At 40.1% G+C, this 72,089-nt stretch overlaps 1 non-coding gene across 1 annotated transcript; it reads left to right on the plus strand.

The window, feature by feature from the left end:
- Positions 1 to 26,496: 26,496 nt before the first annotated feature.
- Positions 26,497 to 26,578, plus strand: TRNAS-UGA (transfer RNA serine (anticodon UGA)). Its single transcript has one exon. It is a non-coding gene; the product is annotated as a tRNA-Ser (tRNA).
- The last annotated feature ends 45,511 nt before the right edge of the window (positions 26,579 to 72,089 follow it).

Genomic DNA, 72,089 nt, shown 5'->3' on the forward strand with positions numbered 1-72,089 from the left:
AGGAACCGCCGACAACCCTTGTGCTTTTAGTTTTCAAGATATAAGGGTTGTTAAAGGGACGCTATTGCGATTGAATGCATATGATAGGTGAAAGGTGCCTTTAAATTGACACGGGTCGCAGAATCCCCCCCTATATGTATTTGCCCCTTTGGTAAACGCATCTCCTGCACAAATAGCAAACACTTCTGCTGGTAAATGGTATATTCTTTATTTTTAACTTTAAACAATACATATGAAAGGGCATGCAAACGAGTTCCATGTGCATTTATTGACGCCGGAGCGGCCCTTTAAAGGACTGCCGTTTTTTTAGTAGTGGTCACCTTGAACAAAAATAGAAGACTCTGCAGCCTTCTCGTATACGGCTCATTCGCCAGCACTAACACCATCTAGCGCGCCGCCGGCACATATGGATCGTGGCTAGGATCAATACAGATTCTATGGGTTACTGCGTTGTGTGAATATGTGTCTTTGAGCCCCTAAATTAAAGATAAAGCATATTTAACAGCATTTCTTTTTATTGATATGAAATGTATATATTGTTGCCATTATCAGTCTATACATATTGAAGAGCTAGTATTTTATTGAACACCATTCAATAATATAATATTATTATTATTAATAATATATTTAATATGCAGGGGCAACAATTTCCACATCACTTCCCATAGTACATATATTCAAAGGGTATGACAAACACTTTAATACGCATTCATCAACATAAATAAGTTACTTACGCTCAGGAGAAGCTACAGCTCCAGAGCTGCAGCACAATGCACGGTCTAACGTTTCGGGCCTAATAAGCTGCTTAAAGCTTAATCCGCGATCTGCATGGGGGAACCTACAGGAAACCTTGCTGATCCAGCTGGCGGAGAGTATATCAGTGTATCTATGGATTAACACACCTCCTGCAAGCCAACGAGCTGGGGGTGGGGAAAAGGGGGCAAATATATTAAAGGGTATTTGCAGAATTTCATATACTTACAACGAGCACACCACAAAAAATTCAAGGGACTACTCAGCTATCATACGCACTAAAATGATAAAACGAAGCAATTTAAAAGCGAATACCCTTTTTAAGGCATAAATATTGGGGATTCTGTCACACTATATGGCCATATATTGCTTAGTCCGCCACTACGCCAAAGTACCCCAATATTGGCGCGGACTATCTCATTTTTCGATATTATTTTCTATATTAGAAAATAATAGAATAATATATATAAGAATTTAAGGACAGGAGCTGAATGAAGGGGACCGCTCTACATTTTAACCCAAAAGAGTCTCTCAAGCTATTGAGGCTGGAGGCTGGAGCGTCCCTTTCATTTCAAATATCTGGTAAATTTACACAACTTATATTGTTTAGGCACGTTGGTCTCAGCAAAGCCAAAGATTCCCAAATGAGATTTGTTTTGCTCTAATATTACGCAACAATGATAATCTTTCCCATATTTTACCCATATACAGTAAGGGTTGTTGCTGGCCTTGGGACGCACAAAGCAGAAAGTGACCCGTAGAAGCAGTGAAGCAGAGCATCGCCTGGAGACTCCGGGGTCCGACCCGCAGGGGTCCCGCGTATCTACGTATGTCTGTGGAAGCAGCCTTTGCGTCACATTTGGATTCTATTGTGGGTCAGCATGGCTTGAGGAACGCCGCGTTGGCTTCCAAACATTAAAATGCTTCTGGTTGATACTACATTTTTTGGAAATGTGAAAACTGCTCGGAGCCATAATCTTAAGAAATATTTTTGTTTGTATAAGTAACACGCAAAAGATCTCCAGATATTTATCTGCTGCATGTGATGTAGAACACAAGGAATTTTAATCTTGGGGATATAATGGCTCAAGACTAAAAATGGTACATTTTTTTTTCAGAGAAATAGCGCACATAACTTTCTCATCGAGCACTTTTTCAAATGTTCTGAAATCCTCAGTTCTTAGAAATATCATTTTCTCCAATTATTTTTTAGTGAAATAAAGCGATCAAGATTTTTTACTGCGAAAGAAGTAAAACTGTGAGTAAAATAAAAGCACATTTCTCGGATCAATGTCCAGCTTCGTTAGGATAATCGTCCACGATGCTATATAGCTAATCAAGTAATATAATTAAACCCATGGGGAAGTCAAGAAAGACGTGGGGCGTTGTAAGCTTTTGATGTCCCGGTCGCAGCTTTTAGCGTAACAAAATGAATTTATTAAATTCTCCACTTTTACTTTGCTACGCTGTAATAATTTTGAAGATATCTGGTGTAATACCATATTTTATATGTTATCTCCCCTTCTCCTAATCCTCAGGGATGGGTTAATGCGATTGGGTTATATTTGGGAGCCCTTTTTTCTCTCGTTGTATTGTCTCAGCGGCTGCCCCAACACCCCCCCCCAGGCCAGCACTCATACAGTTAATGATCCTGGTGCTTTCCCAAAAGGGCTTGGGGATAGCTGATAGCACCGGAGGGACTAGGACTCTTGGTTTATGTGGTTGAGGTAACTGCTTATTGAGCCAGAAGGTTCGGTCGCTGGCAGGTTGTTTAAGGTCATGTTTTGCTACGTTCCGCTGCTCATGGGAGGTAATGAATAAAGCCCTGCCCACACTGATCTGTTTGTAGCGTCTTTATTTGTCTGCGGGTAAGCTTGGGTGGGGTTTCAGGAGGCTATAGGCCTAAGCAGTCATGGTGATTACTTACCTTTCATACAATGCCACGCGGTGAGAAATCAGGACCAGATCCAAGACATTTATATTACGCCCTGTAGATATACGAGGTTCCACACGTCGTTATGTGTTTCTGCTACATATGTATAGATTGTTTTCCATTCTGCATATTCCCTTGATGACAAATTCCAGATTTATTGTGTGTAGGAGCAGAAAATGTTTTCTTCCCCCTCTCTTCGCTTGCATTTCTATATTACATCACCGAGTATTTGATGTATTTTTATTATTACATTCACTCACTACAGAAGGAGAAGAGGGACCTGGTCTTGTGAGCTTACAATCTATCATATATATAATACAGGAGACTCCAACATATAAGATTACATGTATGTCTGCTTTTAGCATGTAAACTTTACCAGCTGATATAAATCACATTTTCAGTTTAAAATTGAGTAATTTAGTACATTTTTAGTAATCTATCTGTTTCTACTGCTTGAGGTGTAAGTGACTGGAAGGAGTTTGTTTTTGGCCCCCTGTGCCAATAAACAAGTAAGTGTCTTGGCTGTTAAGAATCATGGAGGCTACAAATGAGTGGCCCGTTGTGTAAATTCACACCCACGACTTTCCCAACAATTGGGTCATTCTGCATTAATGACTCACAAAGTGTCAAATCCGCACGCCAAGAAGCAGCCATTACCGTGAGAGCCGACCGGGGGACACCCTGGAAAGACGTGCTCAACATTAGTCACGGCTCACAGGTGTTTGCTTTCCCAAGTTGTTCCTTGACTTGTCGTTATTTAAAGATACACCTACATTCAAGCAGGGATATCAACCATCACATACTGGTAGTCAAATCGAATATATGAGTCTTATATATGATCAAAGCAGAGTAGAAGAGGAAGGAGTCGGCACCAGACTGTGTGACTCTAAGAATCTGCCCCTTCCCCCCGAGAATGGGGTAAAAACCTTGAGACGTCACGTCGGATCCGTACAATTTAAAAGGGAACTGCCATCTTAACAGTATTTAGTATAAATACCTAGAATATCTCTAGCTTGGGCATTTTACGCGTCCCTCAGCATAAATGTTTTGGAGATATTTAGTTGAAAGAAGTAGAGATCTGGGCCTTAATGCAAAATATCTCTGAATAAGTCAAGCTTTCCTTGAGGGCAGGAATTAGAGCCATTTGCTGAGTACCTGCATGGAATCTTCAAGGTTGGCCATTAAAAGGTTAATGTTTTAAGCGTCTCAGGGCCTGCTCATTTAGAAAGCACCCAGGTATGCCAATGGCCTTGGCATAAGAATTCTAATCACACACACGCTTCTTATTTAATATGTAAAGATCATTGCATAGCTTTATATGCTGTACTGTAAAACTTAAATTCCAGCCAGAATTAATTTTACCATGTCTGCTGGAAGGGTATTCCGCTTATCCACTACCATACTGAAACCTCCAAGCCATTCATTTTTGTCTATGAACCTCTCGTCACAGACACATTTTAACTATAATAATATAAAGTAGTATATGGAATTATGTATCTTTCCATCCACTACGCAACAGAGGAGGGACAAAAGTCGAGGAGCGTTGGCAGCCGCTGTCGGCGAGGCTCTAATATCACTTCTCGTGGACAGCTGCAATGCTTTATACATTCCGCTATGATCCCACAGGGATGAGCACGGCACTGCGGGGCCCCCTCCCCATTTAATCAGCCCCCAGCCTTTTGCAGTTGGCGCATTTCTTCCCGTGTAAACCGATTTGCGTTTCCCAAACACTTGTGCCGCTGCATTAGCTATTCCATACTTACCATCTGTCACATGTTTCATTCCTGCACACTTTTTGGGTTCGACAGCTCACAGAATGTTCTATTTATTGCATACTTTAAAGTATTTTAAATTAAAATGAGGAGGAGGAGGGCCGGACAGGGGCTGTATCAGAATTAATGTACATGAATGAATTGTATTTTTTATTGGCCTCTTTGATCTGGTACAGATATGTTTGGTCATTTTATTATAACCTATTTTTATATCTGGGGATACCCCGAGGCACAAGGCTTCTTAGTGAGGGGTGTGGCTAACTGCACATGTGGGTGGGGCTTGCCCCAGATTGCTTCGATTTGTATGGGAGTGGAGTAGGGTGTGTAGTGGGCGTGGCTTAATGAGATTCCTGCGGAGAAAGAGCATGGTGACCCGGAGAACCTGGAGAGCTTCAGCAGGAGAATTTGGTTGAAACCCGGAGAGTTCCCACATTCTGATTTTTGGCATTTGACCTTTGTACGGTGATGTAATGTAGTTACATATTCTTGTTATTGGATCACTTTTGTTACTGCTAACCAATGTGTAACAATTTTTTATCTGACATGGATGTCAGGATGCGAAAAAAAAGATGTGACCTCTACATTTCCCCAGTATGTTATGTATGCTCGAAAATCTAAAAAAGGCAGCAAAAAGTATTTTTTTTAAAGAAAATGTGCATTTCTACACATTATTATCCATAAGAATCAGTTATTGTTGTTGATGTTATCGGAAACATAATGGCAAATTCTTTGGGTAAAGCGGACTAGTGGGAGTGCGGAGATTTGACGATTAATAATCGCTCGGCTTGTGTTTAAGGAGTGAGATCTGACTGCGGGGGGAGGCTGCGGAGGTCTGCGGTTCATCATGTATCGTGAATCACCTACTACTGGCTAAAGCGATCTGTCACTTCCCCAAATCCTACGTATTAAATAAGCCAGTGTAATGGCATTTACAGATTAATATATTGCTTATTTTATTTGAAGTTGATATCTTTTATTGGGCCAACACAGCCAATGATATAAAGTTACATAAGCTATCGGGGCCTCAGAGGTCTCCAGATGGAATCCATCTGAAGAAGATACCTCCGAGGTTCTGAAACTTTACAACTTCATCTATGTTGACCAAATAAACTAAAGTCTCAATTTTCTCCTGGCTATATCCATTTATCGTAATCCATAAACACTCGTAACATAGGTTTAAATACCCCACTAAACCTTTAAGTAGCGGAATATCCAAGTAACTGACTGGTGAGAAGAATTAAACAGATGCTGGAGGGGGTAGTTAAAGGCCAATACCAGCGAATGATGAGTGGGACCCAGACGGAGGATTCTGGGATTGCAAATGACAAACACATGTGATTTCCTTTACCTGCAAGACAAACTGACCTTAATGTATGGTGCTTAGAGGAGGTGAGAGGTCAAGTTATGTCTAAATTCCTTTATGCTTGGGCTGTGTTCAAAGAATCCAGAAACCGATATATGTGAATCTAAACCAGCCAAGATACACATCTCGAGAACATGTTATTGGAAGCTCTGCTTGTTGGAAGACTGGAGATCCAAGCTGGAGTTCAGTGTTAAACATGGTGATAGAATCCAACTACTGCACATTCTCCATCTGCAAAAAAAATAACGGATGATTAATATTCATTTTAAGGTGAAAGAGGGAATGATAATTCAAGAAGGAACACTGTCTGCTGCTCCTGGCTCTCATAGTCTCATGTGGCTCCTCATGAAGCCAAAGTCTTATTCCTACGCATCGTTCCTCTGGCTTGGTTGGACCCTAACCAGGAGAACAGACCTAGGACCCAGTAGAGAACCCAGTAAAGGTTTTCGTGAGCCAGGTTTATAGCTTTCCTATGAAACCATGTAGAAAGCTCTTGACGGCTTAGGCCTATAGCATCCATACAGATATCAGTAGAATACCTTTATTCTACACCAGACACGAAAACATGGGCAAGGGCTTGGCCACAGCTTTATTGAACACATAGCCACTGCTGGGCCAACCTGAGGACATTAACCATCTGCCAGATGACGGCTGAATTAGCAAATCAGGCAGTTACACCCAACGAATACAAAAAGAGCTCCAAACCAGTGTGCCCTAAGCCCCTACTGACTCGGTCTCCCCAGTTGCAGATACCGATGAATCTTGGAGAACATGTAAGATTTTGGATTACTTGGGACATGTTAAATGTGACATAAATGGTAACTTCCCTGGGCAAGCTAGTGGCAGCTCTCCCTCTTCGTGGGGGAATGGGCATGATGAAACGCTGCTCCACCACATGGAGAAAGTAACTCGGGAAGCAATGCTTATCCCAGAGATGGAGCCGTAGAGAATTCCCAGGTATGGACCATGAAGCTCCGCAAGCTCATTGTAGTGTGGAGTAAGTTTGTGGTCAAATTTTAGCTTCACTCCATCACGTGACACTATACCTAGTTGCTGTAATGTTTTAACAGGGTATTATAGAATAAGGAATTAAGTAAATACGCCAGGGAGAATATTAGAAAGAATATTCACAAAGGATCAATGGAGACAGCCTAGGGCTCCTCTATACATTACGTGCATTATTTTCCAACACTGGTGAGTTTCCCCGTATTTTCCTCCCACTGAGATGCTTTTTTCAGAGTCATTTATCAGTAAATGCCGCAGGGCTTAAAAAACATATCAGTCTCTAATCTATGATCATTTATCCTTTTGGTTTGGACAGATGGTTTGGGTCTGTATGTGGATTTCTTGCTACAGGAAACCAACAAGGACAACTAACCCTGGAGGCTTAATGAATCATCGATGTCTTGATTAGACACTAAACATAACCTCTGAAACTAGAACTCTTATAAAAGGGGACGAAGAAAGGGAAATGTATACTTTACAGCTGCATTAAAATCCTTGCCCCGAGTATTCTGAGTAATTTGTAATGAAAATTAATGAAATCAGTGATCGCGTTATCGCAGCCTCTAGGATTTAATGCCTTTTCTAAAATAACTATTTTGATATCAGAATCAGAGAGCAGTGAATTTATAAGGAATGATATGCTTGACTCCTAGGCATGTTATGAACTAATGGATTATGTTATCCATTATGTTATGAGTTAGTTGGGAGGGTACAGTCTGTGAGTGAAAGCAGTGCAGTCTGTGAGTGAGTGAGTTTAGTGAGTGAATGAATTAGGACATTTCAGTCTGTGAGGGCAGTGAGTGGGTGAGGACAGGGCAGTCTATGATTGAATGCAGTGAGTGAGTGAGGCAGTGACCTCTGCTCTTATTTAATCTGTTGCAGGAATCATTCTAGGATCTACGCCTCAGTATGTAACTTGTATCCAGGATGATATCGCCAAAAAGTCTACTCATACATAATATTCACCTATTATAGGATTAATAAATCAAGATTAGGAATGGTCTTTGATCAAATAGCACTCTGGGCAAGAAGCCTCTCTGCTGTCTCTTTTATAATTAGATTACCTATATAAACATAGACCTCTTGTAACCCCAACAGACCGCAGACCTACATCAACACGTTAGGGACTTTTTTTTGGAGTCCCACCCTGGTCCAGGTGCTCCAGGGCAGCTACCTGAGTTCTCTGGCACTGGCTCACCCCGACAAGGATTTGCCCAGGGCTGTGTTAGATTTAAACATGGCCCTGATCAAAAATTTTTACCTTTTCATCTATACATTGTTGTCACTTTGGCTGATATAATACTGTGTTTTACGTTTCAAGCTCAGTGAGTATTGCATATTGCAGATATACCAGACAGACGATGATACTGCTTTCAGGAAAAACCTCCCAGTAGTATTCCCCTTATATATATATTTCCTCATATATTTCCTCATTTTGCAATATTCCAACACAGACCTTATGGTATCAACCATATCCAGTTTTGACAAGTCACTGTGACGGGTAATCTTATGTTGGACTTTGATTACAATAAGCGCCCACGTGTATACCTTCCACTCCCCTGCATTGTGTATGTTCGCTATAGTTATACATTGTTTCTATAGGGTATTTCTCTAGACTAGGCTAAAATTGGTTTTGCATAATTTAGGTGCTGGGGAGAACCATTTTTGACCTATAAAATGATAAAGTAGACTGTATATATGTCTTCTTATGAAAACACTATGCAGGCATGTTAAAATGTCACCAATTTTAAATTAAATTAAAAAAAGTTTTTAAAAAATACCCTTGCTATTGTTTAAGGAATAACACTGTAGCAAGGAACACCATATCGTTCTATTATTTCATGGAATTCTCTGTTTTGTGTCACCGATCTGGACCAAGCTTGAAGCTTATCCTATAAAATCTCAAGTTTCTTCACAGATTGAAGTATATATTATATTTTTATTTTTATAGTATAAATATGTATTTTTTAGATTTTTTTTTTAACCAAATAGTTACCTTTCTACAAATGCACCTTGGGCCTACTGCGGCCATAACTCCTTGCCTTTACTTCAATATGCATATCTTCCCTTTCCTCATTCTAACTGTTCCTGTAACATTATATGGACCTACACTTGCTGTAGACTACATCACGTATAGACATAAAAATAAATCGGTGCCTATAGGGCACTTAGCGAAATGTCTATCACAAAGTTTAGATGCCAAATGGATGGAAAATGGGGGGCTGGGTACCAGGGAGATAGAGATATCACTGAGAGCTCCCCCACAACTGGAACCATTCAGGACTAAATGACAGGTAACTGACTGGAAGAATGGTGGACGTCAGGCATAGAATTATATGGGACTGGCCAACAAACAGATGGGGAAAGCTGGGTGGATGGAGGCTGAGTGTGAGTTCTGCCTTTTCTGAATTTTTGCAATAAGGCAGACAAAGGCCTTCAAAGGTGGACACAGACTGGCAGCTCCTGACCAGATAGTGTCACCCAAATCACAAGAATTGTGCTCAGATAATTCTTTATTTAGTGCCATCATGTTCCTCACTTCTGTAGAATGGCTAAAAAGCAAATACAAGTGGGCCATGGCTTTTGAGAAGAATGTGGTAATTATTCTTAGTGAATATGTACAGTAAAATGTAGAATGAGAATCAAAGCATACTAATTTAATCAATAACAACATTCTACTAGGCTTTGCTTGTGGAAAGACACCACTCAATACAAATCCCAGTAGGTGAATGAACAGATGGGTGATGGCGTGCCGCTATCTTTGTCTTTATTCATGAAACGTATTGATCCTAAGCACAGTGAAACTGTGTGTATCCTGACAGAGTATTGATTGATTGTCTCTCGATAGCCCAATGTATTTCCATTAACGGATCTAAAGAGAACGTCCAGGAGAACGGGCCATACGCGCGGCTAGACCTGAAACAACGCATCGATAAAATCGATAATAATCGATAACGGGAATCGTTGTCGACGATTTCCGTTATCGATTCGTCGTTGGAGCGCTCGGCTCCTTTCACTTAGAGAGAGAGAGAGAGAGAGAGAGAGAGAGAGAGAGAGAGAGAGAGAGAGAGAGAGAGAGAGAGAGAGAGAGAGAGAGAGAGAGAGAGAGAGAGAGAGAGAGAGAGAGAGAGAGAGAGAGAGAGAGAGAGAGAGAGAGAGAGAGAGAGAGAGAGAGAGAGAGAGAGAGAGAGAATGAATATGATTGCCGGGTGGGAAACTGATGGGGCAGAGTGTGGGTGGGTGCAGGGCATTTTATTAAATATTTTTTTATCCGATTAATCGATTAATCGAAAAAATAATCGGCCGATTAATCGATTAATAAAATAATCGTTAGTTGCAGCCCTACGCGCGGCCATTAAGTGAACACAGTCAATATTCTTTATCGGAATGACAAGATTTTTTATTACTAATTCATTGCTTGATTGCTGTGTATTTTGTGTTGTTAAGAATAATATTGAGGCATAAAAATGCTATAAAAAGTGACTCACTGAACAAAAGAATCAGAAGAGAGATATTTCCAAAGGCAAGCGAACATTAAAGAGGAACTGTAACATTTAGTTGTGTTTTTTTGCACATGCCATTAAACACTTTTTGTACTGTATTGTATTTTTAAATATTTTTATTATTGATACGTCATTCGACACGGTATGGAAGACACCTAAAAGCCAAGCTGGAGCCAGGTCCCCTAAAAAGGTTTGGCTTTTCTGGTGAGCAGGGGAGTTAGGTAGCTCTTTTGAGCACCCCCTCCTCCTCTATCAAGTCTTCCAGTGGTCCCAACCCTTTGCCGGGAGGGACCAAGAAAATCTATCCCTCCTATAGGCCTTATGGCCGTGGAGGGAAGAAAGTGGTCGCATGTCCCTCGTGGAATGTGACCGCCCCAAAAATGAAGAAGGGGAACTGGTGTCCACCGCGGCCTTATAGCACGTTTGGCACCAGTCAATTTTTGTTTTTGTTCACAGCAGAGCCACTGACCTAGGGCTTCAAAAATGAAAAAAACGGGCCTGGGATGGATGAGAGCCCTTGGGCAGCTTTACTGGAGATGATAGCCCTAGGGGGGGAATGGCCTCCCCAGTGCACGGCAGCTCTCAGTGGGGCAGTTGAGTAGATCAGAGATCTCCATTGAAACCAATGGATTTATACCACTTGGCCCATACAGCCATCTTTGCATTATGTCCTAAGGAGAACTTGTGCTCTATGTGAAGCAGAAGCTCAGAGGAAGGGGAAGGACAGTAGGGCGATGTTGCTGTCCTGGGTCAGACCTAGGGAAACAGCCCCCCCGTAAACTAATCCCTGATTACTCAAGTTAAATTGTTTCTAAAGATATAAATTAAGGATAATTTGTAATGGGATTTCCGTTTACTTACATCATACTTGTAAAAAATATTTTCATTTTGAATTAAAAAAAAGTTACTAAAACTAAATGAACAATGAGAGCATGGATGGTGTGAAAAAGCAATCAGCCGAACCATTATACCTCCCGGCTGTACTATATACATTCGAACAGGTCATGCGTGAATTCAGTTACCTGGACTCGGAATACAAAGCTTACTATACATCAGAAATGATTAAATCCCCCCGCGGTTTGTGAAACTTCTCATAGCAATTGCCCAGAATTTCCAGTTTTGTCAATAACATTCTATTCTAACCTTAGAAAGGCTTTATTTTGATATGGAAGTGATGACGCTTGCTAATTAGTTTCCCCACTCCCAGTAAAATACTTCCAGAGAAGTATGTTTCACCGCATGAGATCGCCTTTACTGAGTTCCTATTGGTTAGAGATCAGTAGATGACTTCCAAAAGGAATTACTAATTTAACAAGTCGCCTTTTGATTTCCTCAAAACAGTGAAATCCACATGAATTCTGCATTTATATGTATATTAGTATGTATATGCACATGTATAGCTACTAACTTTATCTACCTGCCATCTAGCCCCACTATCTCGCTGCCCATAGTCTTGGTTACACCTAGTTTAAGATTATTCAGCCTTTACAGACCCAAAACTGGAGTCTACATACATTGACTCAATTGATAGTTGTAATCATTTCATTTATCTCTCTTTATTAAGAAGCCTAGTTGGTCTGATGTGAGTTATGTGATTTATGAAACTTTGTTTGGCTTATCTGGACTTGGACCTGAAGGTCTTCACCTATAAGGGCGGCAAGCTATGGCCTACACATTTATTAATCCCGTTATCCAACAATATACAACCTAAAAACACATATATGAAGTATTTCATTACGAAAATAATAACTAAATTATAATTAAAATAGTATTATTACTTTACTAAATAAAGTTAGGGGTATTTAATATAGACATATAGTAGTTTAAAAATGGAATAAGGTGAGTTTAGCTCTTTAAAATAAAATCAATTAAAAAGGCAAATCTTTTTTTAATCAGCCCTTTCTATTGTCAAATGAATCAATCACACAAGGGGGGGGGTTCAATGAATATGAAAAAGTTGTATTCTGGAAAAAAAAAAGGCTACCAATCTGAATTTGGAATTTAGTTAATTAGCATTTTGTTTAACTCTGTATAGCCCTATTGTAATGCGAAGTCTTGGTGGGGATGAACTGAAATTTAAACTCTGTAGAGAGGTAGGTCGCTTGCTGGGACCTTCTGTCACATCTTCAGAACGTTAACCAATTCCCTTAAGCCTGCCAAGTCCCAGCGGTGATACAATAGTTAATTAACCACCCATACTAGAGCCGATTCCCATTCTTTGTCTTGAAATGCTTGGCCATTTTGCTGTCTAATACTCCAACTCATTCCTGAATTAACAGGGAATTATCACTAACTAATCTTCGTACAGTTTTTCCTGCTGACTAAAAGAAGGAAACCCTCGATACCGGACCCCTTACATTTATTTGTTCAGCTGTATTTGTAGTATTTGCTATGGTCAGCTATGTTAGAAAAAAAAATTTGAATGAGCCTATTCACTAAGAGTCGAGTAAGCCCAAGTAAACATTCCAGGTGATAATTTCCCGTTAAAACCAACAGTTACCACCATGGGAAACTCATTTCGTAGAACTCAACGGGGTGGTTCCTCCTTGGTCCATGTCGGCTGCCAAGCCTTTTCTGTGGCAAGTCAATGGGGAGTCAGCTCAGTGAATCTTGGAAGTGTGAAATGGGTAGGAAATCTGTAGAAATAACACATATATATTTATATATATATATATAATTAGGTTCCAAGGAGGTCCAAGGTTCACAGTGGTTCAGTGGATCTGCCGTATGGGAATAAGTATTTTATTCCTTCACTGTTCATTCACTTTTATTATTTTGCAGAAACAAAGGGGGGATAAGTAATTAAGTGTTTTACTGACACAATCGCTACTGTTTACGACGACTATTGATGTCCTCTATGACATCCTAATGATGGGTGACAACGGTCATTTTATCGTAGAGGCCATTGCCTGGGGTATAATTATACCAGGAGACACCCTCTGGTTAGATATTAATCATGCCTCTACTGTAAAGACAGCTGGGTACATTCACCAAACCAGGAGTTCGCAGTTGGGTTGAGCATTTTAGTTCACAAAGGCAACCTTGATTACCTTTTCCTACAAGAAGGGCTGACGGGGGCCTGCGAAATGTATAGTTAATGTAGGAACCAAATTAATTATTTTATAGGGCCAGCTCAGCCCACCTCGCAGGTGAAACTCAAAGGCCTTTTGTAATGCATAGTGCAGTCAGAGAGTTTAAACGTTGCCGTTTTAATAGATAGAGCTCTCCAAGTCCTTCCATTTATAATCTTTTTTCCCAATGAAGCTATATAATGAGAGGTCGGTGTAGTCATTTACCGTACCTTCCTTAATTAACGAGCAATCCCTGACAAATGTTTAGGGTCTTTGTCGACCCCATTTGAAATTTTTTTTTTTAAACATTTGGTGGCATTCGATGTCTCACAATACAATATTCCGCTTGCTATGCATAATAATGGAATGTGCAAAATAGCAAAAACAAGAATTCTAATTTAAAGATGACCTACACCAAAAACTGGTTCATAACAATGTTTATTTTTGGTATGATCTAATTTTATTATTATTATTATTTATTTATTTTCTATTTTAAATATAAATGCAATTTCAGGGTGCATGAAGGTTCCTAAGATACAATGCTCATAGAAAGAAGGTTTTATATATGTATTCATGAGCTTCTTGCACTGAACTCAACTACAGCACCTTAGACCCCCGTATACATGTGCAGAATGCCAGAGAGGGCTGGCATCTTCTGACCCGAGGTCCAAGTAAAGCCCATTTGCCTCATTGGCCCCTTGCTTCACCCTCCCCCAACTCTCATACGCACTGGAACACATTTTTATACACATTTTCACATTTGAACAAACTTTCACACTAACACATACACACTCTTGCTTACACTCACTAACACACACTTACACACTCATGTTAACACACTCTCTCTCACACGCTTACACATAATCATTCATGCTCACTCATTTATGCAAACACACATACACATTCATGCTCACACAGTTACACATACATGCACACACACAAAAACTTAAACATACATTTTCACTCTAACATACAAACAGCCATACATACCTACATGCATACTCTCTGACCCTCTCACTCACTTGCTCACTCACTCACTGCCTTACCTCATTCACAGCTTTCTCTTTTGCGTTATGTGACCCAATGCGTTCATAACTCCCTGGGCTGGTCCAAAATTGTTCACAAAGAGCTGGTCTGACTGAACAATTATGGACTGGTCTGGGGAGCAATTACCCCCTGGACCAGCTCACCCCCGGTCAGACCATGGAGGAAGAGGGAAGCTGCATAATTTAACCCAGAAAAGGATTGATTAAGGAGGACATTTTACAGACTAGTCATTGGATTCTATGATATTTGTATTCATATTAGCATTATACATACCAGACTCCGAGCCAAACATGTATTGCTTCCTTATTGCTAAGAGGGTTTGTACCGGGTTAGCCGCTGAGAAAACAGGAGAGAAGTATAGTTAAAGTGATACCATTTATTGACTAACTGAGAGTTTAATTGCGAGCTTTCAAGACCAAGTTGCATTAATGCCTGAGGAAGGGACCTAACAACTTGGTCTCGTGGTCTCGAAAGCTCGCAATTGGTATCATTTTAACTATACTTTTCTCCTCCTTCCTTATTGCTGGGATAGAAATTTTTCCTGTTTCACCTGTTTGGCAAGCAGTTTCCCTTTGTAACATCTATGTAAGCTTGGATGTTGTAAACCATGTATAAGTGATTATACGACTGCGACCATATCCATCCTGCTGTCATCAGACTCATAAGGACTTTGTAGAGCAACTACTGTTTGAGGGCAGAGAGGCTTCAAGCAGAACTTTTAATAGCTTCCCTCTTGACTAATTGAAGGCATATTTAGGGAAATAGCAATGTGGCACTAAGTTATTTATTTATTTAATTAAAAGCCCCTAACCACGGGTAACTATGGGTCCAGGTCACATTTCTCAATGGGTAAAGATGTAGCAAGGAGCACAAGACTCATCTGTGTAGTCTTGATGAAAAGCAGGGCTATTCAATAAGAAAATTCCATGTGTTTATAGGGAAAGCACATGCGATACAGAAAAGATATTCAACATAAGTAACCTGCTACAAAACGGGATCAGTGATCTGCCGATAATACTGGAGCCCTTAGAAGGACAGTTGGCAGTCCTGAGACCCAGGAAACCTGCCTCTGCTTCTTCTTGTTGAACCTTCTCGAGGATTTGCTTACTAGATGTTTTGCTTGTATTTGTTTTTACCCGTTTCTGTGTTCTTGGCTTTTCTAGACATTATAAACCGGCTTATTTTGCTTCTTTTTTTATTATTATGAGTAAAGTCATTTGTCACTTTTAGTCCTGCAGGCAAAAGCTCTTTCCTTTATAAGTAGTCAATCCAGGGTGTATTGTACAGGGGCAGTTTGTCTGCTTGCTAATATGTTGTTAATGTTTTTAACACATCTGGTTTTCTTCAAAGTCAGTGGCGTGTTAATTTGTAATCCAAAAGTTGATTGTTAGCTCTTCTGGCAAGTAGCGTGAGTTAAATAATTCATGCCCTACTACATTAGCGGTTATACCTCAGAACATTAGCGTATACAGTGCAATTGTTTGAACAATCTATTGGACGGACTCTATCTCTTGGCTAATACGAGATGCGTTCTCCTGTCTGCCAGCCGCTGGCGGAGAGACTCGCCATCAGTCTGTTAGCTGTCCCCAGCATTCCACCATTAATATGTGAACACACAACAAGCACTTAGCAGAGGTCTGCTGAACCAGGTCAACAGAAGTTCAGTCTCCGGCTAAGTCTGCCTATTATAATTCACTCAAAAGTCTGATTTATTACCGGAGTTTTCAAGTCCTGTAATTGATGGGACATCTTAAACACAATCATAGCAGACCTGTCAAAGTATTTTTACAGTAATCATTAGAGAACAGATAAAACAGCCCATCTGTCTGTAAATTGGCCATATTATTGTTATTTGTGCTGTCAGACTAATAATAATGGTAAAAATAATAATAATAATATAAATAACAATAATATATTGTTATTATTATTATTGTTATAATTAATAATACGTATTATTATTGTTGTTATTAATATTAAATTATCAATATTAATAATGTAAAATGTTACATAAGCTTTCAAGACCTTATTCGTTCTGCAATGGTGTTACTAATCATTTTAAATATACATGTTGCACTAATGGACTAATGGATACAAAAGGATACACTTGATCCAATATTTCAATGTCTGAGATGTGTATTTTTTGCTACTGTGTTGATCAGAAAAATCTACCCAGCACATGCAAGCAATTACACATATATCCGTTATTCATTTGGGAATGGGTATGGCTTTGATGTCTATCCCCTGAGCTTCTATTAAATCATGACACTTGGTCCGCTCGTTCCAATTAGGCAGGTGCATAGGGAAGATGGTCTTTCCGTAGGGTCAGGCTGTAGAGATGGTGTGTGAGCATATTTCACAGTCCCCGTGGATTCTATACATTTGTGGCAGTGTCTTTTGTTCTAAGAGAGTCCATGAGAGTCCATCCTTGGCATCTAAATAACATAGGACAGCAATGGCGAACCCATGGCACGAGTGCCACCACGGGCACGTGAAGCCTTCAGTTGTGGCTGGCCTTTGGGGCGTGCAAGCTGTGCGGCCACACAGGGCGCCAAAGCAGCAGGGGTGCCAGGCGGCTGTCCCATCACCAAGGCAAGGGCCGAGGTTTCAGCTGCCCTGACTGCAGTGGTAGGAGCGTAAGGCCTCTGTCTCGGTCGCAGTGCCGAGTGACATGCAGAGTGACATCATAGCCAGGCGTTCAGCAGTGAAGCAGCGCCCCCCAGCAGAGCAGTGAGACCCCTAACTCCCACCACAGGACTTCATCAGGGTAAGTAAACTACAAAGGGGAGGATGGGGTAGATAGCAAGAAGGGTGGGTTGATAGTGAGAAGGGGCGGCTAGATCGTGAGAAGGGGGAGATGGGGTAGATAGTGAGAAGGGGAGAGTTTAGTAATGTAAAGTTCTCATGTAGAAGAGTTGGCAGACTATGCAGGACAGGTACTGTGAATTGTTAGGCTCCATTTATTTTTGTTATATACTAATATCATTTCAGTGCAGATGCTAATGTTATTTAATAAAATCCTTTTCACAAATAGACCCTCTTTTCATGTGTTTTTCTTCTTGGGCAGATAGATGGGCCAAATAGTCATTATCTGCTGACACATTCTATGTTTCTATAATTAAAAAACAAACACAATTTATATGGGCGAATTGCTGCACACTCTTGCGTATATTAATTTTGTGCCGAAAAAACTTTGTCTCCATGTTTTTGGCACTTTGAGGTCTGCAACCTGGCTTCATGCAGAAAATTGGGCACTCGGGCCCAAAAACATTCGCCATCACTGACATAGGAGATCATTCTTCACTTTGGGGAGGACTAACCTGGTGGCTGCTTTACTAAGTTCTTCCATTTATAGACAAACAGGAGCGACTCAGGTTCTAGTAATAAATCCAAGCAGCTGTCGTAACAATAAAACATACCTTATTTATATCACAGCCAACCTGACTCGCCCTAGATAAACACCTAACGCCTTTTGGTCATGTTAATTTTCGCATTCTGCCCCCTGCAGTATGGATGATGTATAAATGGGTAATTGGTTCCCTTTCCCAAGTTTATACAACCCCACGCACTACAGGGCACAGCACTTTACATATGTAATATGTGAAGATGATATGTGTCCTGGAAAACATACCCGATGTGGTCACCCTATTCCTAGCGTGTGCTACTTTGTCTCTGATTTATTGCCACTGTCTTCTGAGTTGAAATTTGGATATTGCGGCTGAGCCTGATGGTGTCACTACTAGGTAGGTGCTCACTAGCCTGGATATTCACAGTTCTTTTTGAAGGCACCTTCCACTTAGTTAGCTCTGCCCTACTAATGCGATTGCCCGGTTCAGCATCATTAGTATGGGCGGATGCCAGGAATCCAGAACCCCGCCACTAAGGGATAAGTGAATGTGCGAGCCCCAAAGCTTCTGCACGCACTCGTATCGCGCAGCCCATGTTTGTCATGCACCCTGCTGTGCTGCCTCCCAGGAAGACGTTTACTTAAAAGAAAGGTATCAGTAAGACAAATACCAACACTCGTAAGACAAATGATATGATCTTTACTCAGCTTTCAACCAAAACAAGCAAATAAATGCATAAATATACTCTGACGCTCTGTGGAACGCGTTACAGATGTTACGGATGTTAGAATTTAACTCAAGAGGGAATCTGGTTAATCCAAAATGAAATGTGTGTCATGAATGACATTATAGTTAAAATACCCCTATATATATATAGAGAGAGAGAGAGAGAGAGAGAAAGAGTAACATCATGTAATATAAGATGTAGTTGTGGGCCAAGCAGAATATGGTCATATATTGTGATTAAATCTCCAATTTTTTTTTTATCTTGGAAAGGTGTTTTTAAGTAGCCTTCATGAAAACTATACTTTTGGGACTTTGTAACATGTTTGGTGTGAGTGCGCTGTTCCGTTTAGACTGTATATAACTATTTGGTCTTCAGCAGCACTCCCTTATAATAAATGCTAGTTTTGGTGAGTGTAGGGGTATACCAAGAGTATTTCGCACCTGGGGGATCCTGTATGTGGCGCTCCCCATTTAAAATGTAAAGACACCCACAAAAAAAATAATGTTGGCTAGAATGTTTATTTCACAAATTTGTAAACTGTATATCAACTGGAAAATACTAGAAAATACTAGAAAAAATCTGAACAAATAAATTATGAACTTAATAAATTAAATAAGTTTAAATAAATAACATTTACTGAACAGATATGGTACAGCATAACCCCCATCACTATATACTGAGCCAGACATTGATAGTGGTACAGCATAACGCCCATCACTATATACTAAGTCAAACATTAACGTGGTAGGCCTCTGCCTCAAAACAACCTTCCTGTGCCACCTCTGCCCCTTCAGCAGCCTGCTTGTGCCACTGTTAGCAGTCTGTCTGTACCACCTCTGCCCCATTAACAGCCTGCCTGTGGTACCTCTGCACAGCGTTTCATCGCACAGTGTGTGAGCTCCACGGCACTAAGCTGCGGACCCGCGTTAGGTGGCCGTCGGGCTGCAAAGACATCCGCTCGGCTGGCTCTCAGCTCACAGGGCAGCCCCCTGATAAGTGGCACCAGAGGCTGACCCCCCCCCTTAGGTATGCTACTGGGTGAGTGCTTTCCTTTTAGACTTAATATATATATAATATCCTTCCAACCTAAAATTAATGTTGAAATATGATATAGAAATCAAAATAGCAATTGAATGGTCCTACATGCTCCAAGCTCAGTTCTGTACTATGATTATCATACAGCGCTTTACAGTAGACAATCTGGACATAGTAAGTAGAGCATCTCATTGACTTTACAATCTAGAAACAGTCTTTGGTAAGACCTTGGGGTCTCTTGTGTGCCAATTATATTAAGTGTCGAGGCGATCCTATTTCACAGCTCTTCCTCAGGACTAGAGGAGTAAACATTCTGACATTTCTTTCTTGGCCAATTAGTCAGTAGGGAGCCGTGACCACCATCACTCTCCATGGTCTTTGGTTCCACCATCTCTTTACGTATATTCCATTGTCTTTCAGCCCTTTGTGAGTTGTCACTTGTCAGAAGCTAAATGGTTAGATTTTCTCTATGAAATCATCGTGGCTGTCATGTTACATTACATATGCACTAATCTGAGTAGGTGATCGGGACATCATGTAGCTCTGTGGCAATGTCCCACTGTGATGAGATGAGAAGCCCTGTCACCCTCGTTGTGCATGTTACATGGTGACAAGAGTGCTTTCTTTGTAGCCTGTCGTGAGACCTACATGAATGACTAGCAAAATCAAGTTGGCTCGACCGTTAATTGGGCTAAAATACCCTTCAATTAGTGCACATCAAAAAATACACAGCCTGAAGCTTATAAATAGGTATCTGAGACCAGATTAAGAACCTAGACATGTCACAAACACACATACATACAGACATACACATACATACATAAACACACAAAACAAATAGTTCAGTGTAGGTAACACAGTATAATTATTAGGAACAGGATAGACATCGTGGCAATACGTGGCATAATACCATATTTATATCTCTATCTATAGCCAGCTGAATGAGAGAGAATTCCCTCTCATGGGGTAAAAATTCCATATGTGCTAAAAATTAAAGCATAAACAATGGAAGCCACCTAATAGTGAACAAATCAGACCACCAACGTTCTTGGCAATACTGTGTTCCTGACGGAGCCGGACACTTAGTCAGAGATAAAGTGGGGGGCTACTACATATATGCATACAGTGACTTACTCTGGCCTAAGATGAGTGCAAGTCCAGGGGGCAGCAGACCACCTGCCACTAAGCCAGGGGAGTAGATTGATGGCCGGTTACAGCCTAAGTTGAATGCTTTAGAGGTCGTTATGTGACCGGGGGGAACACGGAGTCATAGTGCCTGGATATGACGTCATATCTGGAAGCTCTGCAGTGAGGATAGTGTCCGCAGAGGGGCGGCTGAGGGTGCTGCCCTGGATCAGGTCTGGTGCCTCACCCATGATATAAAAAACAAAAGCTGTCTGCGCTTCTTACCCTAATAAAGTTGGCAACAAATATATAAACATAATATAAATGAGAGGTTTTGGTTATATGAATTGGCCAAAGCATAATTAAGCTCACCCGCCACATCAAGGCACACTCTCAATAGGGTGAGAACCTACTCTCACCTCCTACATAGTGGGCACACAAAGCAGTTTATACTGCTACCAAAACCTTATTAATGTGTTGGGGGAGGTGCAATTAAACCTCCTCCCTATTAACCCCTGGACAGCAAGCTGCAACCAGACTAATGAGGAGCCAACAACCTCAAATATGTGCAAACAGGGAAAAGAAAAAATGTCGGTGCGCTAAGCTAGCGCACCGACATTTTTTCTTTTCCCTGTTTGCACATATTTGAGGTTGTTGGCTCCTCATTAGTCTGGTTGCAGCTTGCTGTCCAGGGGTTAATAGGGAGGAGGTTTAATTGCACCTCCCCCAACACATTAATAAGGTTTTGGTAGCAGTATAAACTGCTTTGTGTGCCCACTAGTGATGGGAAGTTCGGATCATTAAAGTGAATCGGATCATTTCGATTCGTTCACTGAAATGATCCGATTCATGATCCGGATCTTCGGATCACTCAGTGTGTCTGCACGGAGTTACTGTTTTCCAGTAACTCCGTGCAGGCACACTAACGATTAGCCCCGCCCCTTTCATTATGAATCCTCCCCCCTGCCTCCAGTGATGTCAATGAAGGCAGAGAGTCGTTCAAAGATTCGGATCTTACAGGGATCCGAATCTTACAGTGATCCGGATCACTGTAAGATCCGGATCATTGTAAGATCCGGATCATTGTAAGATCCGGATCATTGTAAGATCCGGATCTTTGAACGACTCTCTGCCTTCATTGGCATTGTAATCATTCAGAGAATGTCACCATACTGTTATAAATAATACATTCATAATCACTGCCCCAGGATTTACATTCCCCTTTACCTGCAACTGCACCTTAAGCTAACTTTATTAAATTAATTAAATTAACCCTCACCATTAAATTAACCCTAAACACCCCATCAACCATGACTGCCCTAAAATTAACCCTTAACACCCCATCAACCATGACTGCCCCTAAAATTAACCCTTAACACCCTATTAACCATAACTGCCTCCAAATTAACCCTAAACACCCCATTAAGCATAACTGCCCCTAAATTAACCCTAAACACCCCGTTAAGCATCACTGCCCCCAAATTAACCCTAAACACCCCATTAAGCATAACTGCCCCCAAATTAACCCTAAACACCCCATTAAGCATAACTGCCCCCAAATTAACCCTAAACACCCCATTAAGCATAACTGCCCCCAAATAAACACTAAAGACCCCATTAAGCATAACTGCCCCCAAATTAACACTAAAGACCCCTTTAAGCATAACTGCCCCCAAATTAACACTTAAGACCCCATTAAGCATAACTGCCCCCAAATTAACCCTAAACACCTCATTAAGCATAACTGCCCCCCAATTAACCCTAAACACCTCATTAAGCATAAATGCCCCTAAATTAACACTAAAAACCCCATTAAGCATAACTGCCCCCAAATTAACCCTAAACACCTCATTAAGCATAACTGCCCCTAAATTAACACTAAAGACCCATTAAGCATAACTGCCCCCAAATTAACCCTAAACACCTCATTAAGCATAACTGCCCCTAAATTAACACTAAAGACCCCATTAAGCATAACTGCCCCTAAATTATCCTTAAACACCCCATTAAGCATAACTGCCCCCAAATTAACACTAAAGACCCCATCAACCATACCAATTTATTAGGTAATTTATCTGGAGTACATGCAATTAATTTAGGGGCAGTTATGGTTAATGGAGTATTTAGGGTTAATTTCAGGGGCCGTTGTGGTTAATGGGGTCTTTAGGGTTAATTTCAGGGGCCGTTATGGTTAATGGGATCTTTACGGTTAATTTCAGGGGCAGTTATGGTTGATGGGGTATAAGGGTTAATTTTATGCTGATGATTGAGGGTTAATTTAATTAATTTAATAAAGTTAACTGTAGGTGCAGTTATAGGTAAATGGGGGCAAACTCAGGGGAATCTAAATCCTGGGGGCAGTGTGAACATTATTAATGTATTTATTTATTAATGTATTTATTTATAAAAGTATGGTATCAGTAATATTCTCTGAATGATTCGAATCTCTGTAAGATTCGGATCCTTGTAAGATCCGGATCCCTGTAAGATTCGAATCATTCGACTCTTCGGTTCATTCGACTCTTCGGTTCATTCGACTCTTCGGTTCATTCGACTCTTCGGTTCATTCGACTCTTCGGTTCATTCGACTCTTCGGTTCATTCGACTCTTCGGTTCATTCGACTCTTTGAACGACTCTCTGACTCTATGAGTCATCGTTCCTGTGAGAATTAATGAGCTGTAATCTGACCCCAGAGTGCTCTGCAGATGACTCACAGCTCTAGGATCAGGTTACAGCTGCATGATGATTCACAGACTGAACCGCTACAAACGAATCGTTCAGTCTAGTGAACCGACTCATCCGGATCACTAAAAAGAACCGGATCAAATGAACGATTCGTTCATGATCCGGACATCACTAGTGCCCACTATGTAGGAGGTGAGAGTAGGTTCTCACCCTATTGAGAGTGTGCCTTGACGTGGCGGGTGAGCTTAATTATGCTTTGGCCAATTCATATAACCAAAACCTCTCATTTATATTATGTTTATATATTTGTTGCCAACTTTATTAGGGTAAGAAGCGCAGACAGCTTTTGTTTTTTGTATACATTGTACAGCCAATACACTGTTTCTTGCTGCATGCTTACACCTGTTTGGTAGGCCTCGTATTACACATTTATATTATTTGAGCCTGTGACTAGCTTAGCGCACCGACATTTTTTCTTTTCCCTGTTTGCCTCACCCATGATGAATACGCCGCTCTATACAAGAAATTGAAACGCGAAGGTATTTTTCAACAGCAACAATTTCTAAGGTAATTTCATTTGTTTGCGAAATGTGAGCTAAAAAAAGAAGCCATATAATGTGGCACCTCTTCTGGGAAAATATATGAATTTTTTGGTCCCAAAAAAAATTAACTGCCACATCCCCAGTCACCCATTTGACAAAATGGGATATGCTTTCTGGCTAGGGTTTGGTAACTATAATGACGCACCTCATACTATATTTAGTTCAGCTCTGACAGCACTTCTGATCTTGACATCCAGTTGCGAAGTCATTTTGTCAGTGTTACTTACTGGATGTTACCCCTGTGTCAGCTGAGTGTTAACATGCCTAAATATAGTAGATTGCGAGGCCACTTAATACAAGATCAATTGCTCGGTGTTCTAGTCAATGGTACAAGCATTATCTAATCTTCTAAGAATGCCACCCGGTCACCATCCATCCCATTGTACATCGTTGCGGAATACGACAGCACTATACAAGTCAATAAATAATAATATTTATTTTCTCTTGTGAAGATTCTACCCAGATTATGGGAAAAACTTCTATTTCCATACCTGACAACAAGGAGTTGTCCACATATAATAACCAAGGTCACTGGCTGAGCGATATGTCAAGCACCTGAAGTTTACAGAGAGCCATCTTAAATCCTGATTGGTCATAGTTGGGTCAAATCACAATTTCTGACTCTTTCCATTTGTCTCAGATTTAGCCCCCCTAGGCTCAGGTTCAGGTTGGCACCGGGTTTACAAACACTTGAGGTTTAGACATTGCTGGGGTTTAGCCGTTGCCTTATTCCAATATACATTCAAGGTTCTTTATGAACATCACAGGTGACCACAGTGGTTTTTGACACCATAATTATCCCACCCCGGTTCCATGCATCTTTACAATGGATTACTGGAAAAAAAACATACATAGAAGGGCAACTGGTTGGTTTATTGCTTCTAGAAATTAAGGTTTAATTATTGATTAAATGATTTTTAGTACAATGTGGGATAAGCATTCAATGAGTTCATCAGGTATACGTATTACCTTCTTTTCAAAAGTTCCGGAGTCAAGTAATCTGACTTCACTGCATGATTCAAAGACCATGAAGATGTAGAAGAGGCCGTCCCGTGCTCAGGAAGGTGAAAGGCTTCTAGTGTGCGGCGGGGAGCCCCGAGATATTGTTACATTTAGACATTTCATGCAGAGATCCCATTATTTCTTGTCAGTAAGGAAGGAAGTTATGGATATTGACTTCATGTTGAGTACAATATAATATAACACATGATAGTGATTTTTAGTCCTAGTAGGAAGTAGCTAGATTAGGTGGAGTACATTATACTTTTCCGCAAAACTACCCAGTTTTATTGTCCATAATTTACACTGATTTACATTTTCTCTTATTAGTAGAAATTAGCAGTCCTTCTGTCCTGAATGTCCTGAATCGTATGATGAAATTCCATGGCTTCTTGGTTCTATTGGATTCTTGTTCGTTCATTAAACATAGAATTAATGGCAGATAAAACACTTTTGGCCCATCTAGTCACTGTATTCTAGTCTATAAAAATCTCAAGCCTTGTTTAGTCTTTGGTCTTGTTATACATTCTGGAGCCATATATCCCAATCCCATTACATCTAAACCTCTGACCCTCTAGCTTTCAATTATGACTTTTGGTATCTAACATTTCTCCTCCTTTTAAGTAAGCTTGCCTCCTGTACTTTGTTAAATCCCGTTAAGTATTTAAATGTTTCTATCACATCTCCCCTCTCTCTTCGTTCCTCCCATCCAGACATATTAAGCTCCTTTAGACTTTCCTGATCATTTTTATCCTGCAAACCATTCACTATTTGTATCGCCCTCCCTTGAACTCTCTCCAAAATGTCAATATCTTCCACTCTAGGTGACCTCTGACCAGAGATCTGTAGAATGGCAGAACCTCCTCTCCATGCGGGGAGAAGCGCCAGTTCTCCAGGCGAAACTCAAACCCTCTGGGTCACGGGGGCCTGACACACCCCATTCCCTGCCTATTTCCCCCTTAAACACCCACTGGCATCAACAGGACCATCTGGGACATCAACTGGACCTTCACCAGGAAGTCCTGGCCGCATCCTCCAAGCGGAGGCTCCGGGTAGCCGGAACTTAAAGGCTCCTCTCTCTTCCTGCAACGAATGCTTCTCGCTATACAGCCCAGCATCCTGCTCGCTTTTTGTGCTACTTTCTACTTGTGCTAGACAACAAAACAATACAGGCCTTAATGCTGGGTTTATGTATGTTACTCTGTTACCATAGGTTCAAAACGAATAATAATTATGAATAATTAACCCCTTAAGGACAATGGGCGGTCCCTAATCCCATTGAAAACAATGCATTTTGAGCCCGTACATGTACTGGCTTTGTCATTAAGGGGTTAAATCATTTAAATAAATGATGTATTTATTTATTTATTGCTTTCGGATCCAATTATATTATTTAGATACTCATGTGACATTTTTCATATAGTTGATCTTTCTGCCACCAACATCAGCCACCAACATCAGCCACCAACATCAGCCACCAACATCAGCCACCTACATCAGCCACCTACATCAGCCACCTACATCAGCCACAGTAGCCGTGGCCGAGTGGTTAAGGCGATGGACTTGAAATCCATTGGGGTCTCCCCGCGCAGGTTCGAATCCTGCCGGCTACGGTTTGCAATTTTTTTAACATAAGAAAATTTTGCTGAGAGGATGGTAGATAAGTGGAAATGATTATCAGCAGAAGTGGTAGAGGCTAATATAGTGAAGGAATTTAAACGTGCGCAGGTAGGCATATGGCTCCTGGATCTAAGATAAGATCAAGCACAGATTGAGTTTGAAGTCTTTACATCGGGAAAAATGAGCAGATTTAGGAGGGCCTAGCAGTTCTTGATATTATCCATATTAAGTCTTACATTACACATTACATAATAGACATTGAATTTATTCACATATAATACATTATATATAATATATTACAAAAATATTCCATCACTTTAGCTACTGTTTAATTTGGTTTGTGAGGCAATAGTAGTATGTCTGTTAACAACAGAAATCAATACCAATATTAGCCTTTCTGAGCCCAGGGATGTACATTTAACCGCAGAAACAGGCTTGGATTGCATTAGTTAATACCCATTCATTTACTAGAACCATGGAATTTCATGGTAGATAAAAACCATTCAACTCATCTAGTTTGCCTGTTTTTTCCTGATGTAGAGACTCTGATCTTAATCAGGATTTGGTCTTATCTTACATCTAGGATAGTTTTATGCCTATCCCATGCATGTTTAAACTCACTCACTGTATTAACCTCTACCACTTCTGATGGGAGGCTGTTCCATTTATCCACAACCTCCCTCCCAGCACTTGTGATGCCTTGAGCTTCGGTATTCCTTGCTTTCGCAGGATTTGCCGTGGAAGGGGTGAAATGACTAGGTTTCCAAGGTAACTCCTGCATGAACAACTTTTCACTTTTTGTCCCGATAACCGGCAACGACTTCAGATGAAGTCCCCAAAATAAAAGAAATTACAGAATAGTGAAGAATGGGTATTGAAGAGCCTCTAAACACCCAGATTTTAACATACCTATAAATATAGCGCTGCGGAATATGATGGCGCTATATAAAATAATAAATAATAATAAAAAAGAAATATGCCATTAGCATTATCCCATCGAAATTACTTTGGGCAGAATCCAGTCGATGACCTGACTTCCTCTAATAAAGTTAAATACAGATTTCCTGAGGATGTTACCTTCTGCCTAATGATGTTATAGGAGTGTTATTTTGTTACATGTTATTCTGCATAAATCTAATTAAAAAAAAATAAGAAAACAATGCACATTGTGATATTGTACACAGTTCCCCCAATGTAATCATTTAATTTCATTTTGGCACCTCATTTAGTGACGCATCATTTCTTGAGAATTTTATTGTGGATCTCATGCTTTTGCTAATTCGGTTAAGTCTTCCGATGATGTAATTCGTTCTACAATCATCCGTTAAAAGATAATTGTAGGCGGAAAATACCATGACTGGAGATAACAGTTTAACAGCCCGCCATCCAGAGGCTTTTAAATTGGGAATTGAATGATGATGTTCATATATATATATAAGATCTGGGATGAGTGGACATTGTTTGAGGAGTCATGGAGGGGTTCTTGATCAGCAGGACCAAAGACTGATGTGCTAGGAAAGGGCGTTTCAGATTGGGGCAGCAAGCAAGGCAACTTTCAGACGTGTCAGTGCACCGTATCGGTCAGTGGCAGTCCTGCTGGTTTTTGGTCTTGGTCCCATGTTCGGTTTCAGCCCCTAGGTTAATAACTAGGAGGGCTGTCCACATACTTTTGGCCACATAGTGTATATATTACATAAACAAGATTTAGAACATATATGAAAATGGCGACGTACGGAGAATGCAACGACACGGACTCCAGGTACCGCGGTGTGTATGATTTATTGCAGCAGACATGATCATTTTGTCCCATTTATCACGCAGCAAAACAAAAAACCAGGCACATTTCCTAACAAAGCCTTCTCATGGGTCAGTAAATCACGCTTAAACCTTTCCAGGAGATGTTCGGGATTTCCCAGGAATCTAACAATCTGGATTAAAACGTTTTTGATGTTGAAAATTCATTGCCTTTCATTTATTTACCGACTTTGTACCGGTACCTGCTTTGCGTACAGATCTGTAATAAAGTATGAGCCACATGCAGTTAATTTTGCTGGAGCCGACCTTTTACACAGAATGTGCCATAAATAAGCTATTTGGGGCAGTTTAAACACACATTTACACAAGCCATTATTTTTCAGACATTAATCCGGTTTAGTAATATTTGTGCTTATTGCTTGATTCTGATTGGACAAGGTCACACTTGGCTGTTTTCCTTGCACGAATATCCATGGCCATGCATCTCCTTGATATAAATCAATACATTAACGAGACATGCAAAGAAGACAAAAGAAAGTAGACCTGGAATCGGTCGGAGGAGAAGATAGGGAGACATTAGGAAAGCGTCTAAGATAGCGTGAAGACGGCATGCTGTGTCCTCTAATGCAGGTTTAACATTAAAAAGACATATTGATAATTAGAAATCCCTTTTGCAATTATGTTACAGCTAGAAATGTGCTTTCCACGAGAATACCTAGGTGACCCCAAACTTTTGAACAGTAGTGTACCTGGGACAACAGAGTGAATTGTCCCACAAAAACGGGTACTGTTGGGAGGTATGTAAACACGTGAGCCCCATTCGGTTGTGATGTCATATTATTCATTTTGTCTCTCTTCACATTCGTTGTGAGCTCATATGCAGCTCGCCATCCCCAAGCAACCTTTCAGTAAGTGAGCGGTGAGATACAGAGCGGCAGAAGGTCTTCCGGTGCCTTTCCCTGTAAACGCATTGTTTGCTTCCTACAGAAATGCATCACCTTTTACATTAACCCCTTAAGGACAATGGGCGGTCCCTAAACCCATTGAAAACAATGTATTTTGAGCCCGTACATGTACGGGCTTTGTCATTAAGGGGTTAAGTTCTTATCCAGCTGTAGTTGTCTTCAGTAACTAATGCCCAAAATGTTTGATCCGATCGTTTCAAGGAATGGAGAAAGCGTCCTGATGGACTAGGAGTGAACCCAGGCGTTGACGTAAAAGACATTTCTCATGCGTGTTATGCTTTATCAGCCGCAGCTTCCCCTCTTAAGTAATTGCCATGCCTGAAAATCCTGCTGACATTAAGGTCCGGCTGAGCTCTCTGCTGATTACATTCTAGCTCGAGGATATGACACAGTAACCCTTTCAATACGGGGGTCTCACACATGTACAACAATAATAACCACAGACTGGGCCCGTATAATAAAAATAATAACTTATAGTATTAATTCAATGGGAGATCTTTCCTGACATTGATGGACTGCTTTGAGCTTGTTCCTGGGCTAAATGTAGCCAGCCGTCCCTCCTTCAGTGTACAGGGCCGGACTAGTGACCACAGAGTGGCCCTGGCACTTTAAGGCCAGTGGCCACCTGATGACGCTACCTTTCTATGGTCATGTAGCATGCAGTCGGGCAGATAGGGTGAATATAGAGCGCTGTTGGCCAGCGCCCCACCGGGTATTTTTTAGGCCCACTGTGCCAGCTGACCAGTCTGAACCTGTTAATGTAGGTTTCTCAAAGCAATTTTCCTGTGAAAGCTGAATATGAAGCAATGCTTGATCTAAGATACAGCTTTTTACCCTAGGGGTACTTTACACTTTGGATACGAGACACATGAGCCATGCTTTGGATGGAGCTAATTTTAGCCACGTTTTCCTCGTTTTAAAAAAGACAAAGCAGACATTATCAACAAATATTCACTTAAACATAAGAATCTTAAGAATTCCAGCCTCAGTGGAAACACAGAAGTATGTCAAACAGTATAAACAAAGGTGATACAAGGACAAGGTGAAATGTTCAGAACGAGCGTGGATAGTAGCGTTGGCTCCATCACTCATCTTAATACAGATACGAATGTAAACTCAAGCTTAAGTATACGATGACAGCTCCTACCAGAAATGGCATGGGTTACAGGCTTTGTTCCAAACCGCCCCTGGTCTTAAAAGCAGCAACGTGAGAACCGTTCTTTTGTTTTGAGCAAACGTTTAATACAGCGATTATATCCAGTCTGCCAAATACTTCAATGATTTAAAGGCTCAGACCTTAATCAGTCGTTGGTCTCATCTTGAGGAGCCATATGCCTATCCCATGCATGTTTAAATCCCTTACTGTGTGAATTCCCTTACTGAAGGAAAACTTCATCAAAACGTATGAAAAGTGAGCCTCCGATGGTCTTGGTTTAAGTACTTGACGCGTTTCGCAAAATAACTTTTTTTTTTTTTTTTAAATACCGGTAATGCCCATGCATTCTATCTTCTCAAATAAAAATTCTTTAGTGTTAGCTGTCAGATTAGTGATAGATGGACATAAGTAAAAAATGGAAACAATATTGCCAAAATACCTAGTATTACCGGTATATAATTATATATTTGTGTAATTTGTTGCTCAATAAGCAGTTGGTTGAGAAGTTTTACTTTTTTTAACTTTTTTACTGGTTTTATTCTGCACTTGTAGCAAGCATATTTTAACATGCTTAACTTTAAATAAATAAAAAAGAAGATATATAATAAATGGAAAAGCTTCGTAAATATCTCTTATAAATATTTAATTAAAAAAAAAAAGAAGGAATTTTTCATTGGTTTTATGTTTTGTTTTTGTTTTCTTTTTTTACTGTCCCAGTGAAAGATAAAAAAACTAGCCACATCAAAAAAGTACGTTAAGAGCAGGGCCGGACTGGCAATGTCAGGGTGGCCCTGGCACTTTAAGGCCAGGGGCCACCTGATGACATAAATCCGACCGATGGCAGGATTTGCCATGTGTCTAACATGCTAAGCCTAAGCAAGAATATGTCACTGAATACATTTTTCATTTTATTTATTATTTTGTGTTTTTTTGTTTTTTTTTTTCTCAGTCTGTAAGCACCATGACATGGGTTTTACTTAGCGTTTGAATTGGGAAAAGTGATTTCTTATTTTTTTCAAAATAATTTTTAATAAATAACACTAAATAAAAACTACAGTAGGATTCCAAGCCCGTTCCTGATATCCCAGAAAGTATCCAATACATGATTATTATTTTTTTTCACTAGTGATTTCTAATTAATACTTTTTGATTTAATTAGATTTTCACGCTTCACCGTAGGTCTTTTAATTCTGCTTTAGCAATTTGGCCCAGAAATGTAATCAGGCTTCTGAAGCCTTTGTGATGTGCCAGTGAAGGGTGTAATGATCCTGCTATAAAGTGTTTGGTCGTATCACAGAATCTTCATTTACCGTTAACAGAACTTTTGTATTTTAGGTGTGTGTGTGGTCTATACCCCCGTCCCGGGTAGTCATTGTGGTCTACACCGTATCCTCTATCGTTGCTTCCCTTTTAATAATTAATTGTGTTGTATAGCAGTAATTGTTAGCTGAACATATTCTGGGTTAGTAAAAGAAAATCATGATTGATCTTTTATGATTTAAAACTTAGAAATAAAATACTCAGTTAAGTGTAAAAGATGCTAAAATAACATTTATGACTTTTTATACTGATCAGAGGAGATTGCAGTAGAAAATGTGAAAAAAGATGAAAAGATAGAAATGTATGAGTGGTAGTAGGTTAGGGGGACCCCTGATGGTTCCTTTAAATGTGGTTGCATGGAAATAAAGCATGCTGCAGGGCTGCATTAATATCATGGCTCCCCACCGTCCCTGGTTAAAGGGTTAAAGTGTATGGATAGAAGTGAATGTTGGGCCAGTGTACCCCAAAGCATGAATACGAGGAGGTGTACAGACTCATGTAAAAATTGGGGTCTACAGCTCATTTTAGGGTAAAACAGAATATATTTGGCGCATAGATCTTACTTCTCAGATCACTCACAGGAGGCTCATTCTGTACTGCGCTACCATATTGTCTCATCTTTATAAAAAGAGCGGCTGGGGGTGCAGAAACAGACCAAGCCTATGGTAACCCTACTAGCCACCAAGAACAAAGGAGGCTAGGTGAGTAGATCCAACAGCAGCGTTTATATTGGGGTTTACAGGGTTAACAAACTCCTAATATTCTACAGTAAATCATACATAATTCTCATTGAATTAGGACGCATTCCATGTACAATCTCAAGATCTAAATTGAGTTACGGAGCTGAGTTACGGACAGGCTGGGGAATGGATCTTCATTAGAATCTGATCACAATCATCGGGATGTATTTTCTATAGAGAAGGGATGTGCGCAGTGTACCCCGACATCTGAATGTTATAAAGGGTTAATGACGCATTGGCACCCTAACCATACATGGACATTTTTTTTTTAGTAAATGGAACGCTATGATCTGTATATGTTACTGTGAAAGACCGAAATTGGTGAATGTCGACTTTCACCGGTGAATGTCAACACATACCAAATACGTTGGTGAAAGATCGAATATTTCATTTCATGATATGATATTCGGACACTCACCGGTGAATGTCGACAATCACAGATATGCTCTGGTGGAGGTCGAAAAGAGTACATTCGGACCCTCACCGGTGTATGTCGGAGACAAATAGGCGACTGGCTGTCTCCCGCTGCTGTCAGTCCGTATGCCAAATCCTTTGCTCTGCTGTCAGTCCGTATGCAACTCCCGCCAAATCCTTTGCTCTGCTGTCATTCCGTATGCCAAATCGTTTGTTCTGCTGTCAGTCCGTATGCAACTCCCGCCAAATCGTTTGTTCTGCTGTCAGTCCGTATGCCAAATCCTTTGTTCTGCTGTCAGTCCGTATGCAACGTTTGATGGTGCGAGTAACGTTTTCTACATTTTTTACGACACCCTTATTTATAATCAATGGATACCGCAGTGAATCGTGATCTTTTTCTTGAAAAGTTAAATGCATTAATTGCGGAAAAACGAGAAGACAATTGTTTTTATTTTTCTCAAGAAAAGTACTCTAAAATACTTTCTGAAGTGGTTTCTGCTAAAACTAAGTGCAATACACCTTTGGATTACAGACGATTAAAACGTTTTGATGTTTTAAAAATTAATGATGAAGAGAAGTTAATTGTACCATTAAAACAAGGAGACACGAATATCCAGTATTATGTTACCAATGAGGAATTGTTCAGTATACTATATGAAACTCACACCAGAATAGGCCACGGAGGAAGAACACGTATGCTGAAAGAATTGCAAGTTAAATACAAAAATATTACGTATGAAGTTGTCATGTTGTATTTAAATTTATGCAAACAGTGTCAAATGAAACACAGTGCACCTAAGAAAGGTATTGTTGTGAAACCAATGGTCAGTTCTGAGTTAAACTCAAGATGTCAAGTTGATCTGATAGATCTAATTCAGTAATCAAGTCACAACATTCACATAGTCGCTTGGTGTATGTCCAGTAATCCAGTATGTCCAGTATGTCCAGTATGTCCAGTATGTCCAGTATGTCCAGTAATCAAGTCACAACATTCACATAGTCGCTTGGTGTATGTCCAAAATAATTGCTAAATACCCTTATTTCTTACTTACACCGGCCAATGTCGACATTCACCAAGTACTAATGGTGAATGTCGGAGATTTCTATTTTCTTCTCCGTATTTCAGCGGCGATAAAATATCACAAGGGTGATAATAAAAGGATTCAATTATGTGATTAGAAACTTATTTATTGCAACAACTGAAACAATTATGACATTTTGAATTACACAGAAGTCCCTTGCTTTTGCAACTACATTAACTTATTTATTGCAACAACTGAAACTATTATGACATCTTGAATTACACAGAAGTCCCTTGCTTTTGCAACTACATTAACTTATTTATTGCAACAACTGAAACTATTATGACATTTTGAATTACACAGAAGTCCCTTGCTTTTGCAACTGCATTTATTTGTGGAACACTTCCTTTTGCAATGACAGCGTGTATAGCCTTGCCCGCCGCTTCTCGAATTAGCTGCAGCTGCTTCTCTCAGCGAAATTTCTTGAGCCGAAATCTCATTTATGGAAAGTAACTTTTCTTTACAAATTACGAACTGGTTACGTGTGTAAAGCTGCTTGAGGGTACCATTTTTATTTGCCAGTTTATAGAAGTCGGAGTCTTCTATCCCAACAACAACCGCTAACACATTTCGGCTATCTGTACGACCACGGTCGACATCAGGCACTTGTATTCGTACACTATCGCCAATTTGAGCAGGAGGAAATTGTTTTTGTGAGGTGCGTAACATTTTGTTTGCTTGCAGTACAAGATTCTCTTTCGCGGCCGCTCTTTTTCTTGAAATTAACTCGTGTTTTCCAGTTAGAGCTTGATGTGGAAACGTAGTAGAATGCAGGTCCTCTTCAATATTTTTCCTTGAAATATGGTTTTCCGAAAGACCACCGCACAAATTTTTTTCAGAAGTATCAACAGTTTCTTCATGCTGTTTTTCGGTTTCACAAGTATTGGCAATTTCTTTGAGTTGTTCTTCGGTTTCAATATTTGCGATTAGTTCGCTAGGCAAAAAAGACGATGCTATGCCTCTTTTAGCCTTAACGCCAAACATGGCTTCATAAGGACTTTGGCGTATTCCTTCGTGGTATGTAGTGTTCTTGGCAAATTGTACAAAGGGTAAACCATCTGACCATTTATTTGTATCGTTATCGTTCATCCATGCGGATAGCATATTCTGTATATCTTGATTGGCCCTTTCAACTGAGCCTTGTGTTTGACTGTGACGAGGCTTTCCATGGACTATCTTAACATCTTTCCACATAGCGCATAGTTCGGATATGACTTGATTACTGAATTCTCTACCATTATCTGATTGCAATATTGCTGGAGCACCAAATGTTAAAAATATTGAAAGAACGTGATGCGCTACTTCTTCAGCTCTCTTAGTTTTCAAAGGTCGTAGCTGGACAAACTTAGTTAAATGATCTTGGTAAACCATTATGAATTTATATTCGCCATCGCTGTTTGACTGTAGATCTATCAGATCAACTTGACATCTTGAGTTTAACTCAGAACTGACCATTGGTTTCACAACAATACCTTTCTTAGGTGCACTGTGTTTCATTTGACACTGTTTGCATAAATTTAAATACAACATGACAACTTCATACGTAATATTTTTGTATTTAACTTGCAATTCTTTCAGCATACGTGTTCTTCCTCCGTGGCCTATTCTGGTGTGAGTTTCATATAGTATACTGAACAATTCCTCATTGGTAACATAATACTGGATATTCGTGTCTCCTTGTTTTAATGGTACAATTAACTTCTCTTCATCATTAATTTTTAAAACATCAAAACGTTTTAATCGTCTGTAATCCAAAGGTGTATTGCACTTAGTTTTAGCAGAAACCACTTCAGAAAGTATTTTAGAGTACTTTTCTTGAGAAAAATAAAAACAATTGTCTTCTCGTTTTTCCGCAATTAATGCATTTAACTTTTCAAGAAAAAGATCACGATTCACTGCGGTATCCATTGATTATAAATAAGGGTGTCGTAAAAAATGTAGAAAACGTTACTCGCACCATCAAACGTTGCATACGGACTGACAGCAGAACAAAGGATTTGGCATACGGACTGACAGCAGAACAAACGATTTGGCGGGAGTTGCATACGGACTGACAGCAGAACAAACGATTTGGCATACGGAATGACAGCAGAGCAAAGGATTTGGCGGGAGTTGCATACGGACTGACAGCAGAGCAAAGGATTTGGCATACGGACTGACAGCAGCGGGAGACAGCCAGTCGCCTATTTGTCTCCGACATACACCGGTGAGGGTCCGAATGTACTCTTTTCGACCTCCACCAGAGCATATCTGTGATTGTCGACATTCACCGGTGAGTGTCCGAATATCATATCATGAAATGAAATATTCGATCTTTCACCAACGTATTTGGTATGTGTTGACATTCACCGGTGAAAGTCGACATTCACCAATTTCGGTCTTTCACAGTAACATATACACAAAGAGCAGATCTAGAATACAGTCTGCAGGGACACTTTAATGGTTGCCATGACAATTGCTCCATATGAGAACATATCAGCTATGGTGTAACAATGAATCCGTCTTTCTGCCGAAGCAACCAATGGAGTGGACCATTTAGCAGTCAAAATTCTATTGGTTGCTATGGCGATAGGACCACTTTTGCTTTTCATACTTAACCCCATTAGGGGTTGCGCTTATGTAGATTTGCAGCGGCATACTAGTGACAACATGCAAAATAAATAGATTGTCTACTAAACACAGGAAGACAAATATTAAAAGTAAATATTTTCTAACCAATATTTTGATTTTCGTAACTGATGCAGAATCAGAGGGTAGATTTTTTGGTCTTTTATATTAAAACAGTCTTCTATGTTTTCCACGAGTCTTCTCTGTAGAACGTATGGATTGTAAGCTGGTATGAGCAGGGCCCTTGTTACCTATTTTTTTGTATATCTGAACTGTTTATGTTATGCAGTACTTGTTTACCCATTGTACAGCGCTGCAGAATATGATGGCGCTATATAAAATCTTTATTAATAAGACACATTGTACAGCGCTGTGGAATATGAGGGTGCTATATAAAATCAATATTAATTACACACATCATACAGCGCTGTAGAATATGAGGGTGCTATATAAAATCAATATTAATAACACACATTATACAGCGCTGCAGAATATGATGGCGCTATATAAAATCTTTATTAATAAGACACATTGTACAGCGCTGTGGAATATGAGGGTGCTATATAAAATCAATATTAATTACACACATCATACAGCGCTGTAGAATATGAGGGTGCTATATAAAATCAATATTAATAACACACATTATACAGCGCTGCAGAATATGATGGCGCTATATAAAATCTATATTAATAAGACACATTGTACAGCGCTGTGGAATATGAGGGTGCTATATAAAATCAATATTAATTACACACATCGTACAGCGCTGCAGAATATGATGGCGCTATATAAAATCTATATTAATAAGACACATTGTACAGCGCTGTGGAATATGAGGGTGCTATATAAAATCAATATTAATTACACACATCGTACAGCGCTGTAGAATATGAGGGTGCTATATAAAATCAATATTAATAACACACATTGTACAGCGCTGTAGAATATGATGGCGCTATATAAAATCAATATTAATAACACATTGTACAGCGCTGTGGAATATGAGGGTGCTATATAAAATCAATATTAATAACACACATTGTACAGCGCTGCATAATATGATGGCGCTATATATAATCAATATTAATAACACACATTGTACAGCGCTGCATAATATGATGGCGCTATATAAAATCAATATTAATTACACACATCGTACAGCGCTGCTATAAATTAATAATAAAAATAATAACAGCTTGTGCTCTGATGTTTGGGGATACAAAGAGGTTTTCTGTGCAATCTTTATTTTACAGCCTAGGTGTATAATCTGCTGGCTCCCCATATACCCAGTACATACGGTGGGGAGACTGGGAAACGTTTGGTGAAAATATGTGCAAACAACAGTGGGTGGGGCCACAGCTAAACCACACCCACTGCCTCCAAAGAGCCGCTAAAAATGCCATATTATCCCAGAAACTCGTATGTTTTCTGCTGGAACTAAAACAATAAAAACACACATCGGAAATAAAAAAACTAGGTAAAGGGTCATATTTTGACTCCGTGGACCTATATCTATTAGTGCCAGTAAACAATAGCTAATCAAAATGGTGCAAAATGTTTTCTTTTTAGCGATATACATTTCTCGGAATCCTTTAAGTTTGGAATTTAGCCGCACTTCCTGTCCAGCTAGACGTATTGTTGTCTTCGAAGGAAATTCAATATCTTTTAACATGTCAGCTGTTAGGAGTGTGTTTTTTGTTTCATTTTTCATTTAATCAAAACACGAGATGAAAGGTGTTATGTTACATAGTCTGGATATAATCCATATGTTCGGGTACAGCTGATTCCAGAAACAACCGGAGCGCTGTCCGTACCCTTAAGGAAAACACAAATACAGGATGTGCCATGAGCATTTTGGAAGTCAAGTACCGCCACAAATATTTACATATGAAAAAACATAATTAAATATAAAAAATAGCATTTTGAAATAGTTATTCTAATTATTACGGGCGAAGTACTCATGAAGCAGACTTGGCCCTTTTTGACGCCACCACTTTTTAAGTAACTTTGAGAATTTTTCTGCGCCGTATTATATACCTAACAAATCATGGCTCACCTGCCCACTATTTTGTCAGATTTAAAGTGGATCTATCACTAAATAAGTCTATGTAACCGTGTTTACAGTCAGTGTTTACTTCTGCTGGGAGGCTGTTCCACTTGCATATGAAAACCCTCTTTATGTGTATAACATGGTTCACATGATTGTTCCGCCCCTTTAAGTTGCCACTACTTTATTGTAAACCTGCTCATTGTATAATTATCATGTAGTCCTGGGAAAACCTCCGTTGCTGTACCCCATACATACATTTTATGCAATTGAACAAGCAATACATGCCACCATCTGGCAGCCATTTTTTTCTCACACAACACTATCTGGCAGCTCCTCACCTTTCACCACATTACACTCCCCAGCACAGCCTTGGATTGGAGTGGAGCACCAATCATAGTGCACCTTGCTTTTAGCCCCGCCCAGCATGACCAAAAATTCCCATGGTGACAAGGCTTTTATATGTAAACAGATTGGCCTAGTCACATCCCTTTATAAATTATACCCACATCCGCCGTTCCTAGCCCAGCCCTTGCTTATTGTTATAGTTCTTATATGGATAAGGATCTTCCATTCTTCTGCCATTTTCTGTATATCTCCCACACATGGAAATTAACACGTTTTTAAATACCATGGATAATTTCAGTGGTCACATTTCATTAGAAACATGGAAAGAAGGCAACGCGCAGAGTAAGGCGTTCCTGCGTAGGAGCCTAAGATAACTGCATTCCTAAAATATCTTCATCTCATCATAAACAATCATTTTTTTTCCGCCCCAGGCAAACCATTTTCTTCACTGTCGAGTCTATTCCTGTTCAATTACTCCCGGTTACACGGAAAAAACAGAGAGGGTCGGTATAATATAAAAAACATAGAAATAATTAGCTTTGAACATGAAATCCATGTTAAACGGGGGGGGGGTGAAAAAGCTTAATGTATTATTTATTTTAAACACCTTATCAATCACCTCATTATATGAACCGACACAGATCGACGGTAATATATATATCTTTTTATTATTTAAAACACCTTTTTATAGGGTCGGCCATTTAAATTTAGGAACTAGAAGGTCTGGACATACAATAGGACATTTCTTTTAAGAATGCTGGGCAGGCGTAGAAAAAAATGTTTTAAGAAAACTACCTAATGTTTGCTGGGTATTTATTTCTTTTAAAGGCCTTAAATAGTTATAAATAGGTCAAACATTGTAATAAAATATCTCAGTAAAGCACTACACGTAGCCACAAATCTTATTTCTAATATTTATGCTCCCTGGTTTTCCTTGCCATTGGATCAGGCTTGGTTTTCTTGGGCCTGATTTCCTCCAAGTAAGTGGCCCCCAAGGACAGCTAACATTTTTTTTTTAATTCTCAATCAGGTAATTACAGGCCTGTGAGCTTGACATCTGTGGTGGGGAAACTATTTGAAAGCTTATTCAGGGAGTGAGGACTAAACTGCAAACCTTCAAGAGGTACCCAACCGGTTACAGGAAACCATTATTGAAAGAATATTTTATATCGTAAGTGATCCCACCAAGCTGTAGAGTCACTCAGTATTTAGCAACCGGGGGGGGGGGTCTTTAGGAACTGTCTTGCCTTCTCCTTCATGTCCCACCTTCCCACTGACCCCAATAATTGTCAAACTGAAACTTGTCCATTTCCTCTTAGCCTTGTGGCCTCAACATTGCTCATGGTGGACATTTTCTGGAGTCTGCGGTGGACCTTCTATGGACCTTCATAAACCTTTCCACAAACACTGTCCTTCTAAGGACACCAGACCTATCCCTGATTGGTTTCTCTTAAAACATCGGGATGTTTGTTCATTATTATGATTGGATTATCTCCCAATTATTTAAGAATCGCTGATAATAGAAGAAAGAACATTTTTGTGAGTTTTGAAGGTATCATGGAGGAACATGGTGGCTACACATATTCTAATTACATATATGTGGAGCTTGCGACTGGAAATCAGCAACAATATTTGGACATCGGTAATACTTAATACCACAAATATCCTATTACGTAGGCTGATATAAATTGTAACATGTCCTCTATTATTTCATGTTCTCTCCTGCACACAGGTTTCTATGGTGACAATTGGATGCTACAACCTGATTGGTTACAGCCTAATCCGTATGGGACTCCCGCTTTGGTAGGGAAGCCCCATACGAATTAATTTTTTTTGGTTTCCCATGCTTCATGATTAATTTAAGGGATAAGTGGTATTTTTGTTATTTAATACCCACTGTATGGTTCTATCTTCATTGGGCAGACGCATTGAGAAAGGGGGCCGCTGCCCCGTAATGTTTGCTCAATTTAGCGACGTGTCATTAAAAAGTTAAAAATACAGTTAAAAAAAAAACCAAAATATATTAATCGTTAGTGTATACTAGACTGTTTTAGAAAATTATTTTGTAGCTGTTAACTATTATTCTCGAATACAAAAGCTTTATTTAAAAAACAAATATCACACACCGGCAACATTTTAACACATGTTTACAAGGAAGTGTCTGCTTCAGCAGTATTTTAGTTTAGGAGAACAATAGTAATTGGGGCCCATCAGTGGCTTCCTTCTTTTACTCTGTTTTGGAAAAAAAAATCCCTCTATAGAGATTCTTGCAATTAGGGGAAGACTTAAAGAATGTATGGAATTTTGGAGACATTCCAGAACAATCAGGGGATTTTTCTATAAATGAGAAGCCAGAGCGACTAGTAAAATATGTTTGGCCTGCAAGTACTTTTTGGACAATTAACTATGAACGTGAGTGATTTATCAGAAACCATTTGACCTTTGGCCTTTTTACTTCTGTCCAAGGAAATTCCAAGAATTGAAACTTATGGATTGAACTACTTAGAATGCTGAGCCAGCGGTGAACACTCAAGTACCGAGTCAAATATTTAATATGAAGGTCTGGAACTTGCCATCGAGTAATTATGAATATGTGTACAAAACCAAGGTCAAATTCATGTTTTGTGTGTGCAAAAAAAATTATTAAAAATCAGAAAGAGTAGCGCCAAAAATGAGTTAGTTTAGCACAACTCCTAGGGAACTAAAACTTTTCTATTGTATGAAGAACGGGGAATCTACTATCTCCTGCACCTCAAATTCCTCGTCATCACCACGGATAGGAGCACGAGGTGATGAGATGGGTCTGGAACTCGTATCGGGTCTCCATGGTTTAAGGAGATAGAGGTAGAATGCTGGGTGTATGCACCACTGAATTATTGATAGCAGAGATGGTGAAGGGACCCAAATATTTGGGACTAAAGCCAAACTTGGTACTGAGGGCTGGAGACACGATGTCAGTCAGCATGGTCCTTTCTTATGCTTTCTTTAGGGTAGTTTTAGTTGTAGCTGCTGCAGTCTATCTGTAGCTTGAGGAACCAAACCTTGGTTCATAGGAGTGTTATCCTACAGAACACTCAATAACACAATATGCTGTGAGTGAGAGGACATGCATACTTAGAATGAGAGTATTTTAACTAAATTGCATTAACGGAACCATAAAGTACTCAAATGTTTTTGTCTGTCTGCATGCAACAGAGTGGGAGTTAGATGTTTGCGGTGACAGGACATTAGTTTTCTTGAAGGGTGCAGGCTTCCTGATTAGGTGCTTTCAAAATAGTGTCGGCCGAGTATGAATGCAATTGTTTTGTCTGCAAAAGAAATAGTATTTTGTTAAGTAAACACATGTCCCTCCAAAACACGAAGATACCATTATCTCAAGTGTTTTTAGATAATAAATTATTTTAAGATTTTTAATTTTTTTATTTTTTTTATTTTCAAGTACACCAGACAGAATAGCTAAAAATCACACACTGGACACGTGCAAAAATAAAAAATACATTAGCATTGGAACTTACAACATAGCTCCATGTCAGCTGTCATCATGACGCAAAACCCATTTATGGATGGCTGGGCTTATAGAGAATGTGGCCGATCAAGAGGGCCACCATCAGACATTTTGGGGCCCCTTACAAAACAAATTGTTTGGGCTCCCCAAATTACCCCCCTCCCCTCCAAGATTTTCTCTTCTACTTATCTTTTGTGGTGGCAAAGATGGCACAGGCAGGCTGTTTGGGAGCAAAGATGGCACAGACAGGCTGTTGTAGGGCAAAATGACACAGGCAGTCTGTTTGGTTTGAGGCACTGACAAGCTGTTTGGTGGTAAAAGACACCACAGACAATGTCGGGGCACCGATAGGCATTTTGCTTTTTTAAACAGAAGGAGACTTTGTCTTCCCAAGCGGGCCTTTCAACTGTAACCATTGCCCCCCCCCCCAATGGCAGGCTTATGGTGGATGTGAATGTATGTTGCTGGCATTTTGTGGTCTGTATGTGTCTGTAGGTATCTAGTTTTTGTGAGGAGTGTTTTTAGGGCAGTTAAGGATTCTCCTTGCCATATTACTTTAATATCATTAAAACCATAGCTCCATTACTCTGTCTCTATGTCTTGCAGCTACCTTCAGGTAGCCTTTCAAATTGGGACTAATAATTTCGTGTGAATCAGTTCCTGGCCGAGTCCACCTCCCTGTTCCTGCCCTAGGACGGGATGCAGCTAACTCCTTTCTGGAGAAATAATGGTGGAACTCCCAAGTGTTTCACAGTGGGTGGGACAGATAAATGTCATATTTTGGCACATAAAGTTGGGTCTGGAATAGAAGAACCAGAGTACTTTTTTGTTCCGAATGACTTGGAGGGAGAAGCTTATAACGCGGCTGGAAATAAGATTGAAGTGCTTTGTGGAGACTTAAATCAAAGCCCCATCTCCAACACCTGGAAGCCATTCCAATGTGATTGCCTCAAGGAGAAATGCATGTTACAACTGCATTTCTTAATCATTTAATTGCCTCATTCTGGGATGGTGACTCGATCTTAGCTCCATGTCCGTCACATTTTCTTGTACACAGATCGCGTCTTGTGCCACCCTACATTTCCGCAGCTTTATTGCTGACCAGTTTTAAAAGACCCTTAATCCTCACGCCCGAGCATGACAGGTTTTCATGCAACTGTTGGATTACGGCAAGGCTGAAACATGTCAGATAAGGACGCTAAGGTCTGTTTGTCACAAATAAAACCCACAGGTTCCCTATCTGTCCTAGGAGGTGCAGTGTGAACAGACAGTTTTATTAGGATATTAGATTGTCTCAGTCATTAATGGGCGCCAATGCCTGGGTTGGTGTCAGCCGTTCACTGGTGAAAGTCACAGTAATCCTCATGTAAGGACGTCATTTGATTCAGAGATTCGGTTGGGACACAAGGTCTCCTGAGCAGGAAGTATAGCACCGGTATTCATGACGATATGTCCTAATATGCACTCTGCTTCAACCTACTGTGGTCTATTCATTAACATTTAAGTTGAAGTTGGTCCACGTCTACATCTAAGACTGGATATTCATTAATGTGAGCTGTTTGCGGCTCTCCTGATGTGGCAATTAAACTTAGTAGAATCCAGCTTAGATCCGGCCAAAGTCCTTGCAGCTGCCGTTCTTGGCACATCTGCACTCCATTCAGCTGCAGAGCCGAGTCTCTGTTAAGACCTCTATATGACATGGATAGGCTGAATTAACCAAAGCTTTCCTCAAATCACCAAGTACTGAAACTGCAAGTTGCTCTAAAATTCTCTGTTTATTACAGTGCCCCCTAGGACACAGAATTAAAGACATAAAAAAATGTATGTGTCTGCTTTGTATGATACCAGGGCTGGCCAGCAGAAGACAAACAGTTTGAGGCTTAATGGTAGCATCCCTCCTTCCATCACTCAGTTCCCACTTATTGTTTACATGTTCTGGTCTACTTGTAAGCTCTATTATTTTCATTTAGGTTATTTTAAATACTATTTGCTGATCTTATGCTTTGTTACAACTCTGGATTTAACAACAGTTCCCTTTTTCATAATCTCGTTGCGATTGCTCAGTCTTTTGCATAGAATCGTGTATATTGTGTCTAAATTATTCTGCTCATATCCTAATTCTTTTTAAGATGTCGGCATCATGCAATAAACATCAAGTCCGATGGAAATATAATTAACAGTAAGGGTTGTAAAGATCAGGAATTAACTTTTTAATGTAAATAGTTTTTGATCCCAGGATTAATCTAGCTGCTGGTGGAGTCGTGGATAGTGTTTTCCTTAAACTTCTTGTATGTACTAAATGTTCTCTTTGCTTTTCCATGAATTCCATCCTGAATAGTAGAAATGCTGAGATTCAGTACAAAGAAATGTGGATCGTTTGAACAGAAACAAGTATTTACATTATACAGAATTCGGAGGAACAAGGAAAACCATCATAATCCAGTAGCATAAATCCTCTAAATGACTGCTCTTGGAAAACTAATTGCTAATTACCTATTTCAGTAGATAAGTAATATTTCTATCCAATAAAAAAAAAATAAGAAACCTATTCAATCTTAAAATCATTTAAAGTATTTTCATGGCCAAATTTGGCACAGAAATATAGGTATGGTGTCAGGGCAACTGGTTTCACTCAATGTTGGATAATGAAATTATTATGTATTAAATTATAATATATTTATAAGTATATGATATTTATTATATTTATTTTATATTTTATGTGGCCAACCTCAGTACTCTAAAACGGTACAGAAGAAGAACTGTCACTTTCTGTGTGTCTACACATGTGGACACATAATTGGAGAAGAATGAACATGCAGATGTAATGGATCCATATGATAATGTTGCGGGGGATCTTTGGTTATGCCTTTGCTGGAAGAAGTCATCTCTGTGCGTTCTTTGTTAATGTACCATATGAGCATCACCTCCAAAGTACCTTCCTCTGTCAAGCTACAATGATCTTTAGAAAGAAGTTCTGCCATCTAGTGGTGAAAGTTCCCCAATGCGCTTTTTATTGGCCAGATTGATAGACCAAATGGTTTTGTTGTTTTATATTTGTTAGAATAGTAATATACCATAAGACTATGAATCAAATAACTACATTTAAGCTACATAACGTAGGAACCAGTGGATATAGCTTAAGCATACTCAGGAACATTTTTTTCTTTGTAAATTACAAAAACAATAAGAATAATATATTAAAAATGCTTTGAATAAATAATCTAAAATTAATTTTGAATTGTACTTTACTTTTTATTTCGCATGTTATATTTATTTCCCCCTCCTATCGTAAATCATAAAATAATTTAGTATTTTCTTCCTTTAACGTTGCTTCTGTTATCACTGGCAAAAGTAGTTTACTTTATCTGTCCCAGTGGGATAAACAGACCATCGTGACGCATGTTGTACATATGGAGGTCATGTACTTACGTGCCTGTTCATAGAGAGAGATCAATTAAAAGCCTAAAAGGAAATATATTTTATAATATCCTTTTTGATATTTACCAGCTGTTTTGAATAATAGTAAAATGTGGGTTTCTTTACTCACATTAAAAATAATTTAAAAAAAAGCCCTGAATTTCGTAAATATAGATCATCAGATACCAATGAAATTTTCCATCTGCAAACTGGATCCAGAGGCAAGAGGAAATCCGGTCTGGGATTTTGAGAGGTCCAAATGTATTTAGTGGAGCTGTCCGGCTATAAAACACATTGACATTGGTCAAAAGAAAGTAAAGGCTGTCTATATGTTAAGAAAAAAAGTATGGCAGTTTTTAAGATGTTTTTGCTTTTTAAATCTTTGTAACCTCTGTTTTTTTTTTAAAATAAAAAAAAATTAGAAAATGGGACAGAAGAGAGCAACAGGAGGTGTTTTAGAAAAAATGTCCAAAAGTACCCAAAACTGATATTTAAAAAAATGCAATACTGTGCTTAAAATATTTTAACATAGAGGCAGCTTTTCATATCCTGTTGACTTATTAAGTTTATTCCTGGTAACATGTCTACTTTAAAACATTATGTGGCCTAATTAGCGAATGGAAAATATTGTTCCTACTGGTTGGTTTCCATTAGCTTTTTTCGTTGGGGGTTCCAAGCATCCGTGGGGCTGCAGCAAAAGGCATTGGGGGAAATTGGAATATTAGCAATAGCTGGTCTCTGGCAAAGCGGCCCCCGAGGGAAGCCATGAGAAGAGGACCTCCAACTGATGTAGAGGTTTTATAGTTGGGTTTTGCCAATGATACAGCTGCTCACATGCAGAATCCCACAATGGGGCCAGTACATGGATGGCATTATGCCAGTGGAGCACTGATGTAGATGGGCATTCCATCCACGGAATGCTCCATCTCCTTGTCTTTTCCCTGCATGCATTGGCCCCTATTTGGGCACTTTGTATGCCCATGCTGCCAACAGTTACAACGCATAAATTAGTTGCTCTGACAACCCAGATTGTCAGAATAGTTGCCTCAAATTCAGGACTGTTGGAAGCTATGAAAATGGAATGTGGCATACAACATGTTCTGTGTACCTTTTGAGAGTCAGATAAATCAGAAGTGAGCAGTACAAAGCTTTCTCTGCCAGGCACGGTTATGTTATTGTCTGTCCATGCTAACATTGTGAGGCTAAATCCTAGTCTCCTGGGGCTCATTTGTATCTTTTATTAGTTTGCCAAAAGCATCAGAAAAGCAGTGCCAACATGGATCAGTCATGTTCCCCGGTCTCAATCCTCCCTTTGTTTCCTGCACAACAAATAAAGAGAGTGGTTTCTATGATAAGACTATTCTAGGGGTGTATGGAGTGCTCCATCTGATTACTAAATACAGAAATCTGATAAATGTATGTCTGCCTGTGGCTGAATATGGCCTACAGGGCTGGATTAACCACATTTGGTATGGATCTTAGAGCCGGCCCAAAAAATTAGGAGCCCACTTTTGTTTCTTCATCCATATTTTATTTTCATATATTACCCCTGGTCTGCAGTTAAAGGATGTTTGTTGGGGCAGTACGACATAAAACACATCTTTGTACAGTACTACACCATAAAGCTAACCCATTATTCTTACACTTACACACACTAACACCATAACACTATGTGCAAATACACACTATAGGACTATGATACAGTAGACATACTGACTGGCACTATACATTTACACGCACACACTGACTCCATTACTGTACATATACACACATACACACTGACTCTGACACTATAGTATACACACACTGACTCCAGCACTATACATTTACACGCACATACTGACTCTTTTACTGTACATATACACACATACACACTGACTCTGACACTATAGTATACACACACTGACTCCAGCACTATACATTTACACATACACTGACTATGACACCACAGTATACATGACCCCGCTAGGCTCTTCACGGCACTTGCTTCACCGCGCCGCAGCGCTAATTGAATTGGGATAGTCCAATAGATTGCAATGAAAAGATAATTTAGTGATCTTGATCTAATAGATTTATAGTTTTTTTTTTATTTCTAGAAAGGACGCAGAGTGCATTAAGAGAAAATACCAGCAATAAGTTCAACTATCACATAAAGGTGTGTCCATTGAAGACAGATTGAAACACAGAACACGGTAATAAAAGAAGGGGATGACCGTTCTGTTTTTTTTATCACGTTTCTTTAATTACTATTCAATGATGTGTGATAGATTTCTCCAGTATGTAATAAAGCCCCTCACGAGTATCAGTCTAACATTTTCATCAGCCATTCTTTAGTGAAGCGTTGTATTCTATGGAAGCCTTTATCAGTGAATTGGAGGTTATTGAATATGTAACAAATATGGTGTGAGAACTTCAGTGACCTTCTGCTGTTGAAAGATTTGCCCATTCTGGGAGGAAGCGGATTAGATCATTTTCTAAATAAACATAAAGCTGCCTTTGTCCCCGCGGATTTTGGGAGGGTGTAAGAAGACAGCGTGAGTCATGCGTCCTGTCTGTCCGACTCCATATCTGGTCTTTTCCTAAAGAAGGAAGCCTGCCAGTGACATCATTCTCACCATGCTTCTGTCAACGGTAGCTGTGGACAGACAGAGTCCCTGTGACGGTAAATTATAGGAAAGCTTATCGGCTCTGGGATTTCAACACCTTGAAAAAGAAACACGCTGGCATTTCTACATGCTGGCATCAATTACAGCACGGCCTCTAGATCTCTGGATGATATTTATTGTTTAATCTATGCTTTTGTTAAACTGGTGATTAAGCTACCACATCTTTGCCAGTGTTGGTGTTTAAAGCCATTGTCTATCTAAAAGTAAACATGAATACTTATACAAGCTTATGGCCTTGCTTCATCTACACTATTATTATGATCTCTTATTTATATCGCACCAACAATTCTTCTTACAGTCCGTACATTTGAAGGGTCTGACAAAACTAGAATTGACAGATTAAGACAAATAGATACATTAGGTAAAGAGGGCCCAGCTTCCTTGCCACCCCAACATATGCAGTGGCACACGCTTACACAAAGGTACACACTCACGCTAACACACATACGCATACTCACACTAACATAACTTACTAACATACTCACTAAAATGCACTAATATACTCATGCTAACACACACTCTATTTAACACCACTTACACAAACACATAAACATCCATGCTAGCACACAAACACTTACACATACACGTCCATGCTAACACACAAACACTTACACATATGCATGCTAACACACAAACACTTATACATACATTGTCATTCTTCCACACATACATACGTACATTCATGCATACTCCTTCCCTCACCCTCTCTCTCGCCCTCTCTCTCTCTCTCTCACTTGCTCCCTCCTTTTCCTAACCCCCTAAGCTCACTGGCAGCTTTTTCTCTGGCAGCCTCACTTGTCTATTGGGATCAATAAAGGGGAACTTAACATCGTGCTCCAGCACAAGGAGATGATTTATTAAGGTGTCACAGGTGGGAAAAACAGGCAAAAACTGCTCAAAACTGCAATTGAAGCAATGTGTACAATTTTTTTCTTCAAAAGTCAACACATTTTCAAACATTACATCAGAACCAATTTCTATATACCGGTATAACCCCTGCTCTGTTTTCTGGAGAAAACAAGGCTGCATCTTAAAAATAATTTGTAAGTCTTCTAGAGAAGAAGACCCTTTAGCAGTTTACTTACATATCACAAATGGCATCAAAACTTCCTGACCATTCCTAGATCCTTTGGTTATGATACGCTGACCTATATTGTCACAATGTGATATAAACCAGATGAAGTCTGACTTCAGTGTAACAAATGAATGCCATTTAGTGAAAGGTAGTTACACAAAGTAATTATACACAGAAACTCTTAACCTTTGCTGGCACATTTAAGTTGATATAGCACAGCGGATACATACCGTTTTTTGCCAGCCACGTGGCAAGTCGTCGTAGTCATTCTTGACAAGCTGTGGATCCTTATCAAATCAAGACAGTCATATCAGGTTATTGAGGATAATTCTACTGATACCTAGGATATTAATGTTAATTTTGACACTATATTTAAAGAGCAAATAATAATTATGATTCGAGGTGATATTAAAATGAATAGGGATTCTTCTCTTGAAAATGCAGAGCTTTTGGGTGGGTTGAGAAGTCCTTCCAACACAAATATAAGACTCCCAAAGGTTCTATTGCATTCTATCGTTGATGTAACGGAACTCGGTAGAACAGTCTGGTCTTCTGAATGATATACAACAACCCAGTAAAAAGACAAAACACATTCGTCCAAGATAAATTACCCGCATAGCTCCCATAAATATTCCAATTATTGATTGCCACCAATTAGTTTTACTACAAGTAGTACGGTCTGTCTGCTCTAATCGTCCCATAAAAGCCAAGAGACAGGCTGCTACATTTATATTTTGGTAGTAAAGTTTGACCCGGGTTTGCAGCTTTTATCCCTGCTGCTCTGATCAGAAGCAGACACATAGGACCTCTTTGGTCCATTTGGTCTGCCCATTTTTCCCTGATGTAAAGACTCAAACGTTCAGTTGGTCTCCTCTAAAAGTCATGGTAGCCATGTGCCTACCCCATGCATGTTTAAATTCCCACACTGTAATACTGCTTCTGCTGGGAGGTTGTTCATTTTATCTACCACCCTCTCAGTAAAGTAAAACTTCCTTACATTACATCTAACCCTCTGACCCTTTAGTTATAGATTATGACATCTGGTTCTAACGTCCCTCCTGTCATCTGTTTAATCCCTTTAAGTAATGTAAATGTTTCTATCACATCTCCTCTCTCGTCTCTCCTCCAATACTGAGACCACCTCTCTCTTTCTGCAGGTTACGTATCTTCTGGACCCCCCCAGGCATGGGAGAATAACTCCAGTAGTATACCCATATCAATGCACAGATCATGATGTATCGAAGAAGACATGTATGACATCATTTGCCGAGTTCTGCTTGAATACACAGCGAGGTGGTGAAGTAGGTAGAAGGACTTGCTATTATTTGCATTTATTGTGTGAAGAATGCACTTTGTGTACAATACATGCCATATTTTAGATTCTTCTCTGAATACGTTTTCTTCAAGGAAAAACACAAAAATGAAGTAAAAATACAAATCGATCTTAAACAGGGCATTTTGTTCATTAAAAAGCATGCTGCATGCTGATTACAGGGTTGCGTAATGTGAATACATTACTGTGTTCCCTCGCTGTGTGTAAGTAGGCACAGATTACACAAATCCTTTCAGGAATGTGGTACGGGGCGAGTTACATGATGTATTCTGAGTTCATTAAGCTCAATAACAGGGTTCATTAAATATAGAATTCCCAATGACGAGTTTAAGGCCAAGAAACCTTTGGCACGGTTGTGTGCAACTCCCATCACACTCAGGCCAGCAACCCAATGGAAAAAACAGATTCGAATTTTGACGAGACAGGACCCCAAAAAACGGGACTGTCCCTGTAAATTCAGGACAGTTGGCAGACATGGTCTTTGTTAAGAAGATACCGTCCCTCTTTCAACCCCCAATTCCCAAATTTTGTTTCCCCAGCCTTCTGAAAACCATCAGCGCAACTTGAATAACATACCGTTTAAGAAAGGTAAGAACTTCTTACATGTGTATCCGTTAACGTTCCAAAGTGTTTTCCTCTAATCTAAAACTTGATTGGTAAAAATGTATCTGTTTTAATCAATCAGCCCCAGATTTTTTTTTTCTTTGCGAAACTGGTAGAAGGGGCAGAAAAATTAGCTTAGAGGTCACGGTTAAGAACGTTTAGCAAGACAGACGAGACCAGCCGTCGGGCCGTGACATGTCACAGACTTCCCGATTTAAATAAATGTTTACATTTAAAATGACCCGTTCCTTAAATCATGTCAACCAATGAAAAGGCAGAACGCGATGAATTCTTCGCGGGGCGAGTGTTTTATTCATTATAAACTGCTTCGCATAAGCACATGATTACGCTAACGTGTAAAGAAAACCCAAGGCCGTTTTTTTATCCCCTTCTGCAAAGTTTTCCCACACTCATTTTCAGATGACCTCCGCTTCGACCCGAGCCGGCTACCCTCTGGGAACTTCAGAATGAGTCACAGAGCGTGGAGCTCTATTATAATAAGGAAGCCTGGCGTTTAGCTAATTTATAAGAAGTGCAATGGATTAAACACACATGAAAAAAAAAATCTTAACTAATTATTCCTAAAAAAAATACGCACTCAAAAAAGAAATAAAAATAAAAAAATATATATTAAAAATGGATCTAGTCCAGAGCAGCCAACAGGTAAAGGAGACCATCAGCTGATCTTTGCTTTTCCGAAGGATTAATCTGAAAACCTATAGATAAAATTTAAAAAAAAATGACTTTTATCATATTTAGATTTATCTTAGAAAATCCTTACTAACCCCAAGCATAGTCACACCTGACTTAAAACAGAATCGTATCTCGAATGGTGTCCTAACGCATCAGACGTGTTCTGGTGAGCCGCGCCGAGTCCTCGGCTGAAGTATTCGATTACCGAGTAAATCCGGCAGAGGAATAAGTGTGCTCCGTGCGCTCGATGAAAGGCTTTATGGAAGTAATAAGGGATTGCGTGTCAGACATGAAACCCTACACTCTGAGTTTAGCATACAGTAGGCAGACAGCGTGGAGCCTGGGATTAATTTGGTCATTTCTCTACTGACTAATAATGTGCATCGAGTTAGACTTTCCCCATAAGGGATTTTTAAATGACATTTAAATGACATTAATTGTGATTTATATCTATAATAGATGGTATTCGTATGTCTATGCACGCCAATGAAAAACTGGTTTTTTGTTTTTTTTTCATATCTTAAAAAAAAATAAATCTTTTTCTTAGATTAATAGTCGTATTTACATCAAATAATGCATGCAAGATCATGAGAGTCCCCTACATAAAGTGAGTCCTTATCCCAACGGAAACGACATGGGATGTTTTGGTATGGAACGTGATTGGGAAATTCACCAATGTCAGAATATACACCCCTAGGAAAGTCTTCCAGCAAGGAGGCACCTGTGCCCAGAACTACAGCGCTGTGAAAAAGTATTTGCCCTTTTTCTTCTGTTTTTGGTTATTTGTCACATTTTAAATGTTTCAGATCATCCAAGTCATTTTAATATAAGACAAAGATAATGTCAACACTAAATGCAGTTTGTAAATGATCATTTCATTTAATGAAGGTAAAGGGTTAATCAAACCCTATATCACCCATGTGAAAAAGTAATTGCCCCCTAAACCTAAGATTGTGCCCACATTTTATTTCTGCCATTCAGGGCCACACTATGAAGCAGATGAGATCGCACACACAGGAGTATACTATATATTGTATATTATATATTATATTTTATATATATATATATATATATATATTCACATATATATTATATACACATTTTATATTATATATACATACTGTATAATCTATACATACAGTATACATACACACCGATAAATACTATTATATATTAATTATTAGGAAGCCTTGGAAACCATGTTGATTTCAGATTTAATAACATACATACAATCAGTACAGACATTAGTAGGTTCAGAATGTTAACCCCTTTATTACCAGGCATGAGCATATTCAGAGAATTAACTCATCTATTACCAGACATTACACACACAGTCACACAAACAAACACAGTCATACAAACAGACAAACACACATGCCTGCTACTGGCTGCAGCTTACACTGAGCTTGGTGTGAAGGAGGGACTTAGCCTCAGGCAAGCAGAGTTAAGAAGTCTCTCCTGATTGGTTGAGACCTCCTTCATTCAGACTTCTCATTTCGGGACAATGCATTGTCCCGGAGTGAGGCTGCCCAGGATTTAAAGTCCCATTGAAGGACTGTCCCAGGCAATCCGGGACATGTGGTCACCCTATGTGCCCACCCTTGGCAGAAAAAACGGCAATGAAACATTTGCGATAACTGGCAATGGAGGCTTTTACATCTCTGTGGAGGAATTTTGGCCACTTTTCATGGCAGGATTGTTTCCATTCAGCCATATTGGAGGGTTTTCTTCATGAACTGCTTGTTTAAGGTCATGCCCGCAGCATTTCGATTGGATTAAGTCAGGACTTTGACTCGGCCTCCAAAACCTTAATTTTGCTTCTTTTGAGGGATTCAGAGGTGGACTTGCTTCTGTGCTTCGGATCATTGTGCTGCTGCATAACCCAACTGTGCTTGAGCTTTAGGTCACAAACTAATGGCCCGACATTCCCCGTCAGGATTTTCTGGTAGAGACCAAGAGTCATGGTTCAGTTATGGCAAGTCGCCCAGGTCCTGAAGCACCAAAGCAACCCCAAACCACCACACTATGTCTGACTGTTGGTATGAGGTTCTTATTGTGGAATGCTGTGTTAGCTTTACACCAGATGTATCGCGACCCATGTCTTCCAAAAAGTTCCACTTCTGACTCATCAGTCCACAGAATATTGTTCCAACTGTCTTGGGGGCATCAAGATGTTTTCTGGTAAATGTGATACACACCTTTGTGTTATTTTTGACCAGCAGTGGTTTTCTCCTTGCAACTCTCCCATGGATGCCATCTTTGCAGAGTCTGGTTCTTATTGTGGAATAGTGACCACTGACCTAAACTGTGGGGCCTGTAGTCCTTTATATGTTAGTCTCGGTCCTTTTGTGACCTCCTGGATCAGTCAGTGATGCCTTCTTGGAAGAATTTAGGAAGGTGGCCGCTCCTGAGAAGGTTTACCACTGTTCCAAGTTTTCTCCATTTGTAGATAATGGGTCTCACCGTGGTTCACTGGAGTCCCAGAGCCTTAGGAATGGCTTTTTAACCCTTTCCAGACTGATAGATATCTTCTCATCTGTTCTTGAATTTCTTTAGATCGCAGCATCATGTGCTGCTTTTTGAGACCTTTTAGCCTACTTTACATTGTAAGACAGGTTCAATTTAATTGATTTTTAGATTAAACATGGTTTGCAGTAATGATGCCTGGTGTGTCTAGTGAATTTCAACCCAATTAGCAATTATATTTGGTTAATTGACTGATTTAGTAACTAATGCAATTACTTTTTTTTACATGAAATGATCATTTAACCCCTTCAGCACAAGAAGGGCTTTCTTTTGAAATAATAATAATCCCCAGGTTTACCAGTGATTGCATGTTGAGTCTGTAAAATAGCTCCTGATGGAGCTCGGGGTAGGGGGCTTGTGGTGGCTGTGCTGGTCTACCTAGACACTTGGGCAGACAGCAGCAGCAGCAGCAGTGCCCCTACAATCACCAGGATTGTGGCGACGTGGGGCATTTTTTTTTTGCATTTACGTCACAAAACCCGATGAGCCCACTTGGGCAAGACGTACCTGGCACGTCACCGGACGAGAAGGGGTTAAAAACTCCACTTTGTGTCGAGTCACTTTGTCTTTGTCTCATATTAAAATTAGTTGGATGATATAAACATTTAAATGTGACAAATATGCAAGAATAGAATAAATCAGGAAAGGGGCAAATACTTTTTCACAGCGCTGTGGATCACTTGAATAGATTGTTAACGCATGAAGCTACTTTTCTCAAGCCCAGCTCTCTACAGTAAAGATTAAAGGAAGCAAAATGAATAGTTATAGAAACCCACTGCATGCGTACACCATGGGGACAGCCATCGTCTTCTCAGGATCTGCATGATTATCTTTCCCAAATTAGCTATCGCTCTCCCATTGTTAACGTACTGAAAGCCTTTGTAATGGTGAGGACATCAGGGAGCCATCTTTTCTGTATGCCCAAAAATGTATAGCGCAAGCAATAATAATAATAAAAAGTTTTTAAAAAGTGTGTCACCAGGTTGCCAGATAATCTATAGTAAGCTACACTGGAAAAACCGTCTGAACCCCGCTGTTATGCCACAGCCAACCACCTGCAAATCAAATGAATACAATAAACCACAAATAAAACACAAATAAGAAAATAGACCCTAAACCACATGTTATTTTTTTATTATTAAATGGGCTGATGAATCTCAGGATTACAACTTCTATCATCCGCAGCTGGTTGTGGCCCAAAAAAGTGGGTGCACAAGAAAGCAAAAGGCTGTCATATCTGTGTAAACGGCTGTTTTATACCTAAATTATGTTGGTATAGTGTATATTGATTTAACTCTTTGTATTTTATGCACGCACCTTGCTCTATTGTGTGTTCTGTTGCACAGTGAAATGAGCGCGTCATGTAGTGCGCCCTGTAGATTTCCAAAATCTGGGGTATGTCTGCAATCTGGAGATGCGGATGAATACATTGCGATGGTTTCTCTGCAGTTGCATGTAATCTGTGAAAAAAAAATCCCAAGAAACATGGAAGGGTTGGCGAAAAATTAAAGTTACGGCTCCCTCTGCCAGGGATTGGTGACCAAATGGTTGCAAGATAAGTGTGAAACGTGTGAAATACCCTGGGTTGTCTTATTTCCAAAATATTTTTGAGCTGGTTTGCTGCTAAAGAGTCCCGAACGAGACACAGGCGTCACAAAACAAAATGTTAGAATTTCTAATTTAAAAAAAGACACAGGCGTGTTCTATTTTGTGCCCCGTTCCTTCCAAAAATCATAAAAACAAAATCCAATTCAAGACACTTACACTAATATATTTTGTGGTATTTTTGTCATTGAACTGGTTTGGGGACCATTTTCACAATTGAATCCTAGGGAAAAAAAAGATAAAAAAAAAACAAAAACATTTTCACTATTTTAATGTACCGTATTTGCTCGATTATAAGACGAGGTTTTTTTCAGAGCAACTGCTCAAATAGGTCTGACTATGAGACGACTAAGATCCAGATCCCCGCAGCCGCAGTTTAGATGAATTAACATTTACTGGTAAAACTTTTTTCCTATAGGGTCGTCTTGTATTCAGGCTTTTTCTTTTTTTCCTAAATTAATATTCAGATTTGGGGGGTCGTCTTATAATCGAGCAAATACGGTATTTTTCATACTAAATGTAAAAAAAGAACCTGATAACATTTGTCTGCCGCTTTTTTGGCTTAGCCTTATCGCTAAATATTAGCAACTTTTTATGGTTATATTTAGAAAAACCCGAAATATCTCAATGGATTATGGAACATTTGTCAAAACACTCCTAACAAACAAGAGACCTGTTATGATCATTTTTTAGCATATTTTTTTGTGGGGAAGATTAACCCTCCGCCAGCCAAAGGGTCAAAACATAGACACATAAAACTGCCCCAGACAAGTATGTGACTGATACAATTAGAGGGATCAGGAAGTTATTGAAGTTGATCATTTGCATCAGTTGTGAAGAATTTTTCACGCAAAGCTTCTGAGAAATGGAACAATATATTGAATCCAAATTCTATGCAGACTTTTTATTTTCGTCGACACGTCTCCTCCCTGTTGTAGGTTTTTAGCCAGGAGGGAATTTTTCACATAGCAAGACAATGTGGTACAAACATACCTTCTGATGTCTATTTTTTTACAGCTCTCAAAACAAGACCTGGGTTGGTGTTTTGAATGTCAAATTCCACAAGAAATACAGGAATTTTCAGATGAATGCCATATTTAATCGTGAAAAAAATTAATAAAAAGGGATAGAATTAAACAACGTATTTACTATCATTTCAAATGAGGAAAGAGGGTCACGTTTGTCGTAGGGGGCTTTACCAAGACTTTTTCAGTAATTTTTGGCCTATTATTAGCTATTTATGTTACTGAATAAAACCCCTCCCCCAGGCTAACAGGAAGGGGACATGACCGTACCTGGGAACACTATCTAGGTTTGACCTGGGATCTCTGGGCAAAGCCTCGCATCCTTGTTTCTCTTTGGCCACTCCCACCTCCCTATGTTCTCCCTGGCCTCTTTCTTCCTACTTCCAAGAGTCCCCGCCCACTTAAGGCAGTCTAGACCTAGCCCCACCCCTTCATAAAACCACTCCCCCAGCGGAGAGAGAGAGCTCCGGGTCTCAAGCGCGAGGAGCGCAAGGAAGAGGACGTCTCTGTCTTTCATGAGCTCCGTGATGGACATCCCGTGACGATGTCACACGCACCATGACGTTCCTTTGATTAGAATAACTTGACCTATGGGCAAACCTATCTAATTGCCCCAGTAACACAGTGGTGCTTGGAAGACATTACTCAATAAGCTGAATAACATTTTTATTTCAATCATTATCGATGTAAAGAAGTTCACATATCATGTGTTCTTGGTGCCCCCAACACATCTGAGCTGCTTTCTGGCCCCCGTGGGGCTGCCAGGGGTCTCATGGAAGAACACGATGAGTCTGCAGACTTATTTCTCTTGTAAATCTAAATCTAGGATGTTTTAGTAGCCAATAGTTACTTATCTATATTTAGTAATCATCAACAGAAACTAATTATCTATCTAGAGGGAGAGGTGAAAAATACATTTTGTTGCAAACTGCTTTGGAACATCGACGATTAATAATAAATGTAGGATGTTCCTCTTTCTTGGGCAACACACATAAATGTCGTAATCCAGCCTAAAATAGAATGTCAGAGTTGGAGGACGCTGGGCGTTAGCCGGTACGACAGGCCGGGGCTGTGGCTACAAGGCTGTCATCGCAGGTTCTAGCATGTGTGTCGTGCGTGGAGAACACGCTCCCTCCCTCGTCCTGAAATTGGGGAACAGATAGACAGCAGTTTCATCTGGAAAAATATTTAGTATAAAACACAGAATATGTAACTGCGCATTAGCTTATCATATATAATGTATCCATATCTAATGTGATGGTCTATGTTGCCCTTTTAGCCCCCATTATAGGCTACAATATTAAATGGGGGCAAACTGTGAATTCGGATATCATTCCCAATATGTGCCAGATATGATTATGTTTGATTGACATAGAAACAGAATGTGACGGCAGATCAGACCCATTTGGCCCATTTGGTCACCCATTTTTCCCGCTGTAAAGATCATTCATCGGGTGTTGGTCTCATCTTAGATTCTGGATCCGTATGCACCATCCCATGTTTAAATTCCCTCACTGTATTAACCTCTACCACCTCTGATGGGAGGCCGTTCCACACGCGCAGTAAAATACAACTTTCTCACTCCACACCTAAACCTCTGACCCTCTTGTTTTAGACGATGACCTCTTGTTCTAACAAGGCTGGGTGGAAAGGCGGGTTTGGAAGATATGGCACATATAATTGTATTGTTCATTTCTGTCTATCTGCTGCCTGATGTCATATTTCCAAAATAAAGCGACTTACATTGTCTCGTGTACTTTCCCCCCCCCCCTGAGAATGAAATGTGAAATTATTCATTTAAGGAAAACACCGGAAAAACAGAAGTAACATTGTGTAGCAACACACAAAGGACTTGGTGAACTGCCAGATACTTATTAGTCACAATTGTTGTACTCGTTACCCATACTTGTTTGTTTCCTGATCTGGACCCCCAAGTGCTCAACTAAAGTACATTACAAAAACAATCTCCTCCTGGTAAAAATATTATTCACCAATTTCTTAAAATTATCTCTCAGGAATTGTAATCCATTACACCCCCCCAACCCCCGGAGTCTTAGAATTGACACTTCTGTAGACTTAACAAACAAATATAAAATGGATTTAAGGTTAAAATAAGTATTTATGTATTAAAAACTCACACAATGCGTGTACCATGCAGCCATCTCAAACTCCTGTCTTTGGGGTCTTTTTTATTATTCCTCCCCATTGAGTTATCTTTTCCATCTTTTCAAGCTGCTTGTTGTTGCTAATTTATTCAGGCAGCCTTTCTAATGCCGGGCGAGGGCGGGGGGATTCAGGAAAGGAAGCCGCTCGAAAAAAAGTTGGCTTTGATCTTGGTTCCCCAAAACAATGACATGGAGTTTTTGTGGCGCTCTACAGCTGAGCTCCACAAGATTGCTCCTCAGGCAAGGTTGGTCGGTGACCAAAGATCTGACCCAACCCTCTCCCACTTCTGACCCTACGTATTCCTACATTTCTGTCTTGTTTCACCAAGGTGAAACCCAGGTACCAGTGATGTATTTGCCTCGACGGCTCTCTCAGCTGCCGGACAAGATGAGGCAGTGGAGGTGTGAAGGTGTAATGGTGTGAGGTTGTTTTAATATGAGTGTGTAGTAGTGTGAGTAGTGAATTGTTCTAGCATTCGTTCTCAGCTGCTTTGGTCTGAAATCCCACCGGTGTGATGGTAGCGCAAGGAACCCAAATATCCCATGAGTGATAACAACGGCAGCCTCCGGCTATGCAAATAAAGTAACAAAAGCACAGGACTTTGTGAATGTTATTAATGATAGTGTGATAAAAGGCTTCGCTCCATTTCAATTCTATCCCTAGATCGAGATTCTGTCACCGTGAATATGTTTGCTGAACAAGTCCTTAACTGTATAACCGAGGAAGGGAGTCCCCTCCGTGACTTTATTCTTTACATCACGCATACTGCAGGGGGCAGCACTGTACATGTACCGATCTGCATCATGTGAAATGTATATGTGTCCCGCTGTACAGCTCTGCGGAATATGATGGCGCTACATAAAACTATAAAATAATAATAATAATAATAATAATAATAATGTGTCCTAGAAAAAAATGGCTGATTTGTACATACTGTTAAACGAGCGAGGCTTCCACCCGGAGCAGGTAGGTGGTATGTAGCTGGCACTCTAAAGGTTAATGCAGCAGCAATAATACCTGTTAAACTCAACGGGTTTGCAAGAACAACACAGGCACCTGATCTGTCAAATGAATTAATCTGAACGGGGATTACTGAGTCGTTTTACTCTCGGGATGACAAGTTTGCAAACGTTCATTACGCTGATCTGAGTGTTTTGTCTGCAGGAATAGATTTCATAATAAAGTAGCGGGATCCTCATGTACTAAACACCTCCAGCCTCAGATCGTTATCTTCATGTTTATACAAAAAAGAGGCAACCTAACACTCAGACCTGTCAGATTAACCCCTCCTGTATCCACTACTTTTATCACCTATCAGAGCCGGCCTTAGGTGTTCCGGCGCCCTGTGCGAACTACTCCTCTGGCGCCCCCCCTCACTACCCCCCCCTCTGCCCCTTCAAACTACCCCCCCTGTGCCTTCAAACTACACCCCCTGCCCCTTCAAACTACCCCCCCTGCCCCTTCAAACTATGCCCCTTCAAACTACTCCCCTCTGCCCCTTCAAACTACCCCCCCTCTGCCCCTTCAAACTACTCCCCTCTCTGCCCCTTCAAACTACTCCCCTCTGCCCCTTCAAACTACCCCCCTCTGCCCCTTCAAACTACCCCCCCTCTGCCCCTTCAAACTACTCCCCTCTCTGCCCCTTCAAACTACTCCCCTCTGCCCCTTCAAACTACCCCCCCTCTGCCCCTTCAAACTACCCCCCCTCTGCCCCTTCAAACTACTCCCCTCTCTGCCCCTTCAAACTACTCCCCTCTGCCCCTTCAAACTACCCCCCCTCTGCCCCTTCAAACTACCCCCCCTCTGCCCCTTCAAACTACCCCCCCTCTGCCTCTTCCTTCAAACCATCCCCCCGCTCTCCCTACTTCTCCTTATCCTAACTTACCTTGAGGAGTTCTGCCGGCATTTCATGTTGAGCGCCGGCACCGCAACGGAGTCACGGAGAGTTAGGGGCGTCGAGCGGTTGCTGAGAACTTCACGAGCAACCGCTCGGCGCCCCTGCATGGGACATAAATGAAAACATTGTTGGTTTTTTTTGTTGTTGGTTTTTTTTACTTTATTTAGCATCCTCCATGTTAAATAAAGTTAAAAAAAACTTTATTTAACATGGAGGTTGTTAAATAAAGTTAAAAAAAACCAACAACAAAAAAAACCAACAATGTTTTCATTTAGGTGCAGAGGGGGCGACGGCGGCGGAGGACCCCGCGGCGGCGGCGGCGGAGGACCCCGCGGTGGCGGACCCCGCGGCGGCTGCGGAGGAGGACCCCGCGGCGGCTGCGGAGGAGGACCCCGCGTCAGCGGCGGCGGGGGAGGACCCGGCGGCGGCGCCCTCTGGAGTATGGCGCCCTGTGCGGTTAACCCTCTCAGTGCCGACCATGTAAAACCGGGAGGTGGGAGTGGTTACAAGAAGTCAGGAAATCCGTGAGCACATATTTAACTTTTTTATTCCAAATTTTGTTGCCATAAAACATTTACAAGGACAATCATGACTCCGAGGGACTGCGTTAGTCACCAACGCTCTTTGGAAGAAAATAAAACAATGTGTTGCCTAGGAAGCTAAGCTTTAATATCCTGAAACATATCAATTAAGGCAAAAAGCGCCTTATGAAATGTGACTCGTTCAGCGAAACCAAGCACTTTTTCACGACCTCGGCACAATGAGGACAATCGTAATAAAACGTTGGTCGAAAAATATATTTCGCATTTTGTTTTTATTCCAGAGTAGTTGATGAACAAAAGGTCAGGAGAAACTCATTGGTTGCTCAGTCATGTGCATTTAGGAAAAAAATCATTTCAAGCATTGGTTTAGAAAAGAATGAAAGCCTTTTTTGGGGCAGTAAGGATAGGATGGATACCAGCGCTTCAGTTAAGCGTGTTCCCACTGGCGTTTTTTAACTCTCGCTTGTCTCCTTATTGATGCCTTCTGGGAAAGTGCTGGAGGAAGCTGGCAGATGCCCGCTACTAAAAGCAGAGAGCTCTAAATTTTTGTTTGCATTTTGTTTTTTTCTCATTCACTCACTCACACTCACTCACTCACACTCTCTCAGCTCTGCTTCTTTTCTTGCCTCTTCTTGTTTTTCTGTCTTTTGTATTCTGTCTTCTTTCTTAGTCCGCTTCTCCTCGATAAACGTTATTCAGGCCTCTTGGAGCACTTCCCCACACCACGGGCACAACCTCACCCCAAACTGGTATAATGGGGGAGAGGTTGTCTCTGTGACGTCTCTGCACTTCTCTTTATCCGCGGATCTGCTGGGAGAAGCGGCTCAAGACAGAAGACAGAAGAAGCGAAGAACAAGAAGAGGCATGACGAGAAGCTGAGCTGTGTAAAAGCAGACGGGGACACAAATATTGTTGGTGGAGAAGGTAGGGAGACACTGAGAGAGTGAGTGTGAGTGAACGTGAGTGACAACAAATTTCACTTCCGAATGGAAAAAGCCGTCAGACTTTCATTGGAACTTTGTCGGAAAACAGATGGAACAATAACGAAACGAAAAATATGTCAGAATCATTTTTGGTTCATATGCTCAAGTTTATTTACATTTTGTTGAAGTTTAAAGCTTACTTTACTGATATATATACTTAACAGCACCGTACAACGGGTAAGCAGGACTTAATCTGCCGTACATCTGCCGTAAAAATGTATACTCGCAGGAATATATTTCCTGCTCAAACAGGCTTAAATATAGAATTTAGAGAGCGTAAGCTTGTGAGCCGGACCCTCTTACCCTCTCCAAATGCATGGACCGTAAGAAGCGCTACATAAATTGTTGGTTCTATACAAATAAAAGATCATAAAAATAATAATAGTAATTATAATAATAACAATAATAGCGATGATAGAAAAAAACAAACATTGGGCTCATCAAGTCTGCCAAACCATACAGAGTTTCCAACTATCTTTTCAAAATCTTATCTCACAAGCATCCAGTTTTCTCTCTCGTAAAGCGATTAACCTTGTTCTGATTACATTTTTAATAGGATTACCCGCTAACGCCACCGTTTTAGATTTCGATAGAACCTCGACACTTCCTCTGCTGTACATGGCTGTGATTGTTGAGCGGATTCTCATTGAATTCATGTTAGAACGTTCAATTTGGAAGAATCTAAAAAAATTTTTTTTATCACTTTTATTCCGGATTTGTAAATGTCTATCGTATCCCCATCTCTGTTGTCTTTCATCAAAGTTTTTTTTGTTTTTTTTCTTTTTTACTTTTAATTCTGTAAACCATGCACCATTCTGTGAGCCGTCTCTTGGCTTTTCTGTGGAGAACCAACCGATGGTTTCTGACATATTACCTATATATACCTATTATAGACTGGGCGTGGGATATGCTTGCGATGTCCATACAATAAAACGTATGGAACCATTCTGATTAGACTCCAAGGTGTCCTATTCATGGCTTATGGAATGTGCTGGTTTTTCAATGGTTTATGGACGTTTTAGTGGTACATCCGCTTAGTCAACGTTTCTCGACACATCGTAGGCATGACCAGAGGCTGAATTCCTTACTCTAAAACATAAAACTAAACTGGATTTAGCTAGGATACATGTGAGACACTGGGGTAAGTCTGAAAGCAATGAAGTCAGCATGACAAATGCCAGCCAACGCTTCCAGTTAACATTTTATTTTACTAAATACCCAATAATGCTTTTTCCAGGAAGTTGCTGTCCACCCCAGTGTATCCCGACTGTGAATCCTTCAACGGCATGGGAACAAAATGTGTGTGACGGCAAGTTTACCAAAAATTAGGATCAAAATAACGACAGATAAAAATAGGAGAGTTGTCGAAATGCAGAAATAGCAGTTCCCCTCGGACACAAATACACTGTGCGGTTTTCTTAGAATTAATGAACGCGTAATAATAACGTCTGATAGCTGCTGAGTCAAAGGGTGGAATAGTCAGTGACAGAAGAGCTGACAGATTTGCATTCTAATAGTAATGGTCAGCGATATCTACACAATACTATACCCCCAATATTTAAGGTGTCCAACTTGGCTAGGGTTGAGGAGGGGCAGGGTCCAGAGGTAGGAGTGGGCCAAGTGAGAAGTGTGGCCACATGCCAGCCTTATTCAAAGAGCGCCTTGGGAGGCACAGCTGCAGAGTCACCTTGGGGTGCACAGTCTAAAAATGTAGTTAAATTGGAAAAGTTAGAAGATAATCTCTGGGCAGAGGCACACCAATGAGATCCGCCCCATGGATCTGCTGCCCTAGGTTGGCCTAGCCCAGAATATGCCATTACTGGAGGCATGAATTAGGTAGGGTGGGTCTGGTGGGTGATACCTGGACCTTCGCAAAGACACCACTCACCATAAGAACAGTAATAGGAGCGGGTTTAGCCTTAGCGCTGTATAAAGATATAATGATAGATACAGAAGCAAGGTTAGTAGACAATCCAAAGGTGGGGAGACAGAGCGAGACCAACTACCAAATGCAAGTTATCTAGAATAACAGAACAATGGGAGGTAGAAAGCAGACAACAGCCAGGAGAATACTGAAAAGAGTAAAAAGTAAGAGTGTACGAGAGTCGCTGAGCGACAGAGAGTCAATCTTAATATTTTGTATGATTCACACAAAAATAAATAATAATACGTTGTTAAAATATTTAGATAAAATGATGTAAAACATTGTGCGGAGTCAGTGGGTAGATTACTGTGAAAACAAGCCAGCGCTAGCCTGGGCAGCGAGCCAGCGATGTTTCTGGGAAGTCTGGTTATCGGAGAAGTCATCGGCCGGGACACTTCACACGGATCAGCAGAGCTGACTCTCCAGGAAACCAATGTCTCGCTACATGTAACAGCTCCAAACAGATTTACCAGCTCCAAACAGATTGAACTCTACAAGTTTCATAGGGGCGGCTAATGGAAGGCTATGGAATATATTGTAAACTTTTGCATAAAACCATGTAAAAACTTGGGTGTTTTTAGTTTTCTAACTTACGTGAAAGGACAATAAAAAGCAAAAATAAACCTGCGCGTATTAAAGGGTGTCTTAGTGGATATGTTTATACCTTGCGATCCACCTAATTTTATTAACGGGATGCCCAATTGCCCTGGGTTATCCTGGCACCATCACAACTTATAAATATATAGAGAGAGAGAGATCAGGAGAAAGTCGCAGAAGCACAGTGTGCATGCGCGATTGCGCTCTACAAAGCAATGGTTGGTAGGCAAAGGCCCATGTCAGTGACCTTGTATTAAGGTGGAAGCCACATTCCCTGCGTCCTGCTGCATGTCGAGAGGCACGTAAATGTATTCCAACTCTGAACTTTTAAGAATAAACTTAGCTGAGGATATCTGTGATTTCTGAAGGAAAGAAGTCTGCGTGCGAAGGAAAGACTTACTGACTCTGTTTATTTCTATGTTTTAAAGGTCACGAACGACATGCAGCATTTCCAATTTTTTTCTTTTCTTAGAACCGTGTTCCAGAGCATCTCCACGCGCTACGGCCAGAAAATGATACAAATAAATGTAAATTATATATTTATTTATTCATTTATTTATTTATATATTTATTTAGCCTAAATCTGGCTTCTTTAAGTTACTTTCGTGTAAAATGTACCATTCCCGATTTATGTATTATCTCAATAGCCCTCTGTTTCCTCGTATTCTCCGTTATGGGCCATCCGTTGCCTTTTTTATCCCTTTTTTTTTAATCTCACTTTTTGGGTGGGATAAATCCATTGGAAGAAATATCACGAAAAGCCGGTCAAAATCCTGAAAGGTGGTCAATAGGAAAAACTTTGTAAATTATATCAGTCTGTGAATTCTAGCAAACACAAGCGTTGGGGGTCATATTATAGCCCACCTAATCTAAGGCCTGGTGACTGCGCATGTGCAAACCATGTTTCATTTTAAAATAGGCACTGCGCATGCACAACAAATCAAGTGCCAATATTTGGTAACTGTTGGAAAGGTCACAAAACGGGTCAAGACGGTCTTATTCATATCAGGACAAAAGGCAAGGAAATGATGTAGGACACAAGATGATGTAACATATATCCCACAATGCAGAGGCGGGAAAAAATCTCCTCTAAACTGCCCTACGGTTGCTGTCAGCTGTTCCTTTCTGTCTGGGGGCCGGGGACCGGGCACACGAGCCCATCTAACATGGAGGGAAAGAAAAGGGAGGTCAGTTAAGCGAGGGATGAAGAAGGAGGCTGAGCAGCCAATCAGAGCTCACTCTGCGACCTAAAGTCCTCCCACTCCTTCCTGATTGGGTGCAGAAGGACACTGGGAGAGAGGAGCCAGCTCTGCCGCTCAGAGGAGCCGCTCAGGCCGCTGCGAAGCATGAAAGGCCGCTACAGGATGGGGCTCGGGGCCCTTTACCACTCTGGGGCCCTGGAGCAATTGCTCCATGTGCGGTTACACCGGCCCCTGGTACATGACATGCGTTCCGAAACACGGAATAATGTCAGTAGCATGTGATATTAGGCAAGCGATGACCAGACTGGATTAGCCCCATTTAGTATTACACATAATAATAAATACATAATGATTCACCCGGGTCTGCCCGTGAAGTCATCGTGATTACGGCTGGAGGGTTATTGGATGGAACCAGCAAACCTTCTGTAAAAACATTAATAAAGGAGGGGTTTTTTTTACTTGTCGTACACTCATCCCTAAAAGAACCCTTTTCAACCATATAGCCACACAGTACGTGCTTGATTCTCACACTAAACAACTCTACCTTCTACACAGTACTGTATACAACATATAGCACATTCACATGTTATAATATTTTATATTTTATCAATACATTGAGAAAAATAAAATTAGATTATAAATACATACAACATACAATCATTAGACCTAAACACATCTATCGACCTCTGTTGAGTGGTTGAACTTCAGTCCAAGGTCAGAAAAAAATATACATCTCTTGTCAATGGTGCCCCCCCCAGGGGGATATGAGCAATATTCCATAAAGTACATTTTTTTAATTTATTAATCTAAACATTCCTTAGGCCTTCTCCATATTTTGTATAAATATAGAACGATAAAACAAAATAAAAAAATATATATAAAAAATCTGATTGTATTATGTTAATGGTTAATCCATTTTAAAGTATTTATTCTATTGACGCGTTAATTTCCACCGTGCTTGGTACATGAAACATGTATTGTTTATATATATGTAGGCTCATTATTTCCTAGGCTTATGGTCTATTTTGATTATTTTCCACATATGTTTTTTTAAGCATTTTTTGGTTTCTTCAGAGAAAACAATGTGACGTTCCCGACAATGCCCTTTTCAGCTTCTGCCACCTTCTGGAATTAAAAAAGTAAAGCCACGTAAACATAAATGTGATGATATGCAGGGACCGATCCTTCAAGATCCACCCGCGACGCTCCTTTCATGAGTAGAAGCAATGGGGGTATTTAATGCAAGGTGGCAATAGCCCCTTAAGGACAATGGGCGGTCCCTAAACCCATTGAAAACAATGCATTTTGAGCCCGTACATGTACGGGCTTTGTCATTAAGGGGTTAAATAAAATGGATACATAATTAGGAGTTGTTTACAATGCGATGATATGCGAAATGATGAGTAACACAATAGGTCAAACGTTGCTAACTCAATTCACCGGGCAATGGTTTGCGAGATAAATGTCGAATTATTCATTAAGTCCTCGTTGTGCTCGGTATGAAAGGTTACTTTCTGGAATTATTTCATTTGATGATTATTTGGTGATTAGATTTAAGCTCGATGCTAATGGAATAACACTGTCACATGTCAGCATGGCGGAAATAACGCATTATTTCTTGAGGCAATTACAAGGTGCAACGTACACATTCATTCACAAATACTTGAATTTTTAAGTTTTAAATGAAGTGCAAACTCCCAGGTCAAGTTTAAGTTCCCGATACCTCCAGGAATGAAGAGCTTTAGTGTCCTCCACAATCCCTTTTAAACAAAACATCTTAAGTATTTAGCCGATTAGCCCAGTTGGCTTGTAGGTGCTGGTCACCTGGAGGTCTTCTTCTCCCTGGGAAGAAGGAAGGGATGGGATTAGTTGGAAAGGTACGAGTCATGTTTTGGGGATCGAGCCAGTCCACAATAGCCATGGAAGTAGATGGTAACAAATAGCACCCCTTCCAAGATTAAACTCTGCCCTAGAGGTCTGGAAACCAAAGTATTCCCAGATGAAGATGTCCCGGAGTCACAAAGTATTCCCATTATATAGAGGAAAAAAACATTTTTTTATATTGATCAGGTTTCACATTTTTAGCACTGCTATTCATGGTTGGTTTCGTTAAAAACCTCCAACCACAAGGGGCGAGGAAGGCTTCCAGCTCTGCACGATACAGAAAGATAGAACACCAGACAACTTATCAAGAACTATCAAGACACTAGATATCAAATGACCATTTTTGGACTTGGAGGAAAATATCATTATTACATATTTTTTTTGTTCTTTAAAAAAAAAAAAAAAAAATTTGGACATTGTATCGAAGCTGAGAGGAAACAGGAGACCACCATGGGAATTCCCTGCCAAACCTTAACCCAATAACCCTACTTGTTGTGCAAAAGCTCAAAAGAAAGAAAAGCGGGTGGCAAAGCGTCGTAAATAGACGCGTCCTTCAAATGGCCTGCGTTTGAAGTCTGAGTTTAAAAGACTGCGGCTCAGAACTTCCTGAGTGGAACAATGAGATAAAATATCTGAGGAACATATATAGGAACAGATCCGGCCCAGGAACAAACCTATTTTAGGTTTTCCCGAGTAAACACTCTTGTCTTTCCGGCCGTTTGGTTTAGATATTCAAATAATGCGCCTTGTGCTTATTGTGTAAAACTTGGCGTGGAATTTCCTTTAAATTGAACAAGTTCTGAATGTTCTTGTTTTCGCCACTTTAGTATAATGAGGGCATGATCTGTAACGTACTATTACCACAGCATCAGTTCTGTTTATACAGTGGGGTCTCTTTTTTTGCATTCGGACAGTTTGTGGGGGTTTTTTTTGCTTTGTTTCGGGTTTTTTGTTGCATTTTTAACCCCTTTATGACTGGGGTTTACACAAACAATGTGATCTAAGCATTTTTGCCATTTTTACAATCATGACATCCCTTTGTATGTTTAGTGTACCTCCACATCATTTATATATTGTTTTCTTTTGACACCATTTTTGTGTGTGGGTGTATATATATATATATATATATATATATATATAATCCATAAATATGATTAATATGTTAAAAAATAAAGAAAAAATAAAGAAAAACACTTTCTTACTTTAGATCTCTTCCACAATTTTACTTGCTGATCTCCCATGTTCCCCACTAGTGCCAAAAACATATGACGTATAATCATGTCCTCGTGGTCATCTAGATCATTTTGTGTAGGACATAAACATTTGTCCTGAGGTCGTTAATGAATGAAAGCACAATTCATGCTGAAAAAAAAACAATAGAAAGTATATTTTGTGTTGAAAAAAACTACAATTGTGCAGCATAATCTCGAGCACATCACACATCTGTAATTATTTGTGCAAAACACACTTTTAATTGTCATTCAGCTTTCATTTTTGGTCCCACAGATTCACGAAGAAGCAGGCCAAGACTGGCCATCTGGCACACCGGGCAAATGGCCGTCTGCACCCCAATGTGGCGCTCCAGTGTGCGGCCAGTGGCTGGATATGCCCATCTGCATGCTACTTGGGCATAGAGACAGGGGCGTAACTAGAAGCCTCGGGGGCCCCGGTGCGAGAATCTGTTATGGGTGCCAGCGTCACCTCGTGATAGCCAACCTGGCCCTGCTAGGAAAAGAGACATGCGACCACGGAGCAATCAAGTGAGCAAATGGCATGGAATAGAATTTTTCACAAAAAGTTACTAATTTTCATCCAAAATTTAGAGCTCTGTAGGTCAGGGTAAGAAGTTTGAATTTGATTCTGGGTGCGATTGGCACCCCAATAATCACACTTATGGCCACATTAAGGCAACTAGGTTTCAGAATGCTAAATAAATACTATTGTGCTGGGTTTATTTGTATTTGTTTTTTTAATTTTCAAAAAGGAATTCCCCTTAATTCATAACAATTGTAAAAAAAAATCCACAGATAATAAACGTGGACAACACAGCTGCAGGTCGGGATTCTGACACCTGCATCCATCCGTCTGTGCGCTTTGATCAGATTAAGACTCTGGAGGAAGGACATTCCTGAGGCATTACTTCTCATTGTTGCTTTTTTTACAAAGAAATACTCAAAAAGTGATGTCACTTAACATGTTCAAAAAGGGGTTTATTCCTCAACTTCTGTCTGAAGAAGAGACCTCTGAGGTCCCGAAAGCTTTACATCTTTTTCTGTGTTGGTCCAATGAAAGGTATCATGGATGGTAAAACTTCACAAATCCCCACGCTAAAGATTCATGTGAATTATATTATTATATATTATATCCGAGTTTAGAAGATATCCGGCTAAGGCTGTCACCGTCTTGACCAAAACTTTAAGGTTTTCTCAGATGCTTAAAGCTCTAAATTGAGATAAATATATATATCGTAGCATAATTCCATAAAAATCTTCCTTTATAGACAGTCAAGTTCTCCTCTTTTCTAACATTTTGAAGGGAGAGAGACCAGACAGATTTTTGGCCATTAAAATAACATGAAATGGATCAGAAATCCAGCGCAGACGGGGTTAATGTTGTTAATTGACTATTGTAGCTGGAAACGGCTGATTTTTAATGGAATCTCTTCATAAACGTACAGAGTCTCTTTATCACTCCCATCACTCCTGTGTTCCAATGGTCCTTTATCACTCCCATCACTCCTGCGTTCCAATGGCCCTTTATCACTCCCATCACTCCTGTGTTCCAATGGCCCTTTATCACTCCCATCACTCCTGTGTTCCAATGGCCCTTTATCACTCCCATCACTCCTGTGTTCCAGTGGCCCTTTATCACTCCCATCACTCCTGTGTTCCAATGGCAAGTTGTGTTCGCTGATCCAAGTTTAAGTTTAAAAGGCTAATTGATCGTAAGAAAACCCTTTTTGTCTCGGGATGTGATACATTTTAGCACTTTCCAGGATGAAAGTCAGAATTGGAAGCCATTGCATACCCCCAAATTGTTCCTAATAGGTCCAATATAAATTATTTTGTCCAATTGCTGAATTTAATATTTTGTATACTTTAAATATTTTTATTTTTTAATTCTGTTTTTTAATTCTGTTTAGCATTATTTAGGCAGTTATTGGGTTTTTAAGAGATGAGGTCACCTTCTCAAACTTCCAAGCCATAGCTGGTAAGGTCTGCGTGTTGCTTTATGCCTTTAGATGTTTGTCTGTAAGTAAAACCAGATCTTTCTAAGGCTGGTGATTGTTAATTACATTTGCTTTCTAATTTAATGAACTGCTGATTTGCTTTACGAACTGCTTGTTCTGTATTTTGTGAGCTTTCAAAGAACTGCACTACAAAAACATATTTGTGGATGACAAAGAACAGAAGCTCTCGCGGCA

Source organism: Spea bombifrons, chromosome 3 (assembly GCF_027358695.1).
Source record: "Spea bombifrons isolate aSpeBom1 chromosome 3, aSpeBom1.2.pri, whole genome shotgun sequence".
Lineage (NCBI taxonomy): Eukaryota > Metazoa > Chordata > Amphibia > Anura > Pelobatidae > Spea > Spea bombifrons.